This window comes from Leopardus geoffroyi, chromosome C1 (assembly GCF_018350155.1).
Source record: "Leopardus geoffroyi isolate Oge1 chromosome C1, O.geoffroyi_Oge1_pat1.0, whole genome shotgun sequence".
Taxonomy (NCBI): domain Eukaryota; kingdom Metazoa; phylum Chordata; class Mammalia; order Carnivora; family Felidae; genus Leopardus; species Leopardus geoffroyi.
In genome coordinates this window covers 171,849,895-171,921,983 of record NC_059328.1, presented here as the reverse complement: position 1 = coordinate 171,921,983, position 72,089 = coordinate 171,849,895, and the positions used below count along the sequence as shown (strand labels likewise).

General features: G+C 35.5%; 1 long non-coding RNA gene and 1 pseudogene across 2 annotated transcripts; both read left to right on the top strand.

Annotated features, from left to right (window-relative positions):
• Positions 1-39,479: 39,479 nt before the first annotated feature.
• On the top strand, positions 39,480-67,282 carry LOC123596803. 2 transcript variants are annotated; one of them, XR_006711868.1, is made up of 3 exons: positions 39,480-39,616; positions 63,891-64,086; positions 67,033-67,282. It is a non-coding gene; the product is annotated as an uncharacterized LOC123596803 (long non-coding RNA). The 2 variants fall into 2 exon arrangements; XR_006711869.1 differs by lacking the exon at positions 39,480-39,616 and adding an exon at positions 58,855-59,037.
• Positions 43,033-43,752, top strand: LOC123596802 (annotated as a pseudogene).
• Positions 67,283-72,089: the final 4,807 nt, after the last annotated feature.

The following is a 72,089-nucleotide window of genomic DNA, read 5'->3' as shown; positions in this document are numbered from 1 at the left end:
AACTTCTTTAAAAAAAAGAAAAAAAAATTACAAGTGCTCTCCAGTGAACACATAAATGATAAGAAAGTAAAACAGTCTTATCACTGACGTGAGAAAGTGGTAGTGGTCTGGATAGAAGATCAAACCAGCCACAACATTCCCTCAAGCCAAAACTAACCAGAGTAAGGCCCTAGTTCTCTTCAGTTAAATGAAGGCTGAGAAAGAAAGCAGAAGTTTGAAACTAGCAGAGTTTGGTTCATGACTTTTAAAGAAAGAAGCCATCTGCATAACATAAAAATGCAACATAAAACAGCAAGTGCTGATGTAGAAATTGCAGCAACTTACCCAGAAGAACTAGTTGAGATCATTAATGAAGGTAGCTGCACTAAACAACAGATTTTCAATGTAACCTTATATTGGAAGGAGATGTCATCTAGTACTTTCATAGCTAGAGAGGAGAAGTCAGTGCCTGGCTTGAGTTTCAAAGGACTGACTGACTCTTTTGTTATAGGTTAATACAACTGGTGACTTTAAAGCCAATGTTTGTTTGCCATTCTGAAAATCCTAGGGTCCTTAAGAATTCTGCTAAATCTACTCTGCCTGTGCTCTGTCAATGGAACACAAAGGCTAGATGACAACACATCCGTTTACAATATGGCTAAGTATTTTAGGCCCACTGTTGAGATCCGCTCAGAAAAAAAAAATTCTTTTCAAAATATTACTGCTCATTGACCATGTACCTATTTGCCCAAGAGCTCTGATGGAGATGTACGAGATTAATATTGTTTTAATGCTTGCTAACACAACATTCATTCTACAGCCCACGGATCAAGTTGTCATTTTGATCTTCAAGTCTTATTATTTGTGAAAAACATTTCAAAAAGCTATAGCTGCTACAGTGATTCCTCTGATGGACCCGAGCAAAGTAAACTAAAAACCTTCTGGAAAGAATTCACCATTCTAGATAACATTAAGAACATGTGTGATTCATGGGAAAAGGTCAAAATGTCATTAACAGGAGTTTGGAAGAAGTTGATTCCAATTTTCATGAATGACTTTGACAGGTTCAAGACTTCAGGGGAGAAAGTGACTGCAGATGCAGTAGAAACAAGAGAACTAGAATTAGAAGTGGAGCCTAAAGATATGACTGAACTGCTGCAATCTCATAAAACTTGGACAGATGAGGACTTTCTTCTTTTGGATGAGTAAAATGAGTGGTGTCTTGAGAAGGAATCTACTTCTGGTGAAGATGCTGTGAAGATTGTTGAAATGACAACAAAGGGTTTAGATCGAATTTTACATAAACTCATTTGCTAAAGTAGCAGCAGGGTTTGAGAAGATTAACTCCAATTTTAAAAGAAGTTCTTCTGTGAGTAAAATGCTATCAAACAGCATCTCATGCTAGAGTGAAACCATTTGTGAAGGGAAGTCAACCAATACAGCAAACTTCATTATCTTCTTATTTTAAGAAATTGCCACAACCAACCCAACATTCAGCAACCACCACCCTGATCAGTCAGCAGCTATCATTGAGACAAGACCCTCCACCAGCAAAAAGATTAGGATTCACTAAAAGTCCAGATGATGGTTAGTATGTTTTTAGCAATAAAATATGTTTAAAGTATGTACATTGTGTTTTAGACAAAATGCTATTACACACTTAACAGACTACAGGATAATGTAAATATAACTTTTGTATGTATTGAGAAACCAAAAAATTCATTTGACTCGCTTTATTATAGTGGTCTGGAGCCAAACCCACAATACCTCCAAAGTATACCTGTATATATAGTAAGAATATGAATTAATAATATTGAATGCCAATACTTCAATAATAAAACATTTAAAAATAATAATTCTCACATATGAGAAAATAGATCCTATCAAAGGTAAAGAACATGATTCTTCTCTGCTGCAAAACTTTACTTCACTTTGTATCACTTTCAAGACATGTAAAGCCATGTTTGTGTGTATGCATCCACGTCTACACAGATAAGTGTGTACTGTCACATCAATATGAGCCAGTTCTACGACACCAACAAATAGAAAATGCCTGTCTATCAAACCCTGTCAATTTATCTATATAATAAGGTTTTAAAACATACACCAAGACTCTAAAATCAAAATTGCAAGATCAATAAACTATTTTGTTATTTTGTTAAATAGGTCTTGATATCACACAAAGAGTAACAAAAGTATTTCAAAAAGAGACAGAAAATAAAGTATGATTATTAGCATACATCATTATCACTACTGGAAAACAAATAAAGGATGGATTAGCAGAATGATATCACCCAGAAAAATGTACTTTTTTTGTGTCTTTATTTTTTCCTAAGCTATGTAAGTGCTTGGGATAGAAAATACTCTATATTCATATGATAATGAAACAAGATTGTCTTGCTATAAACACACCTCTGAAATGCTGTTTGATATTTATTTGTATTGAACTTACTTTTATCAGGTTTTTATAAGAATAGGTATATATATATATGATTGCTGCAAAAAATTGGTACAACAGAATATAAGGAAAGACAAAGTAAAAAATTATATAATTAACACCTGTAAACCTCTCATGTGTTTTTCTTCAAGGCCTTTTTATACATATACATAATTTCAGTTATTTTTAATACAAAGTATATATTTATATACACACATACACATATATATATTATATTGAGCTGTGTTTCACTCCTTATATGTAGCAATAGCAGTGCCATTATATTCTTATGTACTTTAGAGATTAATACTGAAAATTATGTAAGCTGTGAATGAACGTATAAGCAAACATATCTTAATTTCATATATATTTCACATACATACAAATCTATGAAATATACATATATATGCATATGTGAAATGTATATGAAGTATTGATGTAGATATTCCCAGGTTTTTAAAATGATGAATATTTAGGTTATATCCACATTATTGCTATAACAACATTGAAATGAATATTCTTACCAAAAATATTTTTGTAAATATTTGCTTTGTACTTAAAAAAAATATCTAAAAGATATCATAGTAGAGAATTGCTGAAACATATAACACCATGCTAATTACTCATGGTATGTGTTCTTACAGTTTGTTTTTTGTTTTTTTTGTTTGTTTGTTTGTTTGTTTACTAATTTGAAGTTTTCTTCCAAGAGGCTACACTCTGAGGGTAATTCTCTCCCCGACATAGTTTATCAGACTTGGATTTTATAAGCCACATAACAAGTATGAGGCCATTGTCCTGAGACAGTTTGTGTCATCCTTCTTCCTTAATAACAGGCGTATTATATCTAATTGAATGATCCATGCACTTAAATGTGACATCTCTGTCATGGCCATGGTTACAAATTTGATTTGTCCAGTTATAGCTTGTTGGGAAAGAAAACAGATTCTTATTGAATGCATATACCTACATTTTCATGAAAAGAAAAATGATTCAAAAGGTACTTTGTATGACATTTGCCTTAGCTTAGCTTTTCCCAAAAAAGTAGAGGCTGAGACACAGGCCTATGTCTATATTATTAAGCTGTGTACAGCTGGCCCTCAATGCTTTGATTTTGTTAAGAACACTGCATATTCTAAACTCTTCTTTATCATTTATATATTTTCTTTGATCTATGGCTTATTCTACATATGCATATTTAGATATCCACATATAATTAGGTGAATAAAGTGTTTAAAATATGTTAGCCTTAATATACAAGACAGTGCCTATACTATGGGAGAATTAATCATATTAAATGTCTAACATTTTGCTTAATACATAGACAAAATTGTTTCCATTATTTTGCTATGACTGAACCTAGTATATTTTGTCCACAGTATGCTACCACCCTCAGACCCCTGCTCTGTGCCTTAGGCCTCAGGACACCCCATCACCCCCATTTTGAAGTGCCTGCCACCCTCTGTCCAGACTCAGCAGAGGTTGGCAGTGCTATCACACAAAACAACCCAAGATCAGATCTGCTTCTGCACAGGATCCACTGTTTTCCCCCTTTAGAGCACTCTCATACATCTCCCCATACATGGATTCCAGATCCTTGGAACACAATTCTATAGTGTTCTCTCTAAGCCCTATGGCTTGGCCCTGGAAGGTTTCCTACTATAGCACAATGCAGCATTTCCTTCATAGGAGCAAACATGATTGGATCACCAGAATGGTGATGACATTGATGATAATGGTATTTTGGATAATTCTCACTAACATGGGACATGGCACAAGACCATTACTCTGGGAGACATACATTCCACTGTCAAACCTTGACTTCAAACCATATACATGGCTTTACTTGTCAGTGCCCCCACTCTGATGCCACCACTTGTCTATAGCAGCCCAAGGCAGCAAGGGTGACAGAAAGTGTCTCTTACCCTGTGTGTCCACTCCTGGTCATTTCACTGGCCCTCAGATTACTTGTTCCATCCCCTCCACAGGCTCCTCACCACATGTCAAATAGTCCTCCAGGACAGGCTGCACCCATGTCCAGCAAGGACATAAGGACTTTGAGATTGTTGTTCTGCAATGCCATGGATTCTTCCAATCGATGTCCTCTTTTGCCTTTATTCAAATGATAACGTAGTGCTTTCCAAGGTCAGCCTTTTTGGTTTTTATTTAAATGTTCATTTATTTATTTTGAGAGAGGGAGAGAGAGAGAGGTAGAAGCAGTAGGAGATCCCAGCAGATCTCTGCACTATCAACACAGATCTCATGAACTGTGAGTGAGATCATGACCTGAGCCGAAATCACGTGTTGGATGCTCAACCCACTGAGCTACCCAGGCACCCCATCCAAGGTTGATCTTAAGTCAGACATGAGGAGGGGTAATCATTTTTTTTTTTTTTGCATGAATGGTACTACTCTTCTTGTTCTGCCCAGAGCCCCTACCTAACTTTCTCACAGGCGGTGGCATGCAGAAGGTAGTGGTGTGCGTACAGTCAGCACTGAAAAAGACCACATTCTGGTAATGCAGCAATTATAGCCTAAAGGGATCAAGAAAATTCATGATTGAATAATACATCAATCTAAATTTATACCATAAAATTCTGAATGATAGATTTAACATGACCAGAAAACAAAATACATTCACATTTCGCTGCATTCTCTGGGCAAGTGTTGCATTTGTGGTTATTATTAATGAATCAGAGAGACAATCAGAGAGAGTTATTAGAAGGTAGAGTTAATGGGAGGCACAATGGATGATGCATGATGCAGCATCATGAGTAATGATGGAACCGGGTTTAAGTAAATGGCATTGGAGAAGTGCGGAGGCAAGATCTATGTTATTTCACTACAAAGTGTCCCAAGAACCACTGCCTTGTAAGTAATAACAAGACAGCTACTGTTTTCATTTGATGGGAGATAGGAAATTAGCTATGAATGCACAACTGATAACATAAATAGATGATTCCTAGATCTGAAGAGGAAGAGATGGTGATTGAACAATCAATCTGAAGAATCTTCACATCCACTGATCTGACAATAAATAAATATTTAAGTGCATTTTCTCTATTAGTTTAAGTCTTTGTTGCTAAATTACAATTTATTATACTTCACCAGGGGCCATGAATTTTGTAATTCATTTTTAAGTTAAATGGTGTGTATTGTTAGGAGACACAAAAACATACATGCCCAGGGCCCACATCTTTTAGAGGTAACCCTGCGAGATGACCAAACTACACATGACTTTTCTATTTCTTAAAGTGAAAAAAAAAAAAAGTTTGTGTATTAACATTACTGTACTATCATCTGTTGCCATGTAGCAAATTGCCCCAAATCTTAGCAGCTCCAAACAACAAACATTTATAATCTCACACAATTTCTGAGGGTCAGAAATACGGGAATTTTGACTTAGCAGACTGATTCTGGCTTGAGGTGTCTAAAGAAGACACTCTCACGTTGTTTCTATGTGGGCCCCTCCACAGGGCTGCTCGCATAATATGCCAACTGGCTTCCTTCTGGGTAAAAGGCCCTAGAAAAAGTGAGCATGTTCAAGACACAGCCACGCTTTTGTATATCCTAGCCCCAGAAGTGACATCCCATCATTTTTTCCATATTTATTTCTTAGAAGTCAGTCACTAAGTCCAGCTTACACTCAGGGGAAAGGGAATAAAGATCTTGAGTGGAAGAATATCATAACACTTTTTTTTTCCAGCCCTAGTGAGGTAAAAGTGAAAAATTAAAAGTGTATGTATTTAAAGCATATATGTGATTATTTGATATACATTTTGAAAGGATTATTATAATCAAGTTATTAACATTTCCATCACCTCAGGTAGTTACCTTTTGTGTGTGTGTGTGTGTGTGTGTGTGTGTGTGGTAAAAAAAAAAAAAAAAACTTAAGAAATGTGGTATATATATGCAATGTGTATATATTTTTTTAAATGCCACAATGACCTACGCATTCTTTATAAGTTATTACGTAATTGTCAATTAACAATGCATAAAAATAAGAAAAAATAAAAAACAAGGGTATATGTCGCTTGGCATCTCAGTGGGTTTTTGTTTCTGTATTCTTTATAATTTTGGAAATTGTGCAGGCAGGCAAGCTTTATATGTTGATAAACTCGATTAACTATCATTCTACAGTTGTATATCAATTAAGGATCTTGGAAGTTATGTTTTGATCTTTATAGGAAAGCATATTTATTATTGACATAATTTTGTTTGCAAGGTAATAATTTGTAATTTATCCATATATTGTAAGTGAAATAAATATTTTATAGGATTTTCTATTCTAAAGTACAATATAAATTTAAACACATGGTTTTATACTTGTGTTATTTTAAATGCCTTTGTAAATTATTACAACTTAAAATCATGTAGCTAGTATAAGGAATTAGGAAGTTCAAATTAGGATTTTTATAAAATATAACCCAAACTTTGCACAAATACATTATACTAACATATTTTTGCACTGTGATAAATTAGAATGACATAAAAATTAGCTAACCATACGAAGCATTTACTTTGATTAGAAATATTGTAACTAATTTTTAAACTTTAAATTTTAACATTATCAAAATTCTCAATTTTTTTCTATTAATTTTTTTGTTCCTTATGCTATGCTTTGGCAAGCAGCCTTTTTACCAGTCACTTGATCATTTCTCTGAGCTAAATTTTGTCTTCTTTTGTTTTTAAAGTTCCAACACGTTAAAATCATGTGGACACTTTTTCTATTTCTGGGATTATTATTTTTGTTAGCTTTGATTTATGTGAGTGCTTTTTAGTCTCTATAAGTCAATCAAAACAGGAGCTCAAAAAGACTTTATTATCTAATTTATTAATTTTCCCAGATTCAGGCAAAGAGATATCAATCCCCTTATAAAACATTTCATACATGCAATAGAAGTCTCATATTAAACACTCAAAAATTTAGGGGAATTTGGGGAGTTCTACTTTCTACTGGATGTAATCTAATTACCACTGGGTTGAGCCAAAGATAGAGATGGTAGTACAGGTATAGAGGCTGTACACAAGGAAACCCCAGTGTAAAGATTTATATTACAGATATTGCTCCATTGTTGTCTCTAGTTTTTGTCCAAATAGGCTGTGGGTCAATATATAGGCTTAACTTTAATGTTTATTAAGCATCTATTTATCAAGATTAATGTTAATTAATAAAGTAATTAATATTAATAAAGGCAAATTTGACCACAGTTTATCATTGTTAGCAAAGGACTATTTTGACCACATCATTACTTGTCTCATTTATTTACTTTTATGGACTTCTCCAATTGAAAGAAACATTAAAAGAAAGAAACTTATAAAATACAACACAGTAATATTATTCTGTAAGAAGAGGAAATTTTATCTTTTGTTTACATCTACTCACATGTTGAACACTATCAGACTGTTTTACAAGCTCATTTATGGGTAAATACAGCATACTTGTAGCTTTTTCAGCAAAAACTGACCTGTTATTTGTTTCAGCTGTGTGATAGCAAGGTCAGGGAAATACACAGAGTATCTAAAAGGCATTTGTTATGATGTCCTTGACCCAGTGGTTGCTCTCCACTCCAGTGGGAACAAAGCATTGTTTTGCTGGGGTGGGGGTGGGGTGTTGTTTGTTTGCTTTAAATAATTTAAGCTCTTAATGATACATGAAATGTCAAGTACCAAAAAGTATGCTATCAAAAGTTAGAAGACAAAAATAACCTCCATATTAAAAACAAAGAGACACAATCAACTTTTCAACCTCACAACTGACACTGGGCACTGGTCCTACTAAATTTGTGTCCTTAATTTCTTGTAACCTGGTGGCAAAGATATGGGTATTCCAAGAGAGAGATGCCAGAATTACCAAGAGACTAATGTAAATGAATACACCAAGAAAAACCTCCCCTTTCTGTCATCTATTACCAAAGACTATTTAAACAGATCCTATAATCAAAACTAGGCTCTTAATGTTTTATCACTAGCAGAAGACACAAATTGACAATCAGGTATAAAAGAGAATCAGACTTCACCAAGCAGGAGACATACCCCAGAAACAGAAACAGAATCAGAATCTGAAATAGTAATAGAATCATCAAGAACGAATTCATCTCTGAATGATGACATTTACTCCTCCCAGAGCTGGAAATGGCTGACCTGGGTATGAGAAGCACATGAACTAGACATCTTGGACAATATGTGCCCACTCGGCACATTGATCTGAATATTCTGGTGGGACCTCCAACTTTGGATGGAAAACCCACAGATAAAATCACTAAGAAAATAAAAATTATATTTATAACTGCAAATGGTTTGAAAGGGAGTCCAGATTTCAGAAGAAATGGTATAACAGATGAATAGGTACAACAGATATTTAAAAAAAAAATAAAATCATGAGTACTGTCATTCAGTTCACAGTGGGAGAAAGCAACAGTTTTCTTTTTCACAACATGATCACATCTGTATCTTATGTGTAAAGACAGACATGTATCCGTAGATGTCAGTGTTACAAAAGTCAGAGATAAAGTTGTTTATGTTAGGAAGTTAGCAACCTACAGAAATGGGCTCAAGTGTGCATTTACATGGAAGCTAGCGCTAGACAGGATTTTTACATATTTTTAGTTTATGTCAGAATATGAATTTTTCCCCCTTCTTCCTGTTGTGACAATAAAGGCAACCTCATTTAAAATGGAGTTGGGAAGCCCTGAAGGGGGAGCTCTCATGAAGTACCACTCAAATATAAAAGCAGACTTTGCATTCCCAAAGGGAAGAAGTTTACTTTGCATATCTCAGCAAGAGGAAGAATTTCTCTTTGCCCAGCAACAGCTCAGCCAATGAGAACTCAGCAAAAAAGCCCCTCCGATTTATCTTCCTTCCCCTATAAATGCAAGCTTCTCTCCCATGTTCTCTGGATATGCCTCTGGTGTGCCACAGTATGCTTATCCTGAGTTGCCATTTCTCTGCTATTTCTCACCCAAAAAAAACTCATTTTGCTGGTAAATAATTGGCTTTTTTTTTTAAGGTCAGCATTATGAATATGACATACTTAGTTATAATGGTGTCAAGGCGAGGCGCAGTTTTACTATCTATCTTAAATCAAATACATACATTTAACAATAAGCCTTAGTGTCTATTTGAGAAAGAAATACTACAGATTAGTACTTCAAATCTGTTCTATTTTGACCCAAGTATATGATTCTAGATTTAAAAGCTTTAAGTATAACCTACCCATGCAGGCAACCTCTCCTGTTTTCCTTAACCAAACTTCATCATCAGGGTAAAGGTTATTAGACATATGGGCCATCAAATGCTATGATAAACTGTGGTATCACATCCATACTTTATTTTCTTATTTTCTGTGAAAAGGGTAGGAAAGAATATTAAAGCTTATGATAAAAAACAATTATTTGAGGTTTGTAAAGTAGGTAAATTTTATAGGGTAAAAGAATTATAGCTCAAAAAGATGTTACTTTTTGGCTTTAAGAATTTCTTTTTCCCATAAAGATATCTTTAATGACTATGCAATCAATCTTATTAGAATTTCATTTTGTCTTTTGGGCAGCATTATAATCTCAAAACTATTTTCTTAATCAACATTATGCTGAAGCCATATAACTTCTGACATGGTAAAGGTTGTTTTATTCTTATTATAAATAATTTTTCAGCATGGAAAATTACTGTTTGATATTACAAACTTAGGTTTATTATTTAAGTCAAGAATATCTGTGATGTGATATCTTAAATGAAGATAAGATACCCTTTTAACATTCTAGAAATTTCTGCATAATATAGTCAACAAGAAGTGTTGAGTTCCTTCCAGGAAGCACTAGTAGTATCTTGTAAACAGGAGACAAATGAACAATTCTTTGTTTGAAACAACCGTTAATTAATCTTGTACCTTTTGTATCTCATCTATTATGAAAAAATTATTTTCAAAATATTGAACAAAATAAATAATTTTGATAATAAAGGCTATATGTCCTTTCTATTGTTTATTTCATTAAAATTCTAGTTTTTATTTTAAAATAAATTTTAAATACTTTCCAATTATTTATCCTGATAATTTTATAATGCTGTTTTATTAGAGCTATAATTTTCTCTTGAGTTTTTAAAAAGTTAAAAATGTGGGACAAGGTTAAGAAAACTACAAAAGTAATTACACTTTGTCCCTCACAAGCCAAAAAAAACCTAACATTATTAATAAATGTTATTAATAGGGGAAATGCTTTATTTAAGCTGTTTCAGCCAACTTTAGAGAACTAATTTTTGAAAGAAAATCCTGAAATCACTCTTTTGGCTATAAGAAAAAGTTTGTTGAATGAACATGTGCAAACTTTTCATAGCATACTATGCAACAAGCTGCTATGAAATTTGAAACTTAAAAAAATAAAAAGAAATTTAAAAAATGCTAAACATCTCCCAAATAGGACAGCCTTTCCATCATACCTGTATTACTAGCTTTGTAACATGTGAAAAAAAAATGTCACAATCCAGACTGGACTCCTTTCCAACCAAGATGCAATATTAGCACTATAATCATTTTCTGTCAGACACACGCTTCCAATCCTATCTTCTCTGAAAAAGACCACTTTATCTGTATTTATCTGCTCTAGGCTGAAACATGTTTTCTCACTGCAACCAGATCTTGTTGTCCAACACTTCTACTCATTCAATTCCATCAAATACCTCTATTCCGCTTCTCAGCGGAATAACTATTAGCTATTCATTTCTGCAAGAGAACTTCTTGCCAGTGACAGAAACTATAGGAATGGAAGAACATTTATCCCATCAGATGTTATCAGAAATCAGTTTAGGACTGTACTCTGTCTAACCACACGATGCATAGATTTACTAGTAAACCTAATATGAATACCATAAATTCATTAGTAGATTCTTACATGGAAAAACAGGGTAGGAAAAGTAGAGCAGAACTACAAAAAAAAAAAAAAAAAAAAAAAAAAAAATGGTGCCTAACAAACAAGGGACATATAATAGCCCCATCATTAAAAGTAAGGTACAGGGGCTCCTTATCCTGTAAGTACATTGAAAGTAAGGTACTGGGTGGCTCAGCAGGTTGAGTGACTTCAGTTCAGGTTGTGATCTCATGGTTCATCAGTTTGAGCCCTGTGTTGGACTCTGTGCTGACAGCTCAGAGCCTGGAGCCTGCTTTGGATTCTGTGTCTCCCTCTTTGTCTGCCCCTCCCCCACTTGTGCTCTGTCTCTGTCCAAAATAAATAAACATTTTTTTTAAAAAGTAAAGTACAGATTTGAAGCAGAACCAAGAGAAAAATAATAACACTGAGAAGATGGAGCTCGTGTCTATATCCTGCTGGTTATAGGAGCAGCAACATCCACATTACTTGCAGACATTAGAGATGCTGAACTTCCAGCCCTTGCACAGACATACTAAATCCAAATCTGCATTTCATCAAATTCCCCATGTTCTTTCGACACATAGGACAGTGATACATTTCATCAAAATCCCCATGTTCTTTGGACACATAGGACAGGAGTACTAAGCTAGAGCACAATTTTCTATGTGCTCTTACTCTGTAGGGTTATCGAGCTTTGAATAGCTTTAAAACCTCTTAAGATAAATTTGACTCGTATGTTCAACCTTATTTTTAAAAATGGATTAAAATGAATGGTTGCATAACATTTCACTTATTTTTATTATGAAATAGTTATATTTTGTTATCTGATGTGTTTGAGACTAATAGCTTATTACCTAATGTAGAAAAAAATGTCAAAATGATCCGTACTCATAATTTAAATACTTTGGTATAAAATTTTAAATGCATATACACTTTATGAATCTTCCATGTAGAATCAAGATCTTTTCTTTGAGTATGGGTCTGTTGATAAGAGTTTTAATCATTTATCTTACTTAAAATACATCCAGAATATATCTGTTATAACTTTTAGTTTTGTTTTTAATATAAGTAGAGAAAGAACTTAAACATTTAAGTGGATTAATAGTGTTGGTAAAAATTTTATAATTTTTTTCAGTTAAAAAAAATCTGTTAGGGATGCCTAGGTGGCTCAGTTGGTTGAGCATCGAGTTCTTGATTTCAGCTCAGGGCACTGTCTCATGGTTTCTTTTTTTTAATTTTTTTAAATTTTTTTTTTAACGTTTATTTATTTTTGAGACACAGAGAGACAGAGCATGAACAGGGGAGGGTCAGAGAGAGGGAGACACAGAATCGGAAACAGGCTCCAGGCTCTGAGCTGTCAGCACAGAGCCCGACGCGGGGCTTGAACTCACGAACCGCGAGATCATGACCTGAGCCAAAGTCGGCCGCCCAACCGACTGAGCCACCCAGGCGCCCCATCATGGTTTCTGAGTCTAAGCCCTGTGTTGGGATCTGCACTGTAAGTGGTTGGGATTTTCTCTCTCCCTCTCTCTCTCTCTATCCCCCTCCCCCGCTTGCATATGCTCTCTCTCTCTCTCTCTCTCTCTCTCTCTCTCATCCTCTCTTTCAAAATAAATAAACTTTAAAAGAAATAAAACTAAAAATTAAAAAAAAATCTTTTATAGTTATTTCATACAAACTTGATTCCATTACAAACTTGTTCTGAAAACTATTCAGAAAAGATCATTTTGCACACTTGTACTTCATTTGTTTATACTTTTCAATCAAATTATACAAATACAAAAATAATGACAATAAAAAGGTTAGGGAATATACACTGAATCTTGGTAATCACACATGGTTAACTGGTAGTAATAAATGTGGGCACACTGGAGGGTAGACAGAGATTTCAGTGTGTATTGCAGATTGTATTCCCTAGGAAGCAGAATCCCATGGAGGTTAGCAAGAAAAGAAGTTATTAGAGAATGTTTTGCAATCAACACCAATAGAAGAAAAAAAAAAGGAAGGAATCAAGATTGGGTAGATGGAGAGAATCTGTGCTGTGATAATTCAGGAAATGCCTCAGCCAACGCCTCAGGAGTTGCGGGGGGGCGGGGGGAGAGGACTTAACTTTCGTACCCCCACATCAACTCATTATTGGATGAAAGCTGATCCAGGAAGGTGGCTTTCTTCAGTCAAGGCACTTTCTGTAGAGGACTGTGTACTGGCAGCATACGTGACAGGTGTGTGTGTGTGTGTGTGTGTGTGTGTGTGTGTGCGCGCGCGCGCGCGCGCATGAGTGTGAATAATTCATTACTGGAGAGGGCATCTGGGTGACATATCATAATGTCCATGCAGTATGAATGGTTAATAATGTTAATAAAATGCTATCATTAATTTTCCCCTATAAACAAAGAAAATAAGGAAACTCACATAACCCAGGATATACACTAGGTTGAGATGGTGAAGAGCTATCTTACTGTGATTATAATAAAAAAATAAAATTTAAAGATAAATCCAAGTATAGTATATTTTGGCATTTAAAGTGAACTGAAAAAACCACTTACAAGGCATAGCTACTTATAATAAGATTTGCTTTTCTAAGCTGTGAAAGTCTATAGATTTTTTCAAAGAGCACTGTATTTCACTGAAGCAGAGTTTTGCCACCTAAATATAACTCAAATCTTTAATTTACTAATTTTTCCAATGGTCTAAGCTGAAAGTATTATTTCATTATATCTGAAATAGCATATTTAGTATAGAGACAAGCATATATTAGAAACTGTCGGTTTAAATATTTTTAATTATTATGAACTTAAAGTTTGAGCATTTAAGTGTAATTATCTAAATTTATGTTCTGAATATCAATATGTCCAAGACACCCTGAACACCTCCTTAAAAACTGTTTATGATAAAATGAAAAAATACTTGAAAAAAATAGAAAATTTCCTGTAAAAAATGTTTACTATAATAAATAGCTCTATGTCAAGGTTTACCCTCTTTAAAATGTCGATGGAACATTCACACTGTTTTACTATGAACATTGCTTTTAACAACCCTGCAAACACGTTAGGAAAGAGTACTTTTATGTCTTTATGATGTAATGATTCTCCACAGATTCCTCAGAGCTTATATAAGTAAGAGGTAAATAAACATCCCTGGTGTGTGCGTGTGTGTGTGTGTATGTGTGTGTGTGTCTTCCAGAAATAAACTCTAGTGACAGTTTTCCTAAAAATTATTGCATTTTTTTCATGGTAAATAATTTAGAGGCTTTACCACCACCAGACACAATCAATCTTTCTCCCTTTTTCTCCTAAGCTATTTAAACAAACATTTAATCAATACCAAGTAATATAAGCACTTATCACTATGTGAGGTAAAGACAATTTAGGAAGGACCTTTTCCTAGAGCTCCAAAACATTTTTAATTTGTGTGGAAAAGCATAACCGGGATAAAGTGTTCCTTCTGAAACTCAGACAGAAGATCTTTAACACCTGAGATTGCAGATGATTTGAAATTTAGCTCCCAAGAATAGTGCTCTCTGCTTTCTCCAGTCACAGGTTTTGTATTCAAATCATAAACCCTACTTACCATTCCAGGGACAAAGAAGGGTTCTGGGGAAGCTGGGTATTTCAAATATGTGGAGAATAATTCCTATTTATCAGCAAAACATCACTACTTCTGAATATTCCATGGTCTCCAGCAGATATGGTATGGGTACACTGGGTACCTAAATTAATTTAGACGTAGTATTCCACAATTGCAACTAAATATTTTTTTAATTAGAATCACACAAACCATAAAAATATAAACATCACACACAGAGAAACTAATTCTATTAAAGCAATATGAAATCCAGGCCCTAGTAAAGACAAGCAAAGAATGGGAACTGAAATAATTAAATTGACTCAAGCCCCCTAAATGGAAACAAAGGGTCTCTCTCTGTCCTTTATGAGTTTTGATAACAGTTCATTGAAAAAAAAAAAAAAGTCTAACTAGAGAATCTTAAATTGAATCTATATATTTGAAATGATTTATAAAATTGAATTGTTTGTCTTTAAAATTGTGACCACAGGGACCAAAATGAACATTTGGCTATATTATTTACTGTTCTGTGAAGTTAGAGGGACAGTTAGGAATGTGGTTTGCTTCATCATAGTGTTTCTTTATGAGGACATATTTCTTGCAACTCCTAGTGGTAGGAAGAGTGACTTTTCCCAGGCAACTGGCTTATTTTTAACTTAATAGCTGTAACTACGGCTTTGAGAAAGATTCTTTTCTCTTTGCTGCTCATATACTTAGATCCCAGTTTGCTGCCCACCCAAAGGAAAGGAAAGGATAACATGCCACATATTCTGTGAATTAATTCTGTGTACATTTTTCACACAACTTGAACCCCTGATCCCTACCAGTGGTAACCTTCCTTTCCTTGATATGCAAGACGGGTTTTTTCCAAGTGTCTTTAATCGCCTATCCCAGCCCATCAGTCCATAACCACTGTGGACAAATTTGACTCATTGACCAAGAGAAATTTGGGACATTTGATCACATAAAGGAAAATACACAGTTTTATAAGACTGAGGGAAAGGTAGAGTTTTAGAGAATTTTTAATGAAGCAGAATTTGAACAGGCAGAAAGCAAGGGTATATGCAAACATGTATAGCCTGCAAAGTGGATTCCAAATCATGTTTTCTTGAAAACCATGAAACTACAATAAATGTAAACTGCTGTGTCCAGAAACCCTATGTCTGAGGATCTATGACTGTACTGGATATCAAGCTTCTTTTCTCTTTGTCAAAGTGACTTAGGTACTTCAAATAGGACTGGTGCGTTTAATTCTTGATGTGATTTCAAACAGGAAACCTGCTTGTGATTTTAGAAAACAAAATTTCTCCGGGCACCTGGGTGGCTTAGTTAAGCATCCGACTTCAGCCTAGGTCATGATCTCGTCGTTCCCAAGTTACAGCCCCGTGTTGGTCTCGGTGATGACAGCTCAGAACCTGGAGCTTGCTTCAGATTCTGTTTCTCCCTCTCTCTCTCTGCCCATCCCCCACTCATGTTCTGTCTCTCTCTCTCTCAAAAATAAATAAACATTAAAAAGATTAGAAAACAAAATTTCTCAATGAGTGAAAAAGTAGCTAAAAAAAATCAAGGGGGTCATTATGACTTTCCAGCTGCAGTGTGTCCTTGGCAGAAATATTGTTTCCCATTAAATCTGTTAATTTTATGTGTGTCTGTTATTCCAGCCTGATGAATATTTGGTTAGACTTTTACTTTCTGAATCCAGGTTAAATTTTACTTTCTCATATGTTATATGTAACAATATATAAGAAAAGATAATTAATGAATTGTTGAATTTTATGAAAAATCAAAACACAAAGCTAAACAATTAAAATTCTAGTACAGAATTATCTGTTTTTGATTTCAGCAATTGTACCAGATATATTAAAAAAATAGCAGTTATTTTTCCAACACACTTCCAATTAACCCATACTTACTAATTTTATGTTCTTGGTGTCTCTCTCCTTCTTGCGCTGTATCACGTATCACCAATTTAATATGACAGAATTTGGGGACTTTTACCATCTGTGGCATGGCATTCATTTTTATGGGCAAGAAAAATAATTCACTGGAGGTGGGCCAATACGGAAAACTCCCAGATTCCCATACCTCAGTCTAGTGTTTTTCCACTATGAAATTCAGAATATTATGTACACACACACACACACACACACACACACACACACACACACACATTTACCTGTCAGGACAGGAGACAGAATGGGGAGGGGCGTTTTAGACTGTACTGTAGGCCCAAGAGCAATGGACAATCTAGCTTTGTTAGTTAGGGTGAATGTAATTAAAATCTGTCTTTATGACTCATAACCAGTCTTAGTAACACAGTGTGTATGTTCCTGGATCCTTTCAGCTCTATAATAAATAAGAACAACATCATGTACCCCTGACCACTATGGGCGGGCCTAAAAATCTAGAGATACATTAGGTTGTTACTGCACACTGGTTATCAAAACACCACCAGGCCATTCTTCAGTGGTTTCTCAGGTGATGAAAGGTAATAAGAGCTCCAATGACTTCCAGGGGATTTTGGATGAAAACAATGGAAAAAAAACAAAACAAAAAACAGTGGCTTCCCCTCAAGTGCCAATGTTTAAGGAATCAAGCAGTGGTGGACACCTCTCTCTTTTTCTTTTCTCCCAAGTTCTGCAAGTTTCTGGTGAGTAGCTGCCTTAGAATGATGAGCCCTCATAAAGGTCAGGAGAGAGGCAGTATAGCATAGCTATTACCCTCAGATCCCAAATGGACAAGTGAGCTCAAAGTCTGACTCTATCAATAGCACATCTGGGGCTTTGGGGAAGAGTCTTCATATTTCTAATTGAAACCATTAAATACTGCAATTCTCCTACTTATGAAATAGTAATGATGATAGTATTATTATAAGAAATTAGTGTGTGCCAAAATTTTATATAATGCCTACAATATAGAATGCACTCAATAGTTCTGTGTGTTTTCTTTTGAAAACAAATATGAATAGTTTTTCTCCAAAAACCATGGAAAGTCTTTCTGAATATGACAGCCATTTTGAAGAAAGTGAAATTTTTATAATTTCTTGAGAAATATTACAGATGCGTTAAACTCTCCAAGACACATTAAGTGAAAAAAGTACAGAACAGTTTGCATAATATGCTTTATTTATTTATTTATTTATTTATTTATTTATTTATTTTGCATAATATGCTATATGTGTGAATAAAAGGAAGAAAATAAAACTATTTTCTAAGAAAAGAGTCATTTTCTCTGACTGCAGTGAGCTATGAATTGGTGAGGAACGGGACTAGGGATTGGAAGTTTGGGCTCTGAAAGCAGTTTCGTCACACTGTGGCAGATTGATTCTCTCTTTTTCTCGCATCCTCAAATGCAGATGAGCTCCTGTGTCTGTCCCTATTTGACATTCTATAGTTTCAAAACGAAGCAAGAATAGCCACTTTCCCCCAAAGCTGACACCACAGAAGAATCTTTCCCAACATATTTTTCTGGAATGTCCCAAAAGGACCTTTTGTAAACTCCTACTAAGTCTGCAGCACCTTTAGAAAAGCAAGTTCCTGAAGGTGTGAGGTCACAGAGCACCTGGTTCTTTAAACTGCTAAACAGCAAATTTTTATTCCATTCTCATGAGAGTGATTACTAGGAGACCAGAACAGTATGAGAGGTCAAAGCTGAGCCAGGCCAGCAAGCAGCAAAGGACCGTACTATAACTCTGTGTCCAGGTGGGAGAGAGAGCTGTGAATTAGTTCTCCTGAGCTGTACATTTGTTCTGTACCAAATGACCTTACTGAACAAACCTGCAGGCCACTTAAGAACACAGACTTCAAGTATTAAATACCATATAAACTTCTGTTGGGTTTTTACAGTATTAAAAACACATTCTGATTTCCAATTCAGAACAGCAAAAAAAAAATCTTACCAACATTTTAGATGTATGCAATTATTTACCTTTAAATGTATATTTACAAACCATGGAATCCAGGGGTTCATTTCATTATAGAGTACTTTAATTAAATTCACAGAGCTAAAGATTGAAGTGTTTGTTCCAGCCAGCTGCCAAGTCATAACTGACACATATAGAGGCAAGAGTTTAAAATGAGATTGCATGGTCACAGCCAAAGCTTAATGTCTGCTACTGAGCAGGATGCAGGATGTTAATACTGCCGTCTCAGCAGACTATAGCTTAACTGCCAAAGCCTAACAGAAAGACTGATTTTCTTTAAAGACAGCTAAATGTTTTATGGGATTGCACTGGATTGAATTTGTAAAATATCTACAGCATCTTTTCATCTGAATTATAAAGCTTTGTGTGAGAACTTCATTTTAAATGCATTCCGGAAAAGAACCCGAAATATATGTATACAACACTTTAAGACTCAGTCTAAAGCACTATTGCAAGGAATTTTTGGAAGCCTCTAAGTCTGCGCTCACTATTTAAAAATACAGAATTGTTATTTACCCTGCCAGTCATGCCTAAGTCAAGTAGATGGGTGACCTTGCTTTACACATTTTAGAGCATTAAATTATAGCAGTCGAAAGGACAAAGAGTTGTCTTGGCAGTATTTCAGAAATAATTTTAGGAGTGAATTTGGATTCGAAGTTAAACTTGGCCTTTTGCTCATCAATAGTTAAAATCTGCACAAAAATACAAACAGGAACAATTATTTCAATCCTCGGAGACAGCAGGATATTAGTTGTTAGACCTTTTATAAACAGGAAGGGAAAAGAGAGGAGTGAATATGAGAAAAAATGTCCAATATTATCTGTTCAAGTCCTGGTTTTAATATTTGTGCGACCTTAGGAAAAAAACAGTTAGCTCTTATCTGAAATAGTTGTTAAATCATACCTATGCCTCTAAACTATGATAGTTAAATTAAATGTGAAAGCAATATGCATGGTGTCTGGAACCCAGATGACAATCAACAGACAGTGGCTGAATCTTCTTGACACATTTATCTTGTAGTCATCACATACTTTTATTACAGCATTAGTGGATAACAAAGTTTCCTTTTCACAAGTGATCATAAGTAACTTTAAAGTTTTAAATAGAATAACTGTTGACACACATCTACAAGAATAACGAAATTTCTACTAAAATAAGATGCCCAATACCATACCTGTTTGGCATTGGGGACAGCAAGAATCTCACTATATTTCCATGGAGTAACTTATCTAAGCTCTTGCCCAACCTGTTTCTCACTCCTCCTTCTGACAGACTAGTCTGTCCACATTTCTCAGTTGTGCACTAACTACATTTCTCAGTCTTGAAGCATTGAGAGATGTGCTGTCTTTGTTTCCATCCTGTCTGCTGGACTAATGTGATGCAGTAATCGTAGACCCAAACTTTTACTTTAGATGGTCTGTAATAAGACTTATACTGACAGGAAGACTGTTTGCTACATACTTAAAACCTTGTATTTCCCCATCTCTAGAAGGTAGCTTTGTTAGCAATAAAGCTGACATATTGATGGCCATCTGGCTGACTCTCATCTGGTTCTGAATTCAGTAGGGGAGACAGATGCGATTTAAAATCTCAAAAATGAAGGGTAAATCTCAAGCCACAAATGCAGTTGTAAAAGCCTACTGAAAAACATTTGTCCAACATGTTGGACATGGGTGTCCAACTAGTGGATGATGTCATCCACTGGTATGTGAAAAGGAATGAGGAAGAGATCTCTATAGAAGAAAAATCCCACATAGCACTCTCCCCATCTCTTATTTTCACATAAGATAGACATTATTGGTACATATTCATCTGCATCTTCCACTATGCCATAATATCTTGAAGGGCCAAAGCAGATTATTAGCAGAGTCCATGGGTCAGAAATTTGGCAAGGGTTTAAGAATCACATACAGAAGGATTTCAGCTCAAAATGGAAAGGCTTGTAAGGCTCAGGGCTATACAATTTTTTAAATCTTTTTTAAAGTTTATTTATTTATTTTGAGAGAGACAGAGAGTGTGAGGGGCGGGGGAGAGACAGAGAGAGAGACAGAGAGACAGAGAATCCCAAGCAGGCTCTGCACTGCCAGCACAGAGCCCAATGGGGGCTCAAACTCATGAAACTGTGAGACCATGACCTGAGCCAAAACTGACAGTTGGATGCTTAACTGACTGAGCCACCCAGGTGCCCCCAAAGGGCTATAACAATTTGATAAATTATTATACAATGAATGGAGATTTCTCTGCCATTGTAGAACAGAGGCAACCATTTCATAGGATCAAGATAAAGGAATAAACTACCAGATGGGTGGTTGGCTTTTAATCTTCCTTCCAAGAATAGTCTCTTATGACTGTAATTTTTTTTTAATTTTTTTTTCAACGTTTATTTATTTTTGGGACAGAGAGAGACAGAGCATGAACAGGGGAGGGGCAGAGAGAGAGGGAGACACAGAACCGGAAACAGGCTTCAGGCTCTGAGCCATCAGCCCAGAGCCGACACGGGGCTCGAACTCACGGACCGCGAGATCGTGACCTGGCTGAAGTCGGATGCTTAACCGACTGTGCCACCCAGGCGCCCCTTATGACTATAATTTTTAATGATCACTTCTTTCTCTTTCTAGGCTAATGACTATCTTATCTTAACTTCTTCATTTCTCCTTCAATTAATTTAGTCATCCAATTCTAATATTTCAGGAAAGGTAGAGATTTGCTTGTTAATTCTGACATAAAACTCAAATACCAGCAAATACAGTGTACAAAGCAGAATTGAATTTCCTTAAGAAAGCTGAGGATGAGAATAATTATTCCAACTACATTTCAATTTTTCAGAGAAAATGAAACCCAGGCCTCATCAAAGTGACAAGGCTTCTTAAAACAGCACTCAAAATAATTGGTTAAATGCATTTTCCCTATAGTTCAGAGTTGCTTTATTTATTAACATATACATTTCAAAGCAAAGGCACAATCTGCAGGTTTCTGTCTCCCTGAAGGCAACTATTTAAAATTGGTAAAATCTGATCAGTTCATCTGACAGTGGTAATTACCCTACAGAAGGGGGGGAGATACTGATGCATAACCTCTAGACCACCACTATATATGTAGCCTCTTTATTTTTTTTAATATGAAATTTATTGTCAAATTGGTTTCCATACAACACCCAGTGATCATCCCAACAGGTGCCCTCCTGAATGCCCATAACCACCCCCCCACCCCGCCATCAACCTCAGTTTATTCTCAGTTTTTAAGAGTCTCTTATGGTTTGGCTCTTTCCCTAACTTTTTTTTTCCCCTTCCCCTCCCCCATAGCCTTCTGTTAAGTTTCTCGGGATCCACGTAAGAGTGAAAACATATGGTATCTGTCTTTCTCTGTATGGCTTATTTCACTTAGCATAACACTCTCCAGTTCCACCCACATTGCTACAAAAGGCCATATTTCATTCATTCTCATTGCCAGATAGTATTCCATTGTGTATACAAACCACAATTTCTTTATCCATTCATCAGTTAGTGGACATTTAGGCTCTTTCCATAATTTGGCTATTGTTGAAAGTGCTGCTATAAACATTGGGGTACAAGTGCCCCTATGAATCAACACTCCTATATCCCTTGGGTAAATTCCTAGCAGTGCTCTTTAAAAATTCATTGAATACAGGAGTGTCTGGGTGGCTCAGTCGGTTAAGTGTCTGACTTCGGTTCAGGTCATGATCTCATAGTTCATGGGTTCCAGCCCCACGTGGGGTTCTGTAGAGACAACTCAGAGCCTGGAGCCTGCTTCAGATTCTCTCTCTCTCTCTCTCTCTCTCTCTCTCTCTCTCTCTCTCTCTCCCTCCCTCCCTCCCTCCCTCTCTGTCCCTCCCCCACTTGTGCTCTGTCTCTCAAAAATAAATTAAAACATTAAAAAATAATTAAAGAATTCATTGAATACAATCATCATTTCATGTGGATGATATCTTATCAGAATCTTCCCAGGTATCTGAATCAAAAGTATCTGAATCAAAGTTAGCAAGGTAGTGAAGCCCCTTTCTTTCAGACTCAAATTTGAGGGGTGCCTGGGTGGCTTAGTCAATTAAGCATCTGACTTTGGCTCAAGTCATGATTGACATGAACGGTTCCCAAGTTCAAGCCTCGCATCGGGCTCTGTGCTGACAACTCAGAGCCTGGAGCCTGCTTCAGATTCTGTGTCTCCCTCTCTCTCTGCCCCTCCCTGCTCCTGTTCTGTCTCTTTCTCTGTCAAAAATTAAAAATAAACGTTAAAAAAAAAGACTGAAACTTGAATTCACAAATGCATATTCTTGCTGCTTTCTCTCTTCTCTTCTGTCTCTCTGGCAAGAAACTTTTCTGATTTTCCTCAATAATGTATAAAGATGTGCACAGAGAACTGAAAAATCTATTCCATGATTGTGTCAAAGACCTTTTTATAAAATCTTATATCAAACGAGCTTAGGAGAGTTAAAATATCTTCTTTTCTCTTGTTATTTGAATACAGATTCAAACGATCACCAAGAATGTTAAAACTCACTTCTATGGCTTCATTGGGCACATTCCATAGAACTAAGATTGATAAAAATGTTAAATCTTAGGAAAAAATTTAAAGTATTATCATGTTTATAATTCTTGAAAAGTTTAGATTGAACGAGTCACAAGGCTATAGACTGCTGTTATCATAATTCACCTAAGTATGTGTCCGAAATATTAAAGATATGTTTTAAGTCTTAATCATAAAAGTGAAAACTAATTTAAAAGTTAAAATAAATGGAGGGTTGTCCTAGCAATATGCATTTTATTTTTTCAGCTTTACTGAGGAATAATTGACAAAATTATATATATTTAAAACATACAACATGACTTAATATATACATTGTGAAATTATGACCAAGATCAGGTTAATTAACATATCCATCATCTCACATAGTTATTTCTTGAGGGGAGGGAGGTGTTAAGAATTCTTAAAAAACTGCTTTTAGCAAATATCAAGTATACAATATGGTATTAACTACAATCACCAAGGTATATATTAGATCCCCAGAACTTACTTATCTTAAAATTGAGTTTGTACCCTTTGGCCTATACCCCATTACCCCACCACTTAGCCTCTGGCAACCACTTTTTAAAAAAGATTCCACATAAAAGGGATACCAGATATTATCAGTCCTTGTCTGGCTTATTTCACTTTTGATAATAGACATTCTAACAGGTGTGAGGTGGTTTCTCATCATGATTTTAACATTTCCATGATGATTAGTTAAATACCTTTTCATGTGCCTATTGCCAATGTGTATTCAGACAGGAAAATGTCCATTAAGATATTCCGATCTATTGCCCATTTTATAATCAGATTTTTTTTTTGGCTCTTGGTTTCTTTTAATTCCTTGTATTTGGGAAATTAACACTTTATTAAGTATATGTTTTGCAAACATTCTCCCCACTCAAGTTTATGGCCATAAATGCCTACATTAAGAAAAAATAAAAGATCTCAAATAGGCAATTTAACTTATACCCCAAGAAAACAGAAAAACAAGAATAAACCAAGCCCAAAGATTAGAGCAGAAATAATTGCAACAAAAACTAGAAAGACAATAGGAAAGATCACTAAAACTAAGACTTATTCAGCCATCTATATGACAAATATTTAGTGAGCATATACTCTGTCCTGGAAGTATCATAGACGTTGGGGAAACAATAAAGAGTAAAATAGATGTATTTCCATTACTCTTTAAAAAACAGTTAGAGAGGCGCCTGGGTGGCTCAGTCGGTTAAGCGTCTGACTTCGGCTCAGGTCATGATCTAGCAGTCCGTGAGTTTGAGCCCTGCGTCAGGCTCTGTTCTGACTGCTCAGAGCCTGGAGCCTGTTTCAGATTCTGTGTCTCCCTCTCTCTCTGCCCCTCCCCTGTTCATGCTCTGTCTCTCTCTGTCTCAAAAATAAATAAACATTAAAAAAAAATTTTTTTAAACAGTTAGACACAAGAGATTAATAAATATGGAACTTGAAAAATTTTGAGAAGGGAGAGAAGAGATGCTAGAAATATGGAAAGATTAAATCCTAAGTAGTTCTGCCTAAACTATATTGTACAGAACCTGGATTGCAAATATTACAATATAATCCATTGAAGAGATATAAGCCAGGCAAATATTATCACAACTGTGCTAATAAAATCAATCTGGCTGCAAAGTGTTTGGAAAAGGAAAGTACCAGATATAAGATTTCCACTTTTGCAGCTACTGCCATTGCCTCCATTAGGGAGGCAATCATTGATAGTGAGAAATACACAATGGAGGGACTACAGAGCTATTTACAAGCTGGTACTGAGGGTTAATGGAGTTAATAATTACAGTAAAGGTACTAATACCTTAATAATAGTAGGACAATAATTATGTGTTATGCCCTGTTTGATGGATCAATTGGGGCTACAATTGGGTGAGGAAAGGGAGAATCTTACCAATTTGGTTTAAAAATATTTAGAGATTAAAAAACATGTAAGTTATGACCCTGATTTAACCAAGCCAGCACTAAAGGGCATCTTAGTAAGTGGGGAAATGTGAATATAGACTGGGTATTCTAAGAAAATTTACTGACATGTTAAGAGTGAGGATCATTATCTGAAAAGGACAGGCTACAGAAAAGCAGATACAAATGTGATCTTTATAACAACACATATATATTTATATAGATACAAAGTTAAAGATCTAGAAGAATATAACTTCAAGTGTTAACAGTAGTCATCTATAAATTGTGGCAATATGATTATTTTCACTTCATTTTATTATTTTTTCTGTTTTCTAACTTTCCATAATATACAAAAATTGCTTTTATGATTTAAAAAAATATTAAAAAATAAATAATAGAAAGCAGGACTATAGTTTTAGAAGATAGCATGTGGGCTCAGGGCCAATTATATACCAATTCTATTCTATATCAATACTTCCATAGAGGTACCAAAGGGGGATACATGCCCAGGTAACTAATGAGTACAGCAATGTGTCACTTATTATAATTAGTGCTTCTGGCTTTATGTCCCCAAAGTAAAACTCTAGTACACTGCTGAATGTTGGGTTCCCTAAGAAGCAGCCTCTGAGACAGAGATCACATTAAAGAGATTTGTTAGGGAATCCTCTCAGGATTAAAACTAGAGGAAGCAACAAAAAAGGAAGGGAAGATAAAGGGAAGGAAAGAAGTAGGATTGGGCAGACAAAGAAGTTGACTATGATTCACTCTCAGGTTAAGGCAACTAACCATATGGAGAAATTTAAAGATGGAGTGACCTCTCAGAGCTTCCTGAGTTGAGTGGAAGCAGTCAAATCATTATAACCCTACACTGATTATTCACTGGGAATGGGCCATCCCAGGAAGTGGGCATGTATTGAGCAAGGCTGAGGCAATTACCCAAGGGGGCTAATAGCTGAGGGCTGTCGGCCAGCAATGGAGTAATAACTCCTTGATTCCTAAAGGAGGACCCAGGCAATCCATCAGTGTTCATGCAGGAGGGCACTTGGAGCACTACCGTCACCTAAATGGCCTCCTGAACACTAATTTCAACCCTGAGAGTAAGAATATACAAATGTACAACTTAAAAGTAATATTCAGAGTGCCAAAGGACAGAAAGATGGGCAAGAAAGAGTACATTTGCCTTAATGCCCATTCCATTACACATAAGAGAACAGGAGTCCAGCTTGCCCCCTCCCAAATAAGATATAGAATCAATTTACCACTCTTGCTGCTTAGGTGGAAGACAGAGGTAAAAGACTATGCCCAGCGCATATTAAACTCTGTCCCTATAGAAAGTTCTATTTCTTAAATAAGCAAGCTCAATCTGTCTGTACTTGCCCTTGATCATAACTCATTCATGGAAGTATAAGAAAGCTCTGTTAGGAGCAGAGAGAGGAGGCATTGTGAAAAAGAGAAGAACTTCATTACCTTTGAAGTCAATGGTTAAGTTCTACAGGGCTTTGTGATTAACTGGATGAATGGGTAAGGAAAAGAGGATTCTCAAAGATAACATCAATATTTTTACCTGAAAAATACAAATCAGTGGATATAAAAAATTATTCAACCAGTGGTATTAGAATAACTATCCCAAACTTTCAGGAAAGATGGAGGACTGGGAAGATCCTAAGCTTACCCTGTCCCATGAATACAACGAGGAAACACCCACATCAGTATAAATACTTAAAATGACAAAAAGACTGTCAGAACTGATTGTTCACAGCGAAATGTAGAGAAGAGGCAAAAACAAAAAGGGCAGAAAGGGCAGAGATGTAGTCCAGAGCTAAAACAGACCCATAGGACTGTCCACAGGAGGGAAAGAAGCTGGGGCATGGAGAGGAAAGAGAAACAGACCCTCATCCCAAGCAACCCAGGCATGGGGAATCCACATGGGGAAGATAAATCCCCATTACATTAGGCTTTGAAAACCAGAGGGGTTAAATTTCGTGAGTTCTTACAATCATCGGGGTTTAACACCTGGAAATTTAAAAATCAGCGGGCTTAGCTCTGGGAGAGGTAGGAGGGTGATAGGAAACTGCCCTTCCCTTAAAGAGATAGCAAAACAAACAGCCCCAAGGAGATACAACATAGAAGCAGCAGTTTGAAAAATGCCTGGGGTATACAGGAAGAAGACTTAGCTACAAATCTTACAGCATGTGCTGGGGGGGCAGGGATCTTTAGGTGGCTTCTACAGAAACAAAGGAGCTGGTGGTTGCCATTTCCCTCCCCCAGCCTAGACACACAGATACCTGCGGGGAACCAGATTAGCTCCAATATACTCCATCTAACTTGCTAACAGCCTAACCCAGTCTTCCCTGGAGTTCTTTGGCAGGCAGGCCCCCTCTAATAATGTACTTGATCTAAGCTCATCTAAAGAAGTGCCCCAAACCCAGCAGCATGCAAGCAGCCCCAATGTGCCAGCTTCACTCCAAAGTGACTCCTGCCCCAGGGAGAGGGGAAGATAACCACACACACGAGTTTGACTGTGGCCCCAGCAAGAGGCTAGTGCAGACATCAGGTTTCACTGCAGGCCCTGCCAACTGGTGAAAGCTTCTCAGGGGACAATACAGGTAAACTGTGCTGTAGTTCAGTGCTACTACATCTCTGGCAAATGCCTGCTCTGAGCCAACTCAAGCCCAAGACAGCCCCAGACTGGCCCACTAACAACACAGGGACCAAACCCTGCCCACAACAGGCAAAGAAAGCCATTGCAGATAACTGGACTGAAGGCAAATGCAACTCAGCTAAAACAGTAGGATGAATGCAACACACATAGGAGATATCCCTGAAGCACCAGCTTCTGATGAAGAAGGGGCATTGCACTGCAGGTCACTACAGGATTTCTTCTTTTTAAGGTCACTATTTTCAAGAGGAAACTTGGCTGGCTTCCCTAACACAGAGAAAAAGACACAGAGTTCAACAAAATGAAGGGACAGAGGAATATGTCCCAAATGGACAAACAGGACAAAAATCACAGCAAGAGAGCTAAATGAAATAAAACTAAGTAATATGGCTAATTGAGATTTTAAAGTAATGGTAATAAAGATACTCACTGGACTCGAGAAAAGATTGGAAAACCTCACTGAGACTCTCACCAATGAGATAGAAAACATAAAAAAAGGACCAGAGATGAAAAACTCATTAACTGAAGTGAAAAATACACTAGATGGAATAAATAGTACACTAGAGAAAGCAGAAGAACAGATCAGCAATCTGGAGAACAGAGTTGAACAGATACAAGAAAAAATGTATAATACAAAATGAGAATAGACTTAGGGCATTCAGTGATAGCATCAAGCATTATAGGAATACCAGAAGGAGAAGAGAGAAAAAAGGGAGAAGAAAATTTATTTGAAGAAACAATAGCTGAAAGGAATTATGGGAAAGGAATATGGGGAAGGAAACAGATATCCAGATCTAAAAGGCACAGAGAGCCCCCAACAAAAGCAACCCAAGGAGATCCACACCAAGACACATAGTAATTAAAATGAAAAAAAAAGTTAGTGGCAATGGGAGAAGTTTAATAGCAGTAAAAGATAGTTTAAAAGATAGCAGTAGTTTAAACAGCAGTTATATATAAGTGAAATCCCCTAAGACTTCAGCTAATTTTCAGCAGAAACTTTGTAGGGAATGGCATGATATATTCAAAGTGCTGAAAGAAAAAAAAAAAAAAACCTGCAGCCAAGAATATTTTATCCAGCAAGGTTATCATTCAGAATAGAAGGAAAGAATAAGAATTTCCCAAATAGAAGTTAAAGGAATTCATAACCACTAAACCCTATAACAAATATTAAAGGGGACTTTTTGAGTGGAAAGGAAAGACCATAAGCAGGAATAAAAAAAGTAGGAAGCACAAAAGCAATAAAATTAAATATATATATAAATTTCAGTCAAGAGATTCACAAAAATAAAAGAATTTAGACTATGACACCATATACTTAAATGTGGTGGAGAGAGAAGTAAAAAGTGGTTCAAACTTAAGCAACCACTAACTTCATATAAACTGCTATATGCATAACATGTTATATACAAACCAAATGGTAACTACAAATCAAAATCCAATAGCAGATATGCAAAAAAAAAATAATAAATCAAAGAGAATCCAAGTAGCTCACTAAAGAAAGCCAGCAAATGTGACAGAAGAGTGCAAAAGAAGAAAGGAACAGAGAAGAATTTCAAAACAACAATACAATAAGAAACAAGATGGAAATAAGCATATAGCTACCAATAATTACTCTGAATGTAAGTGGAATAAATGCTCCAATCAAAAAACACAGAGTAATAAGATGGATAAAAAACCAAGACACCTCTGTACACTGCCTACAAGGGACTCATTTATTTCAGACCTAAAGAACACGTGCAGATTGAAAATGAAGGGATGGAAAAGCATTTATCATGCAAATGAAGTGAAAAGAAAGCTTTGATAGCAATATTTACATTAGACAAAACAGAATTTATATATTTTTAAGTTTATTTAACTTGAGAGAGAGAGAGAGATAGCGCACAAACAGGGGAGGGGCAAAAAGAGAAGGAGAGAGAGAGAGAATCCCAAGTAGGCTCCAAGTTTGCAGAGCCTGATGCAGGGCTCGAACTCATGAGTCATGAGATCATGACCTGAGCCAAAATCAAGAGACAGACACTTAACCGACTGAGCTGCCCAGATGCCCCAGACAAAATAGACTTTAAAACAAAGACTGTCAGATACAATATGTTTTCACTCATATGTGGATCCTGAGAAACTTAATAGAAACCCATGGGGGTGGGGAAGGAAAAAAAAAAAAAAAAGAGGTTAGAGTGGAAGAGAGCCAAAGCATAAGAGACTCTTAAAAACTGAGAACTGAGGGTTGATGGGGGATGGGAGGAAGGTGAGGGTAGGTGAGGGGCATTGAAGAGGGCATCTTTTGGGGTGAGCACTGGGTGTTGTATGGAAACCAATTTGAAAATAAATTTCATATATAAAAAAATAAATAAAATAAATAAAATAAATAAAAAGCAGATGTACAACATAGAAAAAACAACAACAAAGACTGTCACAAGAGACAAAGAAGGACATTATACAATCATACAGGGAAAAATCCAACAATAACATATAACAATTATAAATATGTATGCACCCAACATGAGAGTACCCAAATACATAAAACAGCTAATAATAACATAAATAAAGTAACTGACAGTAATACAATCATAGTAGGGAACTTTAACATCCTAGCTATATCAGTGGATAGATCATCCAAACAGAAAGTGAACAGTGAAACAGTGGCTTTGAATGACACATCGGACTAGATGGATCTAACTGGTATATTCAGAACATTCCATCCTAAAACAGCAGGATACACATTTATTTCAAATGCACATGGAACATTCTACAAAATAGATAACACATTAGGCCACAATATAAGCCTCAACAAATTCTAAAAAATGAAGTCATAATATGCATATTTTCTAACCACAATATAATGAAACTAGAAACCAACATCAAGAAAAATATTTGAAAAGAATACAAATGCATGCAGGTTAAATAACATGCTGCTAAATAACGAATGTGTTATCCAAGAAATCAAAGAGGAAATTAAAAAAAAAATACATGGAGACAAATGAAAATGAAAACACAATGGTCCAAAATCTTGGGAGACAGCAAAAGCTGTTCTAGAAGGGAAATTTATAGCAATAAAGGTCTAATTCAAAAAGCAAGAAAAATCCCAAGTAAATAATTTAACCTTAACATAAAAAATCTAGAAAAAGAACAAATAAAACCCTAAACCAGTAGAGGGAAGGAAACAATAAAGATTAGAGCAGAAATAAATAAAATAGAAATTTAAAAAAAGAAAAAAACAACAACAAAGCAGATCAATGAAACCAGCAGATGGTTCTTTGAAAAGGTCAACAAAGTTAACAATCCTGTAGTAAGACTCATCAAAAGTAAGTAAATAAATAAATAAATGAACAAAATCAGGAAAGGAAGAAAAGAAACATAATCAACACCACAGAAATACAAAGGATTAGGAGACTATTATGAAAAATTATATGCCAACAAACTAGACAACCTAGAATAAGTGGATACCCTCCCAAAATTAAATCAACAAGAAACAGAAAATTTGAACAAATTGATTACCACCAATGAAATTAAATCAATAATTAAAAAAACACCCAACAAACCAAAGTCCAGGACCAGATGACTTTGCAGGTGAATTTTACCAAACATTCAAAGAAGAGTTAACACCTATTCTTCTCGAACTATTCCAAAAAAAATAGAAGAGGAAGGAACACTTCCAAATTCTATGAGGCCAGCATTACCCAGATATCAAAACCAGATAAAGACACTACGAAAAAAAAAAAAAAAAAAAAAAGAGAGAGAGAGAGAGAGAGAGAACCACAGGCAAATATCTTTGATGAACATAGATACAAAAATCCTCAACAAAATATTATCAAACCAAATCCAATGATACATTAAAAAAAAATAATTCAACATGAACAAATGGGATTTATTTCTGGGATTCAAGTGTGGTTCAATATTCACAAATCAAACAATGTGATACAAAAATCAACAAGAGAAAAGATAAAAATTATATGATCATTTCAATATATGGAGAAACAGCATTTGCAAAGTACAACATCCATTCATGATAAAAACCCTCAACACAGCTGTTTTAGAGGGAACATACCTCAACATAATAAAGGCTGTATACGACAAACCCATAGACAACATCATACCCAAGAATGAAAAACTGAGAGCTTTTCCTCTAAGTTCAGGAATAAGACTACTCTTACCACTTTTATTTCATAGTTCTGGAAGTCCTAGTCACACTATCAGACAACAAACAGAAATAAAAGGTGGGGCGCCTGGGTGGCTTACTAGGTTAAGTGTCCAACTTTGGCTCAGGTCATGATCTCACAGTTTGTGAGTTCAAGCCCCGCCTTGGGCTCTGTGCTGACAGCTTGGGGTCTAGGGCCTGCCTCAAGAGAGGGTGTCTCTCTCCCTCTCTGTCCCTCCCCTGCTCATGCTCTGTCATTCTCTCAAAAATAAATAAACATTAAATTGTTTTATAAAGAAGAAGAAGAAGAAGAAGAAGAAGAAGAAGAAGAAGAAGAAGAAGAAATAAAAAGCACCCAAATTATAAAGAAGAAGTAAAACTTCTATTATTTGCAGATGACACAATACTACATATGGAAACCTAAAGACTCCACTAAACTCCTAAATGAATTCACTATGTTCACAGGTACAAAAATCAACATACAGAAATCTGCATTTCTATGTATTAATAACGAAGCAGAAAGAGAATTTAGGAAACAATCCCATTTACTATTGCCCAAAAAATAATAAAATATCTAGGAATAAACTTAACCAGGGAGGTGAAAGACTTGTACCCCGAAAACTATAAAACACTGAAGAAACTGAAGATGACATAAACCAATGGAAACATATTTCATGATCATTTATTGGAAGACTCAATATCGTTAAAATGTTCATGCAACCAAAAACTATCTACAGATTTACCACAATCCCTATCCAAATGCCAACAGCATTTTTCACAGAACAGGGACAAATAATCCTAAAATATGTGAAACCACAAAAGACTCCAAATAGCCAGAACAATCTTGAAAAAGAAAAGCAAAGCTGGACGCATCAGAATCCAGACTTCAAATTATGTTACAAATCTGGAGAATAGGGGCACCTGGGTGGCGCAGTCGGTTAAGCGTCCGACTTCAGCCAGGTCACGATCTCGCGGTCCGGGAGTTCGAGCCCCGCGTCGGGCTCTGGGCTGATGGCTCAGAGCCTGGAGCCTGTTTCCGGTTCTGTGTCTCCCTCTCTCTCTGCCCCTCCCCCATTCATGCTCTGTCTCTCTCTGTCCCAAAAATAAAAATAAACGTTGAAAAAAAAAACATACAAATCTGGAGATTCAAAACAGTATGGTCTGGCACAAAAAAAATACACACATAGATTAATAGAATAGAAACCCCAAAAATCAACCCACAACTATGTAGCCAATTAATATTCAACAAAGCAAGAAAGAATATCCAATGGGAAAGACTATCTCTTCAGCAAATAGTGTTGGGAGAACTGGACAGCAACATGCAAAAGAAGGAAACTGGACCACTTTTTTACACCATACACAAAAGTAAATTCAAAACGGATTAAAGAACTAAATGTTAAGACCTAAAACCATGAAAATCCCTGAAGAGGGCATAGGCAGTAATTTCTGTGACACTGGTCTTAGCAGCATTTTTCTAGATAGGTCTCCTGAGACAAAGGAAATAAAAGCAAAAATAAACTACTGGGACTACATCAAAATAAAAAGCTTCTGCAGAGCAAAGAAAACAATCAACAAAACTATAAGACAAACTACCAAATAGGAAATATTTGCAAATGACATACCTGATAATGGGTTAGTATGCAAAATATATAAATTACTTATACATCTCAACACACACACACACACACACACACACACAAAACAAATAATCCAATTAAAAATGAGCAGAAGACATGAACAGACATTTCCCCAAAGACAACACACAGATGACCAGCATACATGAAAATATGTTCATTAGTCCTCATCAGAGAAATGTAAATCAAAACCCCAACAAAATATCACCTCATACCTGTCAGAATGGCTAAAATCAAAAACACAAGAAACAAGTGTTGACGAGAGTGTGAAGAAAAATGAACCCTTGTGCACTGTTGGTATGATTGCAAATTGGCACAGCGACTGTGGAAAACAATATGGAGATGACTCAAAAAATTAAAACTAGAATTACCAAATGATCTAGTAATTCCACTACTGGGTACTTACCCAAAGAATATAAAAACACAAATTTGAAAGATATATGCACCCCTATTTTTATTGTAGCATTATTTTAATAGCCAAATTATAGAAGCAGCCCTAATGCCCATCAATAGATAAATGGGTAAAGAAGTGGCATATAAATACAATGGAATACTACTCAGCCACAAAAAAAAGACTGAAATCTTGGCATTTAAAAGAACATGGTTGGATATGAACAGTATAATGTTAAGTGAACTAGGTCAATCAGAGAAAGACACATACCGTATGATTTCACTCATACATGAGATTTAAGAAACAAACAAATGAAAGAAAAAAAACAAACCAAATTAAAGACTCATAAATGTAGAGAACAAACTAGTGGTTACCAGAGAAGTGGGTAGAAGGATGGATTAAACAGGTGAAGGAGATCAAGAGTACATTTATAGTGATGAGAACTTAGTGAATTGTGAAATCACTCTATTACACACCTGAAACTAATATTAACACTGTGTTAATTATACTGGAAGTAAGTTAAAAAGCTTAATTTAAAAAAAGAGTTTAAAAAAAAGAATAATTAGCTATCCCTTTGGAAACAAAATTAAACCCCTGTATCATATCATACAAATTAATTTCATGTAGAGTTAAATACCTAAACATTAAAAATGAAGATACAATTTAAAATTTTTGAGAAATCTCTCTCTCTCACACACACACATGCGCACACATACACACACACACACACACACACACACACACACTGCCATCAACATAATCCAAATGCCTAGAAATGACAGGGGGAAAAAAGTAAAGCTAAAGAGATGCATAAATATGGTGAAAGTGAGAAAAATTATGTTCAGTTAAACAAAAAAAAAGTGTGTAGTAGAGTTGCCAGATAAAAGACAGGATGCCCAGTAAAATTTGAATTTCAGATAAACAACAAATGTCTTTTTAGTATAAGCAAGTCCCATGAAATATTTAGGACATACCTACATAAAAGAACTATTTTTAGTATTTAATGTTAAGTATATTTAACAATTTAGTGTATTTTTATTCTTTAGAGCACATTTGCTAAACCTGGCAATCAAAAAGAAGAATTAAAGTAAAGAAAAAATAAGATTGGATAAAACTTCATAGGGGTACCAAGGAAGGGAATGCATATAGGAGGTATTATCTACACCACCATGTTGTGTTCTCTAGAGATAGTATATGCCAGGGACAGAAATGTAATCCAGAAGTAACTTCCAGGGGACTGCTGAGGTACAGCAACAGGAGTGTACAGATGGTTGTCTTTTATTGCATCCCCACTCTCCTCAGGCTTGTCAAGTAAGTTGGTTGTATGTCCCAAGACAAGAGCAGGGGAAGTGGGAGGTGGGTAATTAAGAAATGGAGCACTGTGAGGGCGCCTAGGTGGCTTAGTCAGTTAAGCATCCAACTTCAGCTCAGGTCATGATCTCACGGTTCTTGGATTCATGCCCCACATCAGGATCTGTGCTGACAGCTCAGAGCCTGGAGCCTGCTTCAGGTTCTGTGTCTCCCTCTTTCTCTGCCTGTCCCCTGCTCACACTCTCACTCACTCTCTAAAATATAAACATTAAGAAAAACTTTAAACAAATGGAACACTATGTGCCACTAAAAGTCCACCTCATTTATCTCCACAAACATCGACAAAGATATAGGGTGAAAAATCTAATAGGAAATCTTAAATACAAATAGAGCCTCAAATCAAAACTCAGAAAATGTTTGCAGAAATTCACTATCATTGGGGGAAAATAATTCAAGAAGCAGAATGGGCACCCGTGGGGCAAAATTTTCAACACAGAAGACGGCAAAAAAGTTAGATTAGTATAATTAGAGAAATAATTATAATTAGAGAAAGATGTGAAAAATGTCAAATTTAAAAATGTGAATCAACCAGAAATCCTAATATTAAGAAAATAATCATTGAAATTAAAAAATAAAAAGAATCCTCAACTGATAAAATAAGCAGCAGCAGGTCCAAAGCTGAAGCGGGAATTCTGTGAGAATGAAAAATGACAGAAGAGACAGAAGGTACAAAGGAGAGTTAAGAATTATGAAGTACATACCCGAAACTTCCTAAAGATATCCAAGAGAAAACCCAAAGGAGAAAATAGGGAGAATGAATGCAAGGCAGAAATAAAAAATAATCATTAAGGCAATTTCCTAAAACTAAAGACAGACATAAGCGCTCAGACTGAAAGTTCATTCCAAGAGCCAACATACTAATAAACAAAAGTATGCACATATGCTTTCCTCATGATATGATTCCTTCCTGATCACGGGTCTCTCAAATTCTCTCTTCTTTCCCATAGGTCCCTTCACTCCCTTGAGGCAAAGAGCCTTTAACTCCCTGACTCCATGTAGGCTTCCCTTTCAAGTATTAAGAACTATTGGGTAAAGCAGAAGAAAACAGACATTCCTCCACTGCCTTCCCACATCCAGGAGGTAACATACAATTCTGAGAACATTCAGATTTACTGACAACCATCTCCATGGAACCTTGTCCTTGTCCTACACAGGAATGCTCTCCTTTGAAAATTTTCTCCATAATGCAATAAAATCAACATTACCCTTTAGCATAGTTCCCATGACAACTAAGTCTGGAACCAATGGCATACGAGCAAAGGTTATATTGTCACTCGCATTTCCTTATTTCCACAGTGTTTGCTCATGATTAATAATAATAGCTACTTAGAGGTATTCTTTGGTCTGAGCAAGATAAATATTTTTGTTAAATGTGGCCTGAAACTAATACATTGGAAATTGATCAGGAAATTCTGCCTACTTGGCTTATTAACAACTTTAAAATTCTCATAGAGTCTACTATGCTTTCAGTCTCAGTTTTTTCAAGGACTTCTTTTGGTGAATGTACAGCATAATCCAGGTTATAACTATATATTTTCTTTAAAAGTATGCAGGAAGATAGGCCCGGGCCCACGGTAAAGAACTTCACTTTTTTCTTAGAACACTGTTGTTAATTCTAAGAATATTACCTCACCTCTGTTCTCCAGCATTTTCTCTTTTTTTAAAGTTTATTCATTTTGAGACAGAGAAAACATGAGTGGGGGAGCGGTAGAGAGAGAGGAAGAAAGAGAATCCCAAGCAGGCTCCATGCAGTCAATGCACAGAGCCTAAGTGAGGGGCCCAACCCACGAAACCGTAAGATCATGACCTGAGCCAAAATCAAGAGTCAGATGTTCAACTGACTGAGCCACCCAGGCGCCCTTCCAGTATTTTATTTGTATCTTGTTTATAAGTGCATGTAAATGGATAATAACACTCTATATTGCTCTTCTGGTGGCATTATTGTGCTTATTTAAGGTGTCTGCTCACAATGGTTAATTTTTACAGCGTCTTTGGTATTACTTCCTAGAATGTAGTCACTGAATTTTAAAATTCACACAATTTTCTCAAGTCTCAAGTAAAACATCAGGATAAATGTTTTACTAAAATATTTTAGACAACCCATAAAAAAGCAAAATGCCGAACTCTAAAAACAACATTTATTTATCACATAGTTATACTCAGTCTGGCAATGCTTCTTTAGGCTGTGCTACCTTACGGATGAATCTAAGTTTTCTACATGAACATGTTCTGTGTTTTGAGAATATTGTTGAGAAAAATAAAATATTTAACATTTTAAGTGTTTCTTCTTTCTATAACTTTATGAAACTATAGGTATTCACAGTCATAGTTCAAGTCAGAAAACATGAACTGGTAATAATTACAATAAAATCATAAAATTTGCAGACACAAAAGGAAACACTGAAGTAATTTTTTCTTATTCTTTTAGAGGAGGAAACTGAAAATCAGAAAGTTTATTGACTTGTTTCATTATACATCTCTAGTTAGTGGGAAATTTGAGAATCTAGCCTCCTGAGTCTCATATAAGGTTCTGTCCATTATCCTCATGAATGGTTTATGTTTCCTAATTGTTTTTGCCCCATCATCCCCATCAGATAATGAGTTTTTAAAGAGAGAACAAAATCTCTTCTTAGTTTTATTACAATTCCCTATCCAGCAGTAACCTGAACACTGAAAATTCAATCCATGTCAATTTACTAAATATCTGTGATCCGGCAGAAAACAAAATGCTTTTTTAAGAGGTAGAGTGCATAAAGACAAGAGAAGTGGTAGTAAGATGGTTCAGAGTTGACTACAATCGATTCAATATAAAACGTTTTACAGAAGTATTTCTTAGATATTAAAAGCAATCACTTAAAAGAAAAACTTTCCCATAAATCATTAAGTATGGAGATAGAAAAACATAGGGTAACTAACATAAGTCAAAAATGGTATCCATAATGTGAATCCTGATGAGCATTAGGGATTTCTTATTTTCCAAATCCATTGTTTTTATGTAAAATAGACATCTAGAGAGGTTAATTTGTCCCATAAATTCCAGATAGATTCATTTGCATTCCCATTTCATACTTGTTTATATGAAATGTCCTGCCTAAGGTATATGTAAATCTCCCAAGCTTACATTATCAATGAATTAAACACAGGCAGAAGTAAGATCCACCTGGTAGCATGTGTACTGAAGCAAGGCTTTGAAAAACGTACTTGGTTGTATGAAGATCTTTCCCTTAGCTACATCACACTACATAGAGTAGAGATTTGCCAAAGCATTTTTTTTTTTTCATCAAATCTGCATCCAATTTCAAATATCAGATCTAAGAACTGGGAACTGGTAAACTCTATCTAACTTGGCCAGCAGGAGGTAGTGAACCATAAGTATATAATTGTGAGATATACCTCATTTATAGTATAGAAATTTAATTATTAATATGGAGAGTAGTTTTATTTTTTTTCTTTTCTTTTGGTTCACATTATTTACAAAAAAAAATTCTCATCTTTCTTGCAAATCAGAGGTACTGGGGTTCTAATAAATGTCACTACAAGTCTAAACAGAATCTCTGGCCAAGAGAAATCTAGTACGGTAAGAAGCCTCCTGATCCTCACCACAAAGTCAAGTGCATCACTTCAAATAAACATCAGTAATGAAGTCCCAAAGATCTCTTCCTATTGACTTCTGGACAATCCAAATTTCTAACTAAAATCACTGAAGGGCTTTATGTTGCATTTTTGGCACAGCGACTTCTCCCCCAAAATAGTAACCAATTATAAATACACAGATTGGCCGATTCGATTATGGGCTTCCTGAAGAAAACACACCTGCTGCTTCATGGTTTAAAAATAATAGATTTCAGAGATACTAATTAGGTAGACTCAGAAAAATAAATATTTTAAAAACAAAGTTTTACCTTCACATGAATTGTTTTAACTTACCTAGGTTTTAATCACACAAGATTCAAATGAAAATTTCATATTTAATGATTGATGTGATCATATTGAAGAACTATATGGAACCACCATATTTAGTTAACAATATTTATCATGTCTCAACCCTCTTCTGATGACATAATAGAAATAGAGTTTGGGCACCATCTTGAAACACCATCATCAGAATTACTGAAGTTACTAAATACTGTCTTTACCTAATTAAGTTATTTCAGGTAAAATCTAGACTGTGCCAAAATAGAAATAGTGACTTGACACTTGGAGCACAAGTGGGCTTCTGCACCCAAAGGTAAGGCAGATCTTGGGACTGATTTTCAATTCTAACCCAGTTTTTTGGGCCTAATAAATCTACTTCTCATGAATTTAACATTCCTCACCAAACAGTACGGATTCTTCCTCACTGACTTAGTATAACAACTAGAAATAGGTTTGTTAACAAATATTATAGCTTAGACTGCATTTATCTCTCATTAAGTGAGCAATGGAATTATTTCTTTTACTTCATTACTTTCAACATAGAAAATCATAGGTTTTATTTGAGGTAAAAAGGTATATTCTAGTTCTATATCATTCTAGCTATAAGATCTAAAGACAATCATAAATTTATTAGTAATCTCAGTAAATCTGGTTGTTGTGAATACTTTTAAAGATGATCAATTCAAAGTGACAGCTATCATTAATTTTCTTGATTGCGGAATTAATACATGTTCATTGCAGAAACCTCAAAAACTGTATAAAACATACAGAAAAAAACACAAAAATGTAGATAAATAGTAACAAAAACGGTCCAAATCCCCAAATCCTGCAAATGAGAGGCTGCAAACATTGTCAGCCCACTTTTTTTAACTCCTTCTAACTGCTTAGATTTTCAATGAGACAAACTCATAGGCCAACTATCATATGTCATCACTTCTGCTGACATTTCTGCTTTTAACCTATGTGAAGTTTATAAGGAACACTATATTTCTTTCATGGTATACTGGATTAATTTACACTCCAGAAGAAACTTTGAAATTTTTATCTAAATCTTTCAAAGAGATTATTATTAGGTTGTGTGGATGTGTGTATAATTTAATTCACAGTTACTCAAGCTTCTAATGCAGTTCTTACAAAGATAGCACTAAAGAAGGAAGTTTCCTCTAGATTGTTTTATGCACCACTTCATTCATCTGCTTCCTAAAAAGGGCTAGTGATGGATAAGGGACACAAAATGGCCAATCGGCTCATATCCATAATCAAGTCCTACTTCTGAGAGCTTCTGCACAATACTAGGACCCCCAGAGGAAAGCACCCAGGAGTTTCCATCTTTATAACCAACTACACAACAGAGGTTTAGCAATTTTTGTGTTTTATGAAATCAATTGGATACAAAATGGCATCCAGCTCACTCAGTGGTACAAATCAAACTACATGCACTACAGCTAAGGAATCAGAATGCTATTTGACTTACTGTCAATAAAAATATAACTTCTCCAAAAAAATAGCATAATAATTTTATATACAGTGTTTAATAGCTTTGTATCAGTACAAACAGGCTGCCCTGTTTTGGCTTAACATAGAATCACTCTTACTAGATTTACCTGTGTCTTGTCATCAGTCTATCTAAAAGAACACTGTCTTAAAAAAAAAGTCATATTAAATGCATTATTATATTAATTATAAGGCTTCAATTGAGTATATTGTCTATTACAAAGCATCTTTTTTGTTATACCTTGTCCTGAAGGTTCCATAAAAGAAATGTATTTCAAGGCTCAGTTCCAGAAATACTTGTCTTCTCATTAACAGCAGGTTTAAATTTATCTTGCTAATGACATGATCTGTACTTTTATCTGGCGTTAAGTAAAATAGAGCTAAATGCGTGGCCCACCTCTGATATCTATGTAAGACCTATGGTGTGTATTTCTACCTGTGCTCTAGGAATCCCTGCTTTTGTTGTCTTCCTAATCTTACTTTTCCTTTAACTAATTTCTCAACTGTTTATCTTAACCATTTTCATGGTACCTATTATTTTAAGCAGATTCCTTTGTCAAACAAATAAGTACACATTAGTAATGTTTACACTATCAGACTTAATGTTTTTAAAGGAAACTTTGTTCCTGTTTTATCTATTTTTATCTAAATCTTTTAAGGATATGTGTGTATATACATGTGTGAATTTTAATACTCATTGAATTTTTACAGGAATAAAGACACACTTAAAACTATTTTAATAGCATTTTCCTTATCAGCAATTTCTACTGAATTAGGCAACAAGAAAAATGTTAAAAGTCCTTTTCTTTTTCTTTTAGCTCAAAGACTCATAAGGATTTTTCAAGTAAATGTAAGAAATAAGATAAATAAAAAGATTTCTAAAGGGGATACAAATTAATAAACCATAAGAACTTTCACTAATCCAGTACAGAAAATTAGTTCTTAAGAAATCTCTTGGTAATCCACCTTCAAACCTCTCCAGTTTGTTCAATAATAATTTAAGTTTGCATTGGTCCCAGAGTTAGTCACCTCTCTGTACCACGATTTCAGTGTTTAACTCATAATTAAGCACTTACAATGTTCGAGAATATACTTATCAAGGCATCAACACATTGCATAAGTTTTTTCTCTCTCAGATAAAAATTATAAATGTGTCAGCATGAGCCACAGAGTTACACAATGCATTATGCATAGTGAGTTGGTCACCATGATCTTCACTCTGTTCTGCTTAGGAGACAAAGTCAAGATTATGTAAATTAAACCATTTTGTCATGTTTTGATTCCCTTACTCCGTTCTATATGCCTAAGAATGTAGTTACATCAGCAAAAGTAAAATCAAGGAAAGATTTTGCTCTATGGATAGTATAACCATTCCTAAAAATATAAAGGTAATATTATTCCATGTATTTAGGAGAGCATGATATTTAAAGAGAAACTAATGGGGCGCCTGGGTAGCTCAGTCACTTGGGCGTCAGACTTCAGCTCAAGTCACGATCTCACGGTCTGTGAGTTCGAGCCTCGGGTCGGGCTCTGGGCTGATGGCTCAGAGCCTGGAGCCTGCTTCCGATTCTGTGTCTCCCTCTCTCTCTGCCCCTCCCCCGTTCATGCTCTGTCTCTCTCTGTCTCAAAAATAAATAAACTCAATAAACTCTGTCTCAATAAATAAATAAATAAAAATTAAAAAAAAAAGAGTAACTAATGTAAGCAATATGGTAGAGCTTACAGCATTGTAAAGACAGAAGCACCTTTAGATGTGATTTAATTTGACCCCTTATTTTGTAGATGATGTTGTTAGCCAAATGCTAGGTAGTTTTCTCTAAGTCACAAAGCATTAGAATTAGGCTAGAACTCAGGTCCTCTGATGGCCCAAATCTACAGGTAAATTATCAATCCCTCTTTGAGAAAAATGCTTTTATAATGTTCTATACTGACTTTTAATCACAGAAAATATTATACAATCACATTTATGTTTTTTCAAAAAAAATATTACTATAAATATTCAACATTCTTTAGCCATAAATAAAATAAACTTACAACTTCTTGGAACAGTGGTTTGTATTTGAATCATTTTTCTCACCTAATTGGTGGCCCTTATGAACTTTCCATCATAAGAACTTCAACAGGTCAAATTATACTGGGAGGTAAGAGAAGGGTGGGAATTAATTACCAAAAAAAAAAAAAACAAACAAACAAACAAAAAAAAGACACTCAAAGAAATATCCACTTTGGCTCAGATGGGCAGGAAATGCTTCTGGAAGCAACATCACAATGGCTTCCCAAGGAGAACTCCAAGTCCAGTTCAAACTTGTATTGGTTGGTGATGGTAGTACTGGAAAAACTACATTTATGAAATATCATCTGACTGATGAATTGGAGAAGTATGTAGCTAACTTGGATGTTGAGGCCCATCTCCTTGTGTTCCATTCCAAATGAGGACCTATTGAGTTCAATGTATGGGATACAGCTGGTCAGGAGAAATTTGGTGAGCTGAGAGATGGCTATTACACCTAAGCCCAGTGTGCCATTATAATATATGATGTAACAGCAAGGGTCACTTACAAGAATGTGCATAACTGACATAGAGATCTGGTACAAGTATATGTAAATATCCCCACTGTGCTGTGTGACAAAGTGAACAGTCAGGACAGTAAAGTTAAGGCCAAATCCATTGCCTTCCGCCAAAAGAAGAACCTTCAGTACTATGACATCTCTGCCAAAAGTAACTACAACTTTGAAAAGCCCTTCCTGTGTCTTGCCAGAAAACTATTTGGAGACCCTAACTTGGAGGTTGTCTGGACCCAGCTTTGGCAGCACAGTATGAGCATGATCTAGTGTTGTTCAGACAGCTACTCTCCCAGATGAGGATGATGACCTGTGTGAAAGTGCAGCTGGAGCCCATCATCAGAAATCTAGCTTTACAGGCACTGTCCTGTGATGTCAGAGATACAGCATGCTAGCCACTTTATTACCAAGCTGAACAGAACAGGTGCTTAATCTTTGGGATGCTGATGGAGATGAATGGGTTTCAGAGTGAATGTGGCAGTTTGAAAAGTATCTTTTTTTGGGGGCCTGCATATTTAGCCATTTTGAAATGCAGCCATTTCCTTACTACGTTTCATATATTAGTCTGCTATAGTCACGTCGCAATATCCACTGGTGAAATCTTGTTTGTTACTGTCATTCCCACTACTTTTCTTTTAAAATCAGGATAAATTTGTATTTTAAATTAAAATGAAAAAGAAAGAATCACCTTTGTAGGGAATTCCTTTCCTTTTCAATGGTGTGCACCTTCATTTTTTTTTATTAGAGGCATATCCTTTATAAAGTTTTGCTAGATACTAGTATGAACTACATAAAACATAGATACTAGTATTAACTGATCAGGAAGACATTTGGTAGCAAAATGACAGGAAAAAACAACCAAAATTAATTGACCAAAACTAGTAATTTTTTGATTCATGTAACTTGAAAGTCTGGGGGTATTTTCAGGCATGTCTGGATACAGAGAATAAAATGATGACACAAGACTCTCTGGCTTTCGCCCTTATGTGTTCTACACTGCTGTGCCTTAAATTCTCAACTCCTGTCCACACAATGGAAAGATGGCTGCCTATATATCTCAACTTATGTATCATCCTAACACCGACCCCAGCAGGACAGGTGGAGAGTGCTTTCTTTCCAATGGTTCCAACAAAAGTCCTAGAATTTAGTCTCCAGGGCTCTGACTGAATCACCTTCTCACACCTGAATTAATCATTGGGATATGATGTTTTGATTGTTCAAGCCTGGGTCACACAGCCACAGGATTTGAATCAATCTCACTCAAAACACAGAGAATACATCTGGGGAGATAATAATTTGCCAGAAGAGGTAAAAATGAATGCTGGGCATGCCAAAAAATGACAGATGTCCTTCAGTGCACTTGTTAACCAGAGAGAGAAGTTTAGGACCTCTTTCCGTTATCTTCCAATTTATCCCTAGAAGTAGCTGTTATGAACTATTTTCTAGTACATGGACAGGAGCGCAATCAAATAATGGGTAGAATCACTATGTGGCACTAAGCTTTACAGAGACAAGGTCATCTCTCCAAATCCCTGACTCTTTCTGCCCATGGGACAGAAATAGTAAGTGGCAGATCTGCTTTCAAAGTTGAGGAAGACCCAAATTTCTCAGGACTTGTCATAATATTTCTCTATTCCGTTTCTCTTGTACTACCTTAAATCATAGTGGTGAGAGCTAAGCAAAGGTTTTGACGTTGTAGTGGAGGGGGAATTTGGAAAAACAGAGAGTAATCTTTTTTATAAACTTACGACTTAAGTTTTTTACACCTAACTAGTTTAAGAAAAAAGAGTGCTCCATGTGATCCAGCCCCATCTTGGATATACTGCTACCAACTCTCCAACCTCTCCCTTTAATAGGATTTTATTTTCATACCCTTTTCCATTTGACTCTGTCCTGCCTTCCTCTTGGGGTGTAGTGTGCTCCCCTGTCATTCCAACTTGGGGTTTTACTTGGGGTTTAACTATATGATGTGCTCTGACTAGTGCTATGTAAGTTGAATATAATGTGTGCCTCAACTGATTAGAGGCTTTAAACCAGTTTGCGTGGTTTGGCTTGTGCTTTTGTCGTTCTGCCATCTGTCATCAAAAGATCTTGCCTGGGTCTCAGAATGAAAGATCTGTGGGGCAGATATGAAGCTGACTTGATGAATGAAGAACAGCCACCCCAGCCACCTCCCAGACCTGTGATGTCTCTCATCATAAATCAGTGGGATAACTGGGCTCTTAGGCAGATTTTCAGGCAAAACTCACTAAAACAACATATTACACAACTGCATAAAACACAATGCCTTGTGGTTTTTTACCAGAGACAACTCTAAGAAAACTGTTATTTTAAAACATTAGAGTCATGACTTACATGGCCTTACGTGGTCAGGGTACTGGTATGGTGTTAAAGGAAAAACATTAAGTCTATAAGCCAAAGTAGGATCAAATTAACTATGGATCTTTATTTGCATATGCCAACAGTTTGAGGGTGATATATTAATCAATGCAAGGATTTTAATAATGTCCTCTCTCTCTTCATCTTCTTTCATTGCATCATACAGCTGACCTCACACATCTCATACCAAATAGTCTTCCCTGCAAACCTGCAAACCCATATATCTCACCCTAATCTAATTCATTTAATCCTATACAAAACTTTTTTTTTTTTCAAACAGGATTTCCCTGGAGAACTAGGTGGAAGATTTTAGGTCAAAACAGAATTCTGTCATTGGCAGTGAGAGAAAACTGCCAGATTTTCCTAAATGCTTTCATTAGGAAGGGCATGGAAAGAAGTGCCTGATCACAGCCAGTATTTGGGCATATTTGCTCTCCCAATCCTGTTCATGTCAGTTAGGAAATGTCATTTTAATTTTAAAAATTTCAAGTTAGGGCTCCTGGGTGGCTCAGTCAGTTAAGCATCTGACTTCGGCTCAAGTCATGATCTCACAGCTCAGGAGTTCGAGTCCCTCATCAGGCTCTTTGCTGTCAGCACAGAGCCTTCTTCAGATCCTCTGTCCCCTCTCTCCCTGCACTCCCCCACCTACACTATCTTTCTCTCTCAAAAATAAACGTTCAAAAAATACAATACAAAACAATTTTAAGTTATTATTTTTGTTTGTATGTTCCTGATTTTTTTAAGTTTTTAATTACAGAAAGAAATATTTTATATTTTAACAAAGTGAACACCACAAAATTGTAAAAAGTAAATGTTAACAATCTTAATTTCCCTCCTCCAATCTATTTCTGAATATTTTTGAATCAGTGTCCAATGGTGACTGTTCTTTGAAAGGCTTATCTACATAAACATATCACAATTTGCTACTTTTTTTATACAATGAATTCTATTATACACTTTCATCTAAGATATGCCCTCTTTCCACATATCATACATGAATGACATCTCTTCATGTAAATAGGCTTAATCAAATGTTCATTAAATCTAATTAAATCTAGTTTACATGAAAACTAACTGCATAATGTGCCATGTTATATTTATCAAAAATTCTTCAACCAATCTTTCTTAATTAATAGTTTATCTCTATGTTTTTGTTTTGTTTTACCATCACATGGCAAAGCTAAGTCAATGGGTAAGGATGTATAATGTTGCAGGGAAGAGAGACCAATGATTTAATTCAATTACACTATGGTCTTTTATAATATGTGCCTATGTGTGTTCTGTTTTGATCTTTGATCTTTTTTTGTTCTTTGCCTTTATTGTTTCTGAACTTCCTGAATGTCCCAACAAGCTTCTGGGAACAAATGAATCCATGCTGTCCATCGGCCAGGAATATTGTGCAGAATAGGCAACCACTTTGTGGTACAAATTTAAAGAATGTAGAGAGACTCGATTATCACTTCAGATTCCTCTTAAATTGCTTGCTGATACCTGACATTTATCTTAAAGTAATTGCAGATATCACAGAGAGCTAACACACTAAAGTCTCATTAGACTTTTACATATTATTTTTAATGCCTTTGTCAAATCCTGCAAGAGAGTTAAGTTTTTTATGTGGCAAAATGAAACAAATTAAATAGCAATCTTAAAAATATATATATATTCATCTGGGGCGTCTGGGTGGCTCAGTCGATTAAGTGACCAACTCTAGAGTTCAGCTCAGGTCATGATCTCATGGGTAGTGAGATGGAGTGCTGCATTGGGCTCCAGGCTGACATTGCAGAGCCTGTTATGGATATTCTTTCTCCCTCTCTCTCTGCCCAACCTCTACTTGTTCTCCCTCCCTCTCTCTCTCTCTCAAAATAAAAAAAAATAATCTTACAAATATTAATCTAATGAGAATTTAAAAATGTATAAAAAAGAAGATTGAATACACTGAAGACAAACTTCATCTAAACTAGAACTTGATGGAAGGAAAGACCTAACCAGATGACTTTGTGTTGAAGATACTTTGGAAATCAGATACAGTTTGACATGTTGTATCAACCAAGGGCCTAAGGAAATTGTGAAATTTGAATCATGTTTTATCCTTCAGCATGATATTAGATGGCAGAATTTCTAAAGCAAAATAGAGTGTAATTTAATCTTTAAGATGCATTCAAATTTCATGGTTGACCGAGTCAACTTCCGTGGGATTTTTTCCCAGATGCAGGACACTGGGGATCACCACTTTCTTTTCCAAGAGTAATAAGAAAGTAGTGAAATGTAGCAAAAAACAGAATGTCTGAGTTCTGCTAGACCCTCGGTAAATTTCAAAACCACCATTCTCTATCTAGTTGCCCTAAAACAAATCCTAGTAACAAATGTAAAATCGTTCTTTGCATCATAAGGTGCTTAACAAATGTAAGAGGTTACCATTAACTATACTAAGAACATTCCTATTTTTAAAATAAAGTAAAAAATGTTTAAATGTGAAGAATCCCTAATTTTCTGCAAAAGACTAGCTTGGAGAACTCTTTACCTTCTTTTTAAAATTTTTTAATGTTTATTTATTTTGAGAGAGAGGGAGAGAGAGAGAGGAGGAGGGAGAGAGAGAGAGGAGGAGGGGCAGACACACACACACACACACACACACACACACACACACAGAATCTGAAGCAGGCTCCAGGCTCTGAGCTGTCAGAACAGAGCTTGATGCAGGGCTCAGGGCTCAAACTCACTAACTGTGAGATCGTGACCTGAGCCAAAGTCAGATGCTTAACCAGCTGAGCCACCCAGGCACCCCACTCCTCAGCTGTCCTAAACAAAAATATTAGCTTTCTGAATTTTTATATTCTTTATGACTAGGTTTTCCTAGAGCCTGGAAGTGCCATTGCAGAAAGATCTAAGTGAAACTGGCTAAGTAACACTTTCCTTCCACATCCACATATAAGTCAGAAAGCCTTATAATTGCTTTTATAATTGTACACTTATCTTTCTGAATCGAGCTTCATTGTTTTCAGAGACATTCCCTTAATCTTAAAAAATGATCTCTTAAACGCACTGGGCACTACTGTGGCAGCTGATACTGTGAAATACACCTGTTTGAAGTAAAGTCGAACATGTGACATGCTCCAGGATTTTATGCCAAATTACTCACCAAAAGTTACAGTAACAATAAGGGAATAAAATGGAACATGATAAAAGAAAGAAAATTAAGAAGATATTTCCTAATGATTCCCATAGGATTATCAAACATCAAGCAAAATTGATACGACTCTATAATTTTACAAGGTATTAACTAAAAGAGGATACTGTAGGGCAACCCAATGGGGTGGAGGCCAGTGATGGTGACGTGGGCAGTGAAAGAATTTACCCAAGATAGAACAAAGGAGATAGAAGTTTATTGAATACACTTCAAGGGAGCAATGGGTAGCAGGACAGCACAGGGGAGGCTATCTGCCAGGAGACAGTGAGTGGGGGGCTATAGTTAAGGGAGAAGGTGAGGAGGTATGGGAACATATGGAATTTCCCTTTTTTGGTAAGTTAGGGATTATGGATATTTTGAGCTGGGTCACCTAATGGGCCTGTTTGTATTCAGCTAGGGGGCAGGGGGTCACTGTGGGCCCCTCTCATCACTCAGGTTTCCACTGTTCAAGTTGTTGGCCTAAAAGCAGCCTCTACAGATACATTTGTTATTAAAAGGGTCAATGCCTGATTAACTTACAAAGACCAATTAGAAAGTCATCATTAAATAGAATAGGGTAAATTTTAGAATATTTTTTTAACTGGCATAACTATATTATTGAATGCATTGGAATCAACAGCATTCAAGGACAACAACTTGACCCTTTTATATCACTGCTCATTAAACTACCTCCACCAAATTATTTTTTCTGTCAGTAAAAATCCAGTCTGGTCTAATACCAAGGTTTTCATTTTTCGTTTACTTATAAGCTTTCTTACTCTCTCTGCTTGGGCCTGTGTTAGGTTGGGAAATCTTCAGTATAGGAAGGGCCATGATTGAAATGGATTTCCATTGTTTCCCCACTTTGTTCTTCTCACCCTTCTTCCTGATTCATTTTGCTGACTTTTGGGTTAGAGTCAGGGAAAAAAGAGCAACATGAAAGTCAATTAGTGTCTCTGGTCCTTTTATTTTGTCATATGTAAAACATATCAAAAAAGTTATATTTCATCCCCTGAATAATTATAACTTTTAACTCTTTAAAGTCTATTTATTTTGAGAGAGAGAGCACTCCAGCAGAGGAAGGGCAGAGAGTGAGAGTGAGAGAGAATTCCAAGCAGGCCCCTCACTGTCAGCATGGAGCCCGATGTGGGGGATCGAACTCACTAACTGAGATTATGACCTGAGACGAAATCGAGTCAGACGCTTAACCCACTGAGCCACCAAGGCACCCCAACTCTTCCTTCCCTCTTTTATTCAATCAAAAATAAAGATTCCAGAGAAGGAGGAGAAAAGCCAAACACAAATTTCATTTATCTGGCATTTTTTTGTAGGTCCTGGCATGACAGCAGTCTTCAGACTACTGAATGTATGTGTGTCATATATTCTGGCCTTACAGTCCCCTGTCTAGCAAATTGGTTTTAATAAATATTCAGAGATTAGGACTTCACAGATCAGCTGAAATAAATGTGAAATAAGTCACACATAGCTACAACCCCTGTTTCTCGCCCAGTGGTTATCACCAAAAATAGCTTACTATATGTATCTGCCAGGTACTATTCTATCTAGTTCACTGTTGTGTGAACAAGAGAGAACAAGATTCCTGACCTCAGGAAACTTAAGTTCTAGAGTGGTAACAGACAATAAATAACAAATGTAATAGAGAAAAACAAACAACACAAATCAGGCCAAAGAGGATTCAGCATATGCAGTGGGTGGGGGTAGGGGTTAGTTAACATGTTGCAATTTTAAATAGGGTGGTCAAAGTCTGCCTCTCTGAGAAAGCAGGACCTGAACAAAGACCAGAAGCAGGTGAGGGAGCCAGCAGAAGAAAGAGGGAACATTCTATGCACAACTCCTGCAGTAGGAACTTACTTGAGGAGGAACAAGAGGGCCTGAATGCTTGCCCTTGCCCCACAGAGATTGCAAGGGAAGTGGTCCGTGCTGTGTTCCTAAAGCTAAAGTGTTAGTGTGGTGGCACATCAGGCGGGGTTTCTGCACTTACCGTAAACGTCTGTCTTTTCACTCATGTGGAATGGAGAAGCAGTTCAGACTTTAAATGAGGTAAATTGGGCAACATGATTTACAATTTTAAAAACTCACTCTGGCTACTGTGTTGAGAAAAGACTGGGTGCGGGGAAGGAACATGAATCAGTGTTGACTAAATTATACTGTGGTAGCAGGCAACGCTAAGATTTCAGAGGCCTGAAAAGCAAAGAAAAAATAAGGTGTTTGGTTTTTTTTTTGTTTTATTTTTCTCACTAACATCGCATAGCCATTGTGGGTCATCTGTGCCTCTGTTCCATGTTGTCTTTTCTATGATCGAACAGTTGCTATCTGGGACAATGCCAGTCTCACGCCAAAGGAAAAGAGAGACCGGCTGGACCAGGACTTGGTTCTTCAAGTTTCTGTGCAAAAGTGTCTTGGGTTACTTCTGTTGACATTTCAATATGTCACAGCAAGTCATGGGGTCAAGTCTGACAACAAAAGACCAGATCTATAATCCTCCCACAGGTAGGGGCAAGTCCTCAAGAAAGGCATGCAAATATTTGGAATAATAATACAATTCTCCAAAATAGGGGAGAGAAAAGAAGGGAGATTTTTTAAAAGGTTATTGCAGAACTCTATGCAAGAGATGATAATGACTAGTTCCATATTAATTGCATCTCCATCAGTGGAATCTTGAGATTGCCAAAGGTATTAAACTGAAAGGAGCTAGGGAGGTGGCCAAGAAGAGAGGCTCATATAAGAAAAAAAGTGGCAAAGAGGTCTATAATAGGATAAAAGCAAAGATCAAGAAGTAAGTGGAGTGAATTCAGTGAGAGAAAAACTAGTAAAAACACAACACAAATCATAGAGATAGTACAGATATTATTACATCTAAGCATTTAAAAAATATAATTTAGTTTCATGACTACTTCAGGCTGAAATATCTCGGGGGGGAGAAAAAGATCCCAAATAAACTTAAATTCTGGAGAAGACACTTTGATGACCCAAGTATTACTTTTTGTAAATCTATCTGGCCTTTTATTTCAGATGGAATAGTTTGTTAATAGCATGCCAATTTTCCCTCCTTTATTTAATTTGCTCAGTTATCTTAACTTGACAGCAGGATCTCTCTGTTAAATCAAGTATTTCACTATCCTTTAGTCCACTAGATGTTGTTGAGTATGTGTAAAAAGGTGATAAAATTCAACTGCTAATTCTATTCCTACTGTTCCTACCTCTTTCCTTTGTAGACTCTTTGGACAATAGTGAAACCCAAAGCTTAATGTAATTAGGTCCCTCCTTTCATCATTCCAAATTGCCTTATTCATTTATGTTTATTCCTTATATCTACAAAGAAATATGCTAAATGCTAGGAATGCTAATATAAAAAGAACTACCTCTGTGAGATTCTTACAGTGCACAGGTAAAGATGAATGAGATTTAAGGTAAATGTTATTTTGGAGGAATATGCGATATACAAAGATAACAGACAAAGGAGAATCAACCTCCACATGAAGATGCTTCAGAAAGAACAGATGCTTTTGATGAATCTTGGGTTTTTCATTCAAAAACAGGTGACAGTGAATGAAAGTTCATGCACAAGAAAAATCATACTAAAAAATGTGATAAAGTGAGAAATATTTGCGTAACAAATAAATGGAATGAAAAATAACATATAAAGTGAAATTTTTACATATGCAATCATGTCACATGCAATGACAGTTCTGTTTTGTTTTTTCATTTTCTTCAAATTATAAACTTTTTTATTCCTTTGTCGTGCCTCATTTTACTGATTGGGAACTCTAGGACAAACTAGATGGAATACATGATAATAGGTATCATTGTTTCAATATTTTCTTAAATATATTTGTATTCACAGTTTTAATTTTGGTTTTTGGTTTGTTGGAATGATAATCAGATACTATGGCCTATAAGATCTCTTCTGTAACAGTGAGCAAGTAAAGTGAATGATGGACAACAGAGTGCAGAAAGGAAAAACATGACACCTAAAAAGGAGTCTGCTATTTACAAAGGGAGTCCCTGGAACTGGTAACTCAGCCTTAAGGATCTTAGGGCACTGGCGGTTACAGTTACAGCAGAAAGGTCATACTGGAGTACATCCCATCCCCTGAAAACACATCAAAACATAACAGCTATGTGTGTGACTTGAAAGAGATGTCCTAATAAACTGTCAAATTGCAGGGCCAAATAAATCTCTGCCTAGGATCTCCATTTTCAATTTTAGACCCAACCCTTTTCTCACACTACCAACAAGCAGATCATTACTACTGACATCTCAATACCTATTTTTAGCGGGAATGAATCAGCAGGAATAAGGAAAATAGCAAATGCAGCCAAGTGCATACATTCTTATATACTGATAAATCTGTGGATGCAATTCCTCAAATTTGAGTAAAAGATTATGAAATTTAAACTATACTATGTATTACCAGGTTGTCTTCCAAAAAAGGTGATAGCAATTCACATTCTGACCTGAAATAAAGAGACTGTTTTTTCTTATGTCTGTCTGTCACTAACTTTGCAGATAAAATGTTATCTCATTTTTATTTTAATTTGAATTTCCCTGAGTACTATGATGCTGATATTTTTATATACTTATTGCTTACATGCTTTTTCTACTCTATGAATTATTGATTTACATCTGTTTCCTATGTTTATACTGAAACCTATGTCTCTTTAACAACAATTGTATAACACATCTTTGTTTATTAAAGATATTAACCTGCCTTGTGACTTTCCTTGGTTGACTTTATCAAGCCTTTGCTATTTTTCTTTTAATAAGTAGTCAAATAAATATATCTCACGTATGTCTTCTGAGTGTGCAGATATTAAGATTTGATGATGTGAGAGACTGTAGGGTTTATGTAGAGCAAATATATGTATGACACATCCACACTTTATTTGGATATTAAATGCCATGTTCCACTGAGGAGATGTTTGAGAAATGTTTGAGGATGTGAGAAAGGTTGGCAAAGGTCGGGAGTATCATCAGTGGTAGCCTCTTAGTCATTTCAGAAGTATAATCATAAAGTTGCCAAAAAAATGAGAGCTCTCCTGAGCTCTAGTTTAATGAACACAAGGAAATGTTTGCCAGCTAAAATAACAGGAAAAAAAAAAAGTAATATATACACCTTTACTAAAAGTTGAAACCTGTTTTTAAAAATCGCTGCAGGGAAATATAAATAAAAAGCTAATGTAAAATAAGCTCACTGAGGCATACAGCTATGCTTAGTCTATTCAATTAATGAGGGATTTATGAGGGCTAAAGGAGCAAAAAGACAAAAAGATTAATTGGTTACTATACCCACTGGCAGTCAAATATAACATAGATATATTCATTCAATTAATGGTTTTAGCACTTACAGGGGGGAAAAAATACCCTGTTTCTTAATATATATGTTTGCAACAGAAAACCTCAGTATCTGGTTAGTTAATCAATCATTAGATGCAAAGGATAAAAACAAACTAAAATTGCATTAGTTTTCCTTTGCTGCATAACAAATTACCACAAACTTGGTTTTAACTTGGGTTAAAACAACATACACTTCTTATCACTCAGTTTCTGTGGGTCAAGAGTCATGGTTTAAACAGGTCTTCTGCTTAAGATTTACAAAGCTGCAATTAGATACTTTCCAGGGGCTGGGTTCTCATCAGAGGCTGGACAGAGGAAGTTGCTTCCAGACTCCCTTGGAGTATTGGCAAAATTCATTTCCTTGCAGATATACAGAAAGTTCATTTTTCAAAGCCAGCAACAGAAATAACCCCAGCAATACAGGCGTTACAACTTCATGTAACCACCTACATGTTATCAGCGCATGTGACTGGTTAGAATCACAGGTTCTGTGCACACTGAAGGGGAGTTGATGAACAAAAGCACGAATACCAGAAGGCAGGGTTTATAGGTGCTACCTTGAAGTCTGAGCCCCGAAAAACAAAGTTCACAGTGGTTGGAATTCTCTTGACTATGATATGCAAGGCTTACTTAAGTCTGTATTTTTCCAAAATCAAACATGGGGTGCCTGGGTGGCTCAGGCGGTTAAGCCTCAGACTTTGGCTCAGGACATGATCTCACAGATCATGGCTTTGAACCCTGCATCGGGCTCTCTGCTGTCAGTGCAGAGCCTGCTTCAGATCCTCTGTCCCCTCTCTCTCTGCTCCTCCCCCCACTCACACTCTATCTCTCACTCTCAAAAATAAATAAACATTAAAAATTAAATCAAAAATAAATTGATTTAATGATTTTAAAATACTTTATTCCATCACTAAAAAAGGCTTAAGGTAAACTCATAATTTACATTACAAAGTAGTCAATCAAATACACCTAAGTACACAACATTATGGAGAAAAGAGTGGAATAGGAGCCAAAATTTAACTTTGGCTCAGTCACTTACTAGATATATTTACTTAGGATATGTTCATGAACTTCTAGGGACTTCAATTTCTTTATAAAACGGAGTGATGTTAAACTTACAAGTTTCTTCGGTCAATTAGATAAAATGGTTGTTAAGTACACTGAATAACTCTGATGCATAAGAGTCATTCAGCAAAGCACAAGTCACTAGTATAATCACAGTATTTAAACTCCATAGTATACATAATACCTTTGTGACATGAGATTTTTTAAGGAGTTTAATAACCCCTATTTCTGAGGAAAATGTAATTTTCATACATTTAATATATTTTCTGAGTTAAATATAAAGTCTCATTTCCTCCAATAGATAGACACCAAGCGTTTCTGAATGAGTTTAAGAGTGGTCTCAACCTATATAGTACGTGCAGTGGCATTAAATATGCAAATTCCTAGACAGTATCTCCAAAGATGGAACAGACTCGACATTTTAAATAAGGTCTCCTTACTTGGAAAACTGAATTTTTATATGGAAAAAAAATTTAGGAACCACTAATTTACTGTTAAACAATAGGAATAAAAGTACATACTCGTTTTCAAGATCTAGGGAGTTAGGACATAAATATTATTGATTCTGACTCTGATCCCTCTCCTAATAACCAACCAACTATTCTGATCACCAATTCCAGTGTGTGTGTCCAGGGGGAGAGAGGGTTTTCCCACACCATTAAGCAATTTTTGAATACCAGCAGGGTATCTACAATTCAACCCAATTCCAACACTATCTGCCTGGAGACGGCATCAGGTCTCATGGGTTAAGGGCTCAGTCTCACAAGAACGGCCCGGTATGCCCCACTTCAGATGCCAATTCCAAGTCCAGGTTGTCACCTGCACTTGTGACCACCTGGCTATAGAGCAGAGGTTCCAAAGACCCCCTCCTTGGGTTTGATTAATTTGCGAAAGTGGAACAAAGAACTCAAAAAAATATTTTACTTTAAAGATAGTCTGTTATAAAAGGATATAACTCAGGAACAGCCAGATGGAAGAGATACATAGAACAAGATACAGGGAAAGGGAATGCAGTTCCTATGCCATTTCCAAGGGCACCACTCTCCCAGAATCTTCCCATATTCACCAACCTGGAAGTTCTCCAAACCAATGCTTTTACCATGATTGATTAAACCATGGCCATTGGTGACTGAACTCAGTCTCCAGCCCCTCTCCTCTCCCAGCAGGTCTGAGGATGGGACTGAAAGTTCCAACCCTCTAACCATACACTGGCTCTACTGGCAACCAGCCCTCATGCTTAGATGGGATCCAAAAGTCACCTCATTAGCATAACAAAAACCTTTATTACTTCTCATCACTGGAAATTCCAATGGTTTTAGGACTCTGTGCCAGAAACAGGGACGAAGAATAAATATATATTTCGTAGTATAAATCACAATATCACAAATATAGAAGTCCCTTTTCATTGACTCATTTCCCTCCTTCTAATCTCAGGGACATTAAAATCAAATATCAACTAATATGCAGATGTGTATGAGTAAATGCTAGGAAATACAATTTAAGTAGCATCAAGAGACTTAGAGATGGGAGAGAACTTAATATCATTTAGGAAGATAGCTGGTTTCATTATACTTCAAAGGGGAAAAAGTGTGGACACTACTTAAAGAATAAAACACTGAGTTAAAGATCAGCTGTGAGGAAAGATGGGGTTGTAGACTAAGGTTGAACTGACTACAATGAAGCTGTAATTAGAAAAATAATGAATAATGACCTACAGGTGGCAGAATACATTCCACTGGTACACAATGCTTTTGATCAGGGAAGAGGTTTATTTTGCAAATAGTTTATCCTAATGAATTGAAAGACTGCTTAGGCCTAGCCAAGTATTCATATGCAACACAATCCTAATGAAAATAACTGTTTAAGGAAACAATACATCTATGAACCCTGAGGTTAAAGACAAACCTGAAAGGAATCAGAGTTTTTATTAGACAGAACCACTTCAGGAATCACCTTATGGTTGTGAAGAGAGGGAACAAAGTTGCAGAGAAAATCATTATAGAAATCAGGGATGACAATATATAATGCAGATAATAGGATGACCAAAACAAAGATGTGTAATGTCATTGGTATATTTGTGGTAACAGCACAACCCAGTATAAAACTTTTAGCTGCTGAGACCAGAGAAAATGGCTAGATCAAGGTGATAGAGTGAAGGCAAGAGCTACATCAATTCAGTTATTTGTAAAGGTCAGAAAAATCCTACATTTTAGTGTGTGAAGTCTGAAAATGAAAATAAAGAGAATGATATAATACGGCGTTTGGAAATGTTAAGGTTCACAGGGGAATCAGCAAAGAATTAACATGTTTAGGGACTGAAAGCATTAATGTATTCAACTTTTAAAAAATCCTTTATTTTTTATATTACTCATGCAACAAGTTAGGAAGGAAAATTAGAAACTATAATCAAGCCAGCATAGCATTGATCACCTGGCTTAAGTGAAACAGAATTTGAAAAGTTATTCTCACATTAATCCATTTATATTTTCAAACCTTCTTGTAATACCTTTTATTCCCCCACTTTTGAAAGAAAATGTAATTCTGGCCAAAGTGGAGTCTGGAATTGAGCTCTAGAGACTGTCTTAGTCTTCTAATAGCACTTTTCTGCCAAAGTCATATTTTTTGGAAAATCAAGAAGGAAATGAGTATTTCTACTATGCTATGTATCAGAGAATATTCTAGGTAACAAAGTATAACCTGATACCTTTACTGTGATCCTTTCTCAGTGCACATAGTCTTTTTATTACACTAAATCAACCATTTATAGTCTTGAGTCAATGAAATAATAACAATGTACCATAATCCACTGCTAAGATTACTATGACCTAGAATTAGCTGAGCCACTAGCATTACACAGAAATGATCAAGGTGGTAATTAGTAAAAGCAGTTTGATTCCTGATTAGTTACTTGATAATACTTCATTATGAAACAAAGAAAAATGAATTTGAATAAAATTCACACACTTTTTGGCAACTGCTAATTAATTTATTGTGTTTCCTATATGTATTTGGATCCTGTTTTTTGACTACTCCCTATAAACTTCAGAAGTAATATGTTCTTATTTTTCGCTCAACTTTCTTCATGGCAAGAAACGACCTTGTGTGGCAATTATTTCTTATTATACTTGATTTTAAAGGTATGTAATTGCAGGCTGCATGCTGATTCCCATAAAATTGCATGGGGTAAAGTGGCAGAACAACCATGTAATTCCAAATGTTGCCCTCCCTAAAAAATTCTTTTTTTTGTCCTCTTTACTACCTTTATTATTATGATATATACATGGTAAAAACTTGTAAATAACTTAGAAATGTTAGTAAATAGATACTATACTATAGATACTATAGTATTCTAGTCTCATAATATCCACACACATATTCAAACAAATGCTGAGTAATGTTCAAATTAGAACTACTATTCAGCAAATACATCCAACTTGTTTTAGCCCCAATCATGTACATTTTTCATAAAATCTTTAAATAATTTAGCATACTCAAAATAACCTGAATTACTATATTGATCCTAAAAGTATTTAAACCTTCAAAATTATTTTCTCTATCAATGAGATGGGTATCACAAATATACCACTTACATAAAAAATAATTATCATTAAATAGTAGTGTTTGCTTTTTGGGGGTCCTCCCTGCCAAGTCCCTGAGTTTGTGTGAGACCTTGAGAGAAGACAGTATGGCTACCATGTTCTACAGCTAGGTAGGCTGCTGAGTAACAACTGAAAATATAAATTATTTTAATCAAGCAAGTAAAGTTCATCTAAAATAAACTTCCCAGAGAAGGTCACAATAGGCTCACTTGTGCAGACACTCCTGACAACATCCTGCTGAGAGCAGAATCAGCCTCCAAAGAGTGTCAACCTAAATAAGATCATTCTGGGAAAATCACTGGGTTTTTCAGAGATGGAGAAGAGTCAGATAAACACCACAGTAGGGATCTGTGCAAGCATAAGAGATTTTAAAGGGAGTCATTGCTGAGAAACATGCTCTAATACTGTCTACTTGATTAAACCATTCAGCACTTTTCATTGTGCCTTGAGGCTTAAATATAATTGTATGCCATCACTGAAGCATCACAGTGGTATTTGATATTTGGAATGTTGTTCAAAAAGAATGCAACTGATAAGAATCATTTTAAGGCTTTTGCATTCTCTTAAGAAATGCTTTCTCTCAGAGAGTCATTTTATAGCTAGATTTCATAAATGTAAATGAAACCATTCTAATGGGGGACTGTAGAAAATTATAAATGTATATATATCCACCTATCTGTAACAGCTGTTCACTTTGGCTTTACCTTTGTTATTTTCTATTTTTTTTCTACATTATTGTCATACAATCTTTGTCCTTTCTGAGTTCACACTGTTCCTTTCAACTTCACTGACAGTTATTTTTTTCCCTTGAGAGCAATCAATGTTTACCATACCTGGCTACACCTTGTGTCTTCCACTGATAAACAATGACTTAAACGCCAATGTCAAGCAATGTCATTCAACACATCTGTTTCATTAATGCAAATTGCGATGGCAATCTGAACCCTCCCCTCTGATTTCTTATTACGTAACTACAGAAGCAAATTAAAAGGAACATACCATGAGCATATAAATGATGTGCCCCTACCACAACATCAGTGAACAAAGAACATTTTTTAGAAGTGTCCCCGCTAATTTACCTCTACTGATGACTATAGTTAATAATACTATATTGCAGATTTGAAAGTCACTAACAAGTATTCACAATTTGCTTTAAAATTTAAATATTATACTTTTAATACTCTGTAGATAATATGACTAATAAAAGAATGTAACTTTTTGTGTAAAATAACTTTTAATCTCAAATATTTACTGCATTTGATTTTGGTAAAGTCTGATGGTCTAATCTGCTTTTGGGGGTTGACATTTGAAAAAGCAGTGCCTAAAACTCAACCAGGCATCAGTAAATGGGAATCTGAGGGATTTGGGGGTTGTTTTCGTTACACATGGATAAGCCACTTTACAGTCCAAGAGTGGAGAACGAGATGAAATTGAAAACATAGAACAATGTTTCATAGCTTTCTTCAGCTTTCACCATTATTCTTCACCTCTTTCAAATTTAATTCCCTGTATGAGGAAACATAGTCAATAGAGTTTTGTGGCACAAGGTACCTAAAATAATTCATCCTTCTGTACCTGAATGATTCCCTGTGGTAGAGGATGTCTTGTTCGGGTATTTACATGCCCTAACTCAAAAAGTGGAGATGTCTGGGGTATGCATATATCAAAAAAGAGTCATTTTAAAATTTAGGCCCAAAGTTCAAGCTAAAGAATAGAATAATCTCCCAATTGAAAAATAGGCTCAGCTCTTTTATTGTCACTGTTGTTATAACAGATCTATTACCATATAATTGTTCATTTTTTTCTAATCTTCTTAAAAATTCTCAAGAATTTTTTCTGACTACTAGCCAATAATGTCAGTTATGAAATAATGAATCCACTCAGAACATAGAATTTAAATCTAATGAGAGCATGATATCGGTATATTGGTATGGATGGGCAGTACAAAGTTCTGCTTAATCACAAGGAAAACAATTTTGGATATTTAACGTTTCCAATAGTTTTTTAGTACAGTAGATGCTATTACCATTGAGCACTAATGATACATTAATGTGTAAAGGCATGGCCCTCATAGTTCCCATTTAAGTAAAAGCCAGGCTGCCAGATCATTTCTAGTGCCCACAAAAGGAATACATCATGTCCTCAAACACCATCTCAGTCAGATTTCTGGCAATAAGGTGATTACAAGAATAGCAGCTTCCCAACCTGTTTCTTTGTATCACTTCTGAGAGAGGAATTCTTATCTTGATAATCATCCTACATCTTTTGATGTAGGTTAAAAAGGAAATGGAATATTTTATTCCTCAAATGTGACCTCGAATATTTCTTCAACTTTCAGATTTTCACAGTGAGCCCAAACTGATAGCAGTATTGTCCTGAAGTTGGTAGTTGCTAGGAAATACCATGTATTTCACAGATAGATACACAGATGTATATATTGCAAGAAATTGCTCATGGGGTTCTCCAGCTCAAATGCACTGGCTTTTATACAAGCTTATATTTCTTTTACATAAAAGTATTACTATTCATGCATTCACTTTAGAAATAGCGAAAACAAATCGAGTGAAATCAAAGTCTTGTTCTGTACCTTCTTAGTTTTGAATCATGTGGTACACAACATTCCTAGATTCCTCTGTGCTTAACCCATATTTAGGGAACTCAGCTACCTTCTGAAAATCAGAAAAAAAAATTGATTTATGTTGCAATTTCCTCCAGGAGCTTGAAACAGATTTTCTTGTATGTTACTTTATCAATTTATAAAGTGAATAAATCTAACACTAAAAGTAGATTTTGATCAGGTGTCAGTTGTAAAGCTTATGAGACAACCAAGACTTACAGAAAGTTTAGACACAGTTTCATCTAAAAACGGGAGTAGATGATCCTTTCTGTTCCCTATGGTCTTCTAGTCTCAATTCAGTGTGTGTGTGTGTGTGTGTGTGTGTGTGTGCACGCACGTGTCTCAAGGCAGCTTTTCAGAGAGTAATAATAAACATATTTTTAAAGTCCCTTCCTTATATCTCAACCATAAAGTCAATGAGGCTCTAGACACATGTAACATCTATGCTATGTATTGGGTGGAAGAAAAACTGATTATTTTCTCTGGAGTCAAATGGTTATCATGAGAATTGAATATAGTAAGTACAAGGGAAAGGCTAACTATAATACAGTATATATTGTATTAATATAATATAATTATTATATATATAATAATATAATACAGTCTAATTGTCTAGTCCCATGTCTAGTCCCATGTCTAGTCCCATGTATTTTAGTTAAATAGGTAATAAATAGATGAGATATAGATAAATAGACCAAACATTATATTTTTAGAAAATTGTAATAACTAGATAATGTCTATATAAGAATCATCAATAAGTCTATATTAGAATCAATTACAAATTTGACTTAGAATATTCACTAAGTACAGACACTAACAAACCTTGATTATATCAACTAAAGGCAAAAGATCTTTGAGATAAGTAGATAAAAAAAAAATTGTGTGATCTATGGGGGCTGTTTTTGAAATGAGAACAATATCTCCAGTTAAAACTCAGTAACTAATTACAATAAATTTTAGCATACACAAATTTATAAAATGATCAATGTAGTAAAATGTTAAAGATTGATGATTGCAGATCTCTTGGAAATAGGAGGATGTGACATGGTTAAATCTACAGCAGTATCTGCTCTTAGGAACTAAGCTTATATTCTCCTAGGCTGGACATTATATAATGATTTTTCATTCCTTCTTTTTAGTTTATGCAAAACATGCAAATAACTTAATAAATTATCCTCTTTTGTTAATTCACTTGCAAAATGGTTAAAGTTCATCTTTACATTATTCTTTTTGGAGAAGTAAAAGTGACTACACATTTTCTAGAATGCCTTACAGAATGCATGATCACCTATACAGTTTTCTTTATTTTTTTTAACCAATTGGTATATCAAAACCCAAGGGAGAAGAAGATAAGAAAGAAGTTATCTCTACCAAATAATTATGTCAATTTTATGAAAGTTTTATAAAATTGATGTCATCAGGGTCCTTAAAGTGTGTGTGACAGTTGACAGAGCACAAAAAAGACTCCCCATGGCATGATTACTGGAGTACCATGGTTATTTGTCCTCTGCTACATTTGGAGTAACCAGTCTGATAAAGCTAGGGACTTTAGGAACAGAGGGACATACAACACCAGGAGACATATTGCTTTGCTTTTTATCTACAATCTACACTTCCCTTAAGACTAAAGAAGAGTATCTTGGGGTGAGCAAATAGAGTGTAATCATAAACCAACTTAGCTAGAAGGTCTGCCTATTCTGCAGCTAATCGAATAGGAACTTGAGTTGAGGCAGAAGTGTATGGCCCTTGCCACACTGCCCAATAAACTCTATCTCAAATCAAGGTAATAAAAAGGAATCCAAGTTTCTTTTCGATGGACATAAATACAAGAATATAACTGAAATTCCATTCTTAGTACACCTCCTAAAATTGTTAAAGAGATATCTTAGAGATGATTCTCCCATATTATTGTTTTATCACTTTTAGTGATACAAAGACTTGCAATGCCTAACTTCTATACAACTGAACACTTCAGGAAACTGAGATATTCATTCTTTAATCTCCTAATGTCTTACTTAATAACTTGCTGCCCAAGTAACTGATGTAATTTAGCTTTCCAACATTTAGACAATTATGAGTCAAATGTCTAAGCTAGCATAATTCAGGAGACATTAATTGAATTAATGGTCATGTTCTATAAAGTTTTCTAGAAACTAGGTCCTCTAACTTTCTTCTAATAATCTTGGCAGGGGGGCCTCCATTTTAAGAATATGGATTTAGGAAGACATACACGCACTGGCTTCAATCAATGTCAACTCTCCATATGTTTGCAATTAAGTTTCAGTAGATAGTCATTTTGAAAGACTCACTTATCAACAAAAATGACAGAATTCTTTCTATCCCCAGGTGAGAAGCATACTGAAAGGCAGACTGCCATGTTTGCCCAGTTACATTTGCCAATTGTCTGTAGCTGCCTTAGATATGAGATGTACAGGATTTCCTTGGAACATAGGTTTTCAAAGAACAAAATAATTTTACACAGAACTCAAGCTGTGAAGCTACTGAATCAATGCAAATGGCTGGTGACTGTAAATATGGTGAAGTAAGTGTGTTGATGTTTTGAAGAGTTTTGCTTCTGATTTTAAATGATGCACAAGCAACTGCCCTTGACACAGAACAGGAATCTAGCACACACTTGGGAGTAGCCCATCAGAACTTGGTGAATTCATGTGGACACCCATTGAAAGTAGATGGAGTGAGATCTCTGAGCAACATCCCTTTGCAATGACCGGTGTAAAATGTGCCAGCAATAAGGGCTATTTATCCTGCCATGTAGTACAGCAGCATGCTGCCCCCGTGTGCATCCAAGAAAAGAAATAATTTATTTCAGGACTATTTCGCTTTAATATGCTGCCTTTAGGAAAATGACCAGGTATTTCTTTTCTAAAAAAAAAAATTTTTAAGGTTTATTTTTGAGAGAGACAGAGAGAGAGAGAGACAGAGAGAGAGAGAGAGAGAGAGAGAGAGAGAAGGAAAGATAGAGCGTGACTGGGGGACGGGAAGAGAGAGAGGGAGATACAGAACCTGAAGCAGGCTCCAGGCTCTGAGCTGTCAGCACACAGCCCGATGCAGGGCCTGAACTCACACACTATGAGCTTATGACTTGAGCCCAAGTTGGTTACTCAACTGACTGAGTCGCCCAGGTGCCCAACCAGGTATTTCTGGTTCTATTCTATGATTGGTTCTATTCATTTAGTCTTAATTCGTTCAAAAATATTTATTGAATAGATACCATGGTTCACACGCTTTTCCCGGTGCTTGATACATAACAGTTTGATTCCCGAAATCATGAGTACGTTGGCCCAGATTCTACCAGTATTCCTAGCAGAGTGGATGTTCAAAATTATTCACTAAATAAATAATATGAATTCAAATTCAAATTTGACAAAGTTTAATAAAAATATCTCCTGAAGACAAACTAATTCCTTTACCTTCAATTTTGAAAGTGAGCTACATGGCAAAATCCTTTGATTAAAAAAAAAGCATTATCATTTTTATCTAAATGTTATCATCATCCCTATTTTATTTTTCTCGAAATTTCTTTCTGGAAATCCATGTATATTTTTTTCTAGCTTTTACTATACCATCTCTTACAGAAATTATATTAATGAAACAGTCTTAAGAAGTCACCTTTTCTACTTCCTGCAAACCTCCTACTTATTGAATACATTTTAATTCAGTGAACTTCTAAAGACCCCTAAGACATATCATTATCCACCATTTCACCTCTGACTCACTTCTGCCCACACCTAAAAGCTTAATTTTCTTTTCTTTTTAATAAGCCTCTATGGTTAAAAATGATAGCTAAGTAGCAGACAAGAATTCCTATTTGGAGAAATTTGACTTTTGCCTATGCTACCATAAAATAGAAATGATACGCTGTACAACTATTAATCCTCTTGAATTATGAGAAAACAGTAAGAGGGAGAGGTATGCCCCATTTTATAACTGATAAATATATGAAACTCTAGATCGGGGGCTCTCTACGTGTAATTCCCCAAACCAGCAGTAAAAGCATCCCCTGACAACTTGCTCGAATTGATTTTCAAGGAACCAGCAACCTGTATTTTAACAAGTTCTCCTAGTGATTCTGATTCACTGAAATTTTGATAATCACTGTTCATTTTAGTGCATTATCTCCCTCCTTGATGCTGTAGCATCATATGCTCTTTTAGTTTAAAGAATTACTACATATAAATGTTAAAAAAAAGAGCTACTACCATTTATTAATAATCTGTATTTAAAGGCATTTTTCAGGGTGGCTGGGTGGCTCAGTCAGTTAAGCATCCAACTTCAGCTCAGGTCATGATCTCACTGGTTGTGAGTTTGAGCCCTGCATTGGGCTCTGTGCTGACAGCTCAGAGCTGGAGCCTACTTTAGATTCTGTCTCCTTCTCTCTGCCCCTCTCCTGCTTGTGTTTGTTCTGGTTCTCTCCCACCCTCCCTCCCTCCCTTTCTCTCTCTCTCCCTCCCCCAATATAAATAAATATTTTAAAGAATTTTTAAAAATATGGCATCTTTCAATCACTCAGTAAAAGTCTGCATACAAGGTCATTGGGAAGGTAAGGTTTGGTCTGTGTAGAAGTCCTGAGAAAGAACTCACTGGAGAGTCTGGAGGGGCATTATGCAGTTTCTGCAGCAAAGAGGACCATCAGTGGATATCACTGAATCCAACAATATAAAGTAATATATCATCAGTCAGATTTCAAGCACAAAGTGAATCAGTATGTGAGATATCTTCAGATTTACATTTTTCTTATAATAATACAAGGCCCTAATGTGAACTCAGAATACTCCAGTGGAATACAGGACAAACAACCATTTCATTTCAGAAAGTCAGAACTACGTAATTGGTGGAAGTGCCCTACTATGGTTAATTAAGGAATAAAGAAGTCACAAATTCAGTCTTTTTCTGTGGAACATTAACTTCCAGTGTTTTACAATAGTTTTGAGAGATTTAAACCCTACTTTTCCAATAAATTCAAAGAGCTGATAACAAGTGTCTAAACAGTAATACCAGCGTTCTGTCTGTTTTCCAAAAACTTGTATCAGCCTAGTATGATATAGTAGCAATATACCATAGTGGTAAAGACCAAAGAGTCTATAGCCAAACTGACAGGATTTGGATTCCTGGGTCTACTACTTACAAGCAATCATTTCACCTCTATATCCCTCAATTTCCTCACACAATAATTAACATTTACTGGCCCTTAAGGTTATTATTTTGATTAAAAGAATTAATATTTGTATTTTAACAAAAACCTAAAAACATTTGTAAAGACTAGTACCTGGAACATGATACAACTGATGAAAATGTTTATTAACAAATATATGTCCCACTAATATTCTAATTAGTTTCAAAGCAATAAGCCTGTGAACATTTATAGTTAAAAATAAAACTATACATAAAATTAAGAAATGTGCAAGATATAAAAATCTTACAGATAGCATTGCTTTTATTGACCAATCTTTCTGACAATTTTTTCCAGGTAGCTTATGTTGAGACAACGCAATTTGCTCAAGACATCATCTCCTTTGCAAAACATTACACATGACTATGAAAAAGGCCAAGAATGAAGGTGTACTTATATTAACACTTCATAGACAACAGGTCCGGTGCTTACTGTTTCACAGACATGAAAATGAATTTATTAGTAGCTGGCCTTGGATTGTTACTATATAGCACTGTGATGCTAATAGATAAAAAATTCTTACTAAATAAATATGTAATCAAATGAAGTATGTTGCTTGTATAAATTATGGAGGTATATTTCTGTTTACAATAACCTGTTTTCGTGATAATGGAGAATCAATATATGACAAAACACTCATGCAAGAAAGTGTATTTTTAAAGGAACTATCTAAAATAGTTATATTTGACTAAAATTTCTTGTCAGTGCCCATATTAAATACAATCCAAGGGAAATATAAGAAATATCATGATGTTATTAAAGAAGTGGCATAAGAACAGACATAATACGTGAAACCCAACCTATGTCCACACAAAGAAACGCAATCAGCTTATTAATATTAAACGGCATGACCATTCAACTTTCAATTTAACCTCCATTTCCCACTTGGTTTCTATTTATTCCTTCCTTCCTTCCTTCCTTCCTTCCTTCCTTCCTTCCTTCCTTCCTTCATTTAAAAGAGAAGGAGAGAATACCACGAGGGGCAGAGAGAGAGAGAGAAGCGGGACTCACCTGAAGTGGAGCTCGTATTTTACTCCAAGCGGGCCTCATGTTCACCTGATGCGGGGCTCGTGCTCACCCTCCATTTCCCAGTCTTACAAAATGTTTAGTTTTACAATTTTCACATGTTCACTGTACTTACCTTATATGGAAACAGCCAAAACTCTTAACCTTTTTGTTTATACATGTGAATCAACAACTTATAACAATACATCCTATCAAGTTAAGTTTGCTGATCTAGCTACAGCGGCTAGAGAAAAGTCACACCTTTTGTCTTTCTCACTGATAAATTGGGTTCCTGCTTGAAAGACTATCATCAATCATGTCTAGAGTAAGGCTCTAGTCTTTCCTGTGCTACAGTTAAAGGATCATCCTTATAAAATAGCCCTCTTTCCCGAGGGAGTCTAAAGCAGTATCATTGCCAGAACAATCCAGGATTAAAAAAAAATCCACTGTCCCATTAAAACAATATTGACACTTACAGATGACAAAGAAAGAAAATACTGCTTACTAGTCACTGCGAGCTCCTCCTCTTGCTTCTGCAATGTCCTTCTCCTATTTTGCTTCTGAAAAAAAAAATATTAAAACCTTAAAATGAAGAAAAACATAGTTGAGGTATTTTACATGATCTGCACATTCAGACTATTACTATTTTCTTATAAATATGGAATGGTTAAACAGTAAAACATTGTGGTGTTGAAACACAAGGGGTATAAAGATACCCATGATTCTCCAACATGAAAGACTTCACTTTAAGAACTGGCACAGTTACTCTTTTCATCCAAAAGAAAGTCTACAGGGAACCACTCCAAAGGGGACATAGCACTGAGAAAAGTGGCATAGAGGAAACACAAAAAAAGATCAGAAGAAAGAGACAAAAAGCTAATGGGGTAGACCTTAATTTGGGATGAATTCATTGATAAATAATAAGTAATTGGCCTTAGGCATTCTGAGAAAACATTAGAGGAACCCTTATTATTAAAAGAATTAAGACACCGTTATATAAAAATCTGAACTTCCAGCATATACTCATGCAGGGATTAACAATGTTGTGTCATTGGGGAAAACAATTAAGATGGTGATGCTAATACTAATGACAAAACCTTTATGACATGCCAGACACTATGGTAGGCAGTTTACAGACATTATTTCATTTTGTCTTCAAACACTTAATCCCATTCTGTTATCCTATCCTGCAGACACCAAGGTTTACGGTTTACTTGCCCACGATCACCAAACCATTAAGGACAGAGTCTATACTAAGAATACATCTAACACCAAAACCAGTGCTCTTAAATCATTAAACAACAAAGGTATGGTTTACTGCAGAATACCATGGGGAAAAAAAAAAAAAAAAAAAAAAAAAAGCATTACCAAAACCCTGACAATGAGCAATGGAGTTTGACAGGATGAGAATAGATGACACATTTTTACCTATATCTGCTGCATAGGTATCTCTGCAGGTATAGAGTAAGAAGCTAGAAATAAATATAAGAGTACCATGTATATGGTTTATAATTTGTTGGATAAATTATCCTGTTACATAAACGCCATACTATTCTCACTCTTTACAGTTGATGTATCCATTCCTTTAATCTTTTTGTTAATTTGAAAAGTCTTGAATTAAAGGTAAGATTTCATATAGCATTCTGGACCTAAAGAACTCCAATTTACCCTTGCCTCCAAAATTCTGGTACACAGAGTACACACATAAATCCTACTGGTTTTAGAATGCTGTCTTATCACATTCATAAAAGATGTTATCATTCATTACCATTACAGAGCATGTTATTTTATATTTTCTAATCTTACTAAACTTTAACTCCTTTGAGGGCAATCTATGTACATAGGAGGCAATCTTCATCAAAGGTGTTAGATGCTGTCTAGAGATAATAAGCTCACTTCACTAGTTTCCATGTGCATGGTGCAAGCAATGCAACTGTCCCCTCTACTTCTCTTGTGGCTTTCAATCTTGACCGAAGAAAATAAGTCCTGTACAGTGCTTATAGTCACAACCATATTCACAAGGCAGTGAAATAATCAAACAAGTTTTGCCTGGTTTATTTATTGTCTTTAACTTGTACATTTTAAATCCCGGATTGAAATTTAAACATTTTAAATTTCAGTTTATACTACTATGAGTTTTGTCAGTGAGAAAAAGTATAATAAAATAACCATCTCTCTCAAACTTGCATGTTCCAAATATTGGGATGAATGGCCAGCGATTCCTAATAATAATATTGAGAAACATTTGTTGGTGGCTTACCATTTATCAGGTGTTATGCTTTATTTTACTAATTCTTAAACATTTTAAGAGGTGCCAGCCATTATTATTCCAGTTTTACAGCCGAAGTGCATGTGACTCAGAGAGAGAAAATCATCTGCCATGATGTCTTACCCAAGATTGTACTCTTAGTGAATTGTAATTGGAGCCAAGTCTTAAATCTAGGCAGTTTGTCGATAGGATTCATGTTCTTATCCACTCTGCTCTCTTGCCTCTCATTTGAAACTCTCTTCCATTAATTTCTAGAACATGGATTGCTCATGAGTCTCATCATATCTTTACAAAGCAAACTCACTACCATTGTTTCCACTGTCCGTATTTGTCTATTAAAAGCTATAGTAACATTTTTATGATTACTTCTCTGGTCTACTACATATACTAATTGATCACACATACTTCCAGTCCTAATGATCTATATTTCAATGACCTCCAAATCTAGATATCCACTCTCATATCCATCCTCTGTTTCTATATTAAATTGCTCTCTTTCCACATATCTGTTTTACTACCTCACATAGACCTCTCAGATTAAAAGTGTCCAAATTCAAACTCATTCTACCCCTCCAACAGTCTCTTGGCTTTCCTATGTCACTTATGGGATACTAACATCTGCCATTCTATGGCGTAAGTACACCTAGGCTGGAAACCTAGGAATTATCTTGGAATTTACCTTCTAGAGTTTACAAACTAGGTCTCCATTTTTCCCACCCAATTTATAACCAAACTCTCTTCATACTACCTCCTAATATCTCTTTATCCCACCTCTTTCAGTGAATTAAGATTGATTTGGTACAAGTCCTTGTTGTATCTCACTTGGATAATTAAAACTGTGCCCTATGGTTTCCTCTTGTTTCCATTCTTTGTCTTCTCTAATTCAGTTTGAGGAATAATCTCGAACTCAAATCTTAGTCATTTAATTGCTATAAAACACTCAACAACCTTAACAGCTATAAGACGTTGAGTTCCTAAGTTTGGCAGAGTATTTGTGGACCTTGCCTCTCTTATTTATTCAGTATAATTTTTGCTTGCCAGTTCTGCCCTTGAATCTGATACTTCATTCATATTGGACTGCTTGAAATCATCCATATTCAATGTCTTTGCACAGGCTATTGCATATATCTAAATTCTTTTTGTCCCTTTCTTTACCTAGGAATGCATTCATTACAAGTGGCAATAATCACATACAGTCATCCCTGTTATTTATTTTGTGACCATTACATGTACTAATGTTATGTCATTGCTCAAAATGAATTGTAATGATGTTTTTATTTATGTTACTAGATATAAAGTTACTTCGGATCACAGACCTTTATTCATCTATTTTTTCTGGCAGTGCCTACAAATGCCATAATAGGCACAAAATAAATATTTCTTGAATAAATAAATAAATGGATGTTCTGGACTTCAATATATAGACAGGAAGAAATTGATTCTGTATCAGTTGCACTGTCATAAATAAATATAAATGTATTTTGCTTATCACTCTTTAAAGTAAAATAATACTTTCCTTTAATAACAAGAGTTTTATTTCAATTTTATTGTACATTACTTAAATTATTTTTTGTGAAAAAATATTGGGTATGTGTCTATTCAATTACTATAATTAGAATATTTAAAGTATTATTAAATCAAATAATCTATGTAACAACACAAATTCAGGTACATAGTAAGCTCTCAAAAAATGTAGCTGAATGATATCAATTACCTAAAAAGATACGTTAAAAATTTTCATTTCTTAAAATATTAATTGAATTTAGACATATTTGTTTTCAAGAAAAATGTGATCATAGGGTTTGCTTTAAAATTCTTTAACAAATGCAGAGGAGATGTAAAAGAAAGCACTTACCTTCAAACAGCCACTCCCTAAATTACCCAAATACAATATCTTCAATATAGCACATGAAATAATTCTAATAACCCAATGTCTAGTCCTCTAACTAGTGAAGTAAACTAAGTATAAAGATTCTAGGTCATTAAGCGGACATATAGTCTGTCACCATATGTCACTTTCAAACATAATTTGATGCGCTATTCCAAAAGAAATATAAGCCACATGCATAAAATATTCCAG